At 39.0% G+C, this 71,895-nt stretch overlaps 3 protein-coding genes across 6 annotated transcripts; 2 read left to right on the plus strand and 1 right to left on the minus strand.

Moving 5' to 3' along the window:
* Positions 1–10,909: 10,909 nt before the first annotated feature.
* Positions 10,910–20,738, plus strand: ncam3 (neural cell adhesion molecule 3). Its single transcript, XM_040118658.1, has 16 exons — positions 10,910–11,277; positions 11,936–12,007; positions 12,137–12,334; positions 12,465–12,602; positions 14,025–14,168; positions 14,388–14,505; positions 15,070–15,224; positions 15,346–15,479; positions 15,824–15,959; positions 16,146–16,313; positions 16,594–16,713; positions 17,285–17,412; positions 17,500–17,668; positions 17,848–18,043; positions 18,192–18,311; positions 19,200–20,738. The coding sequence occupies exons 1-16, from the start codon at positions 11,181–11,183 to the stop codon at positions 19,240–19,242; spliced, it is 2,136 nt and encodes a 711-aa protein (XP_039974592.1). The 5' UTR covers positions 10,910–11,180; the 3' UTR covers positions 19,243–20,738.
* Positions 20,739–23,183: 2,445 nt separating this feature from the next.
* On the plus strand, positions 23,184–50,221 carry mroh1 (maestro heat-like repeat family member 1). Of its 4 annotated transcripts, none has more exons than XM_040117726.1 (45): positions 23,184–23,364; positions 24,220–24,331; positions 24,595–24,740; positions 25,817–25,948; positions 26,029–26,191; positions 27,348–27,446; positions 27,692–27,843; positions 28,447–28,587; positions 28,871–28,963; positions 30,379–30,457; positions 30,852–30,965; positions 31,197–31,270; positions 31,422–31,544; positions 31,931–32,038; positions 33,175–33,319; positions 33,524–33,564; positions 34,085–34,226; positions 34,495–34,547; positions 34,829–34,936; positions 35,390–35,509; positions 35,626–35,748; positions 35,890–36,036; positions 37,231–37,257; positions 38,892–39,014; positions 39,135–39,214; positions 39,633–39,774; positions 40,085–40,180; positions 40,599–40,703; positions 41,090–41,225; positions 41,371–41,483; positions 41,719–41,871; positions 42,036–42,092; positions 42,398–42,495; positions 42,724–42,889; positions 43,294–43,463; positions 43,578–43,715; positions 44,126–44,240; positions 44,459–44,605; positions 44,712–44,778; positions 45,051–45,172; positions 45,492–45,641; positions 45,762–45,896; positions 46,590–46,692; positions 46,946–47,011; positions 47,115–50,221. In XM_040117726.1, exons 2-45 carry the CDS (start codon positions 24,310–24,312, stop codon positions 47,189–47,191), a joined length of 4,911 nt encoding a protein of 1,636 aa, XP_039973660.1. In that variant the 5' UTR covers positions 23,184–23,364; positions 24,220–24,309; the 3' UTR covers positions 47,192–50,221. The 4 variants fall into 4 exon arrangements, with proteins under 4 accessions (XP_039973660.1, XP_039973661.1, XP_039973662.1 ...); XM_040117727.1 differs by having other exon boundaries at positions 23,184–23,356; XM_040117728.1 differs by lacking the exon at positions 37,231–37,257.
* Positions 50,222–52,892: 2,671 nt separating this feature from the next.
* LOC120784341 (cholecystokinin-like) lies at positions 52,893–57,568 on the minus strand. Its single transcript, XM_040118076.1, has 4 exons — positions 57,510–57,568; positions 55,346–55,425; positions 55,008–55,197; positions 52,893–54,355 (listed from the first exon to the last, which is right to left on the minus strand). The coding sequence occupies exons 2-4, from the start codon at positions 55,421–55,423 to the stop codon at positions 54,216–54,218; spliced, it is 408 nt and encodes a 135-aa protein (XP_039974010.1). The 5' UTR covers positions 55,424–55,425; positions 57,510–57,568; the 3' UTR covers positions 52,893–54,215.
* Between the last annotated feature and the right edge of the window lie 14,327 nt (positions 57,569–71,895).

The raw sequence follows: 71,895 nt of genomic DNA on the forward strand, positions 1-71,895 counted from the left end.
AGGTAGGTTACATTTGCAGACATGTGAATACTTCAATTTCTCAAACACACACGCAGACACACACACTCTACAGTCACACCCCACCCAGGGTGTCTGCACAGTTCCGGGCACAGGGGAAATTAGCAGTAATGGCAGGAAGCTAGTTAGTGTTATCTGCTGCTGTGGCAGCCTCCACTGGCACTGACCGACCCTGGACCAGTCACGTAGAGACACAGACAGTCAGACATAGAGCCTAGAGGGAGGGGGAGGAGGAGGTGGATGAGGTAGACGGGTCAGAGACCACTGGGCGCATGGCCTGAGAGGACATTCATATTATTCACCTGCTTGGCTCCATCTTAAATTAGAAATGAAACTTGAGGGAACCAGGAAATACTGTGTTTCGTCCTATTGTGTCTGTTGAGAGTATAGTTAAATAAATTTTCTTTTTCTTTTTCTCTTTTTTTTTGGTTTATTTCTTTCTTTCATTGATTGATAAGAGATTCTCTGCAGTCATCAGGACCATAGTTATCCATTCAAAAACATGAACATACACATTTAATAAATTACTAGTCACAAATTAATAAACCAGCCCAAATGATTTCTCTAATTTATTTTAGGTAAGAAAAACAAGAGAGATGTCTCTCTATTGTTTCAGCGGCGCGTCTCGCTTCCTGTAAGCATGACACTACACATGCCTAGGAGTCGGTTGCTAGGTGGGTGTGTTTTGGGGGGCGACAGGGATAGGGGTATGAGTAGCGCTGGCGAGTGCTAGAGGATGTGGTCGGGGAGGCCCAAAAAAGATGAAACAAAATAAACAGCAGAAATTCCTGTATGAGGCTCAGACACAACAAAAGTCGCATAGGTTTGGCAAGCTCTAGGTCACATCGTCATCTCATCAGACTGGCAGGCGCACGGAGCTGGTAGCAGTCAGGGTCCACTGTGATTGTATTTACACAGCATTCATATCACCATCCAGCAAGGCCGTTGTTATACAGCATGTCAGGCACCTTCGGAGACTGAATAAAAAAAACTCCAAATGTAGCTGATGCTAAATTACTGAATTTTCAGCTGGTTTAACCCATTTACTGCATTAAATATAGCATCAATTTTTTTTTCCTTTTTGTAATAATTAATAGTTTAAAACACCAACATCACATCTATATTTTCCCCCAGTTTGTTTTACTTCTGTCCGCTGTAGAGGATTCAAAAATATAGTAAAAATAAATGTTTTTCCAGGGCCTAAATAAGCAAGATATTTTATGAGTGTACAGTATAAAGTAACATTTAAGTTTGCTGCAAATTCTGTCTTGCTATCCTGCATATGAAGGTCTGCTGGCTCAATTTTACAGGTTAGGTTTCCTGCCTGTAAACTCAGTTCAGTTCCATGCTTACGAACATACTTCTACAGGCTGTAAGGCAAAGAAACACGTTCTTTTCTACTAAGAGACTGTACACTTCGAAGATACCATCTTTATTTGATGAAAGAAGGATTACAGTGATCAACAACTCTTTCAGTAAACATATACATATATGGGCATGTGAGCAGTGTTTTAAGACAGATTGAAAAAAATTTGAACCTTATCCTTTAATGCTCATTTGGCAAAAAATGACTCATATACAGTACACAACTCTAGTCTTGTGTTGCACCACAAGACTATAATTTGTAGTTTAGCGACCAGAGTTGTTGTAGAGACAAGTCTGTTTTAGTCAGTTCAAACCAATGCCCAGCAATAAAAACTGTGTTTGACTTACACAGTTTGAGTACAGGATACTTCTTTATTCGATTAGATTATTAGATTTCATTTCGACACCATGTGCTCTTCAAGTATGCTGCCGAAGAACTAGGCACAGTAGCCAGAGTTTTTCCTTTTGATTTTTTTGCTCAATGGCTCTTATTTTACTCTGTCTATGTGGGAGCGCGTGTGTGTGTGTGTGTTAGAGTGATGAAAAAAAGAGGGTTTGCTGTATGCGTTTAAGTGGGAAATCTTCCCTTTCCCACTCATAAACTCCTCAAGGAAACAGTCTAACAAAAGAAAAGGCCTCAGTCAACACTATGGGCTGAGATAAGACCCATTAACAAATAACTTAGAGTAATGCTGCATGGAGAGGTTATGTGCTAGTTTGCACAACACTGTGTTACTGAACCTCTACCTCTCCATGAGTGCCGCTGCCCCGCTCTGACTTTCTTCTTACACGGAAAAATACAAATGCATACTACCTGTTTTTATTCTTTATTTTGTGGGGATTTAAATGCTTTTTAAATGCGTTCCGACCAAATAGAAAAAAGAAAAAAAATCCAATGTCAGCGTCAGAGAATCCAGTACTCACAGGTTCCCTACTAGATAAATGTTCATTCATAAAATATACTTTGTGTTCAAAACTGACTGAAATTCCAAGGCTGTCAGTTTTAATGATGTCTGCTGAATGAGAAGCTGCATGTGTTTGGAAGAAAACATCCTTAACGGAAATTCTAGTAAAATATCTCTTGCCCCTGCAGCGTTTGGACATGAATTCAGTCATTCATGTGATGGCATGCAAAATAAACTATAAGTCAAATAAACAGTACTCCATTCTGGTAAAATATTGTTTGTATTGCTAAGCCAGGATGGGGTCAACGACTTCCTTTTCATTTCAAAATGTCAACAAAAAAGTGTCCCGTTGTAACAGAAGTATTTTAAGACAAGTGGAGGACAAGTTTAATTTGAAAACCTCCCACTCTTGAGTGCAGAGATGCAGCAGAAGCTTTTAGGTGCTGGAGCTCATTGGGTACACTACTCTGTTTGTCTACAAAGACAGTTGATTAGTCTAAGCACATGTAAAGATAATTAGTTTTCAGACAAGCTGACTGCAGACCAGCCTGCCATCTGTCTTCCTTCTATTGTTGTTCCTGATTGTATTTTGAATTTCAGTGACGTGCAGTAACATTGACGGAGCCCATCTATAGTGAGACTAAATCACGCAGACATGCTGATGATGGATTGAATGAGTGAGGAGTTTAGAATAATTCTTCACTAATTTTAGCACTCTCCTCGCCCACTTTTCAATCAGAAAGCACACCTGAAATGGTGTCACACATTATGCCGGTAAAATGAGATTTGAAGTTGGGATTTTAGCGGCAAACAGCTCTATTTTTCAAGCTGTTTGCTTAAGCGACCTAAAATCAGCTCAATCATCAGCTTGGTGCCACATCTCTCAGATCTTTGACATGATGTATAAATGTATCTAATTCTAACAATGTGTTTTGTAGTACTCAGGTCTCAGACTCTGATGTTGTTGCTGGCTGTATTTCAATCAGAGCAATAAAACATCAACAACAAATCTGTAGCTGGATCTGCCAGAGAGGGTTTAGATGTTTTTGATGTTCAGATGAAAGATTTGCTGGGAGACCTAATGTTGGCATTCAGATTGCCCTGTTGCTGAAAAATCTTCTCCATGAGTAGCACCATACTTGGTACCACACCTGCCTCTACATCTCCTCCTGCTCATCATTCTGTAGTCGTAGGAATACACTACCCGTCAAAGGTTTTAGCTTTCCAGTTTTTACTGAAATTTACTCTGAAATTAAAGCATAGAACAAATACAGAGCAAAGTTTATTAAATCCTAAATTCAATCTAAATTATTGACTCCTCCAGCAACCGAACACACTAGTGGGGTTTGTTCTACAATGGAAATCAAATGTTGCTCAGAAAGTTCATCCCAAAACTGTTGCAGAAGTTCGCAAAAATGTGTTGAACTTGTAGTTTGCTTTGCTTTCACCTTCAGTCCAGCTCATCCCAAACCAGCTCCATGGGGTCTAAGTCTGGAGACTGTGCTGGTCTTTCATCAAGTGAAGCAACCATCTGGTTCTTTTCTTCTAATGTTTTGGGTCATTATCCCACTGTAGGATGAGCCCCTGACCAACCAGTCTGTCTTCCTTTGTTACCTGCCTTTTTCTCACCATTCTGAAAGCAATATACAGGACTACTTCCTGCAGTATAGTATCGTCCTAATAATTCAATTCAATCGCAAAATCATAACAGAGGTTATCTCAGTGCATTTTACATATAGAGCAAGTCTAGACCGTACTCTTTATAGTTATGTTTACAGAGACCCAATATTCCCACATGAGCAAGCACCTGGTGAAAGTGGCAAGGAAAATCCCCTTTTAACAGGTAGAAACCTTGAACAGAACCCAGCTCATGGTAGGCGGCTGTCTGCCCCAACCGGCTGGGTTGAGAGAGAAAGAGCGTGAGAGAGAGAGGGACAAAGAAAGAGAGAGAGGGGGGGGGGGTAGGAAAAAGAACACAGCACAATACAGGTACCACATAAAGATGTATAATAATAATGAGACTAATAATAAAACTAATAATTATAATAATAGGGTGAATAATAATGCTAATAATAATGCATCAAAGGGAGTAGCTTGCTCCAACACTGCCTTTGTAGAGACCAAGGGTTTGTAATCAACAAAAGAAGGGGCTCCTGTAGGAATCGTTTGCATTAACTTTCAAGGCTCGATTTACTTACACTGCTGCGGGAAAGATGTGAGTTCACCAATTTCTTAATCCCTGAAAAAGGCCTGTTTTCTATGAAATTGACATGATTTTTCAGGGTTTTTTTTTTTTTTTACCTTGGGCAGTTTACCGCTTTCCTATGTACCATTTAAGGTTATTATCTGGACTTGAGCTGCTTACATTTCAATAAAAAAATGGACTAAAGGGGGTGTTTTAAAACACTTCACTGGTAGTGTATCAGTGGTGTGCCGTGCCCTGACCTTTGGTTTCATAGAATAGGTTCTTTCAATAAAGTTCATTCTGCCAGGTCATTTCCAGTGGGGCCTCTGAAATCACTGATGCCCACAGAACCCACGCAGACAGACAGATGTTAGAGGACCATGTTTATCACCTGTCTGTGTCCTCTGCTAATCCACTATGAGTTTCCTGTATGGCACAAAAGGCCAAGAGGAGCAGGAAATACTCCGGTTCACTCCCATTATTAGCTGAACAAATGTGGAGGTGGAGGGGTCTGGCTAAACGCCGGACCAGTCCAGAATAGATGCGACACAGTAAAAAGACACACAATTCATGCACACATGGTGTACAGGAGGACAACACATGTTTATTAGTTGTTTATGGGACAACAATGGTTGGCGTACACAGAGGTTTTGATGACCTCAGGGCGTCTCTCCTACTGTCTTTTCTTTGTATAAATAGTGGGATAAATATAGAAATATAGCAGGCAGCTGCATTGCTGTCACTTTCACACTGATAACAATACAGAAAGTAGAGGAGAAGGGAAGAAGTCCTTTGTTTGGAGTCTGGTCTGCTGCTATTTTAGTCACAGAGATGATTTTACTGACGTGAGCACAAACCATGGCCCTGCGTGCGAGGAATAAGCGGTCCGTGCGTTACTATTATTATTTAAATACTTAAAACTGCACTTTAATACTTACAATACTTTAAGGACCTTAATCCTTGTAATGGTGTATCAGACTTCATGATCAAGTAACACAAAGTCTTTTCCCTGAAATGCCATATTTATTATTATCTTGTGGGGAAATTGCTCTCTGCAAAACAGTCATATAAGTTGTATACATTCAGTATATTTCAGTGATAGGAATAATAAAAAGAGGGCTACAGCAAAGTGTGGCTTATAGTAAGTAAAGAGGAAAAATATTCACACTTCAGTAAAAGTTTACTCAGTGTAAGTCAGTATACAATTACATGTCCAATAATTTTTTTTTTTTTTAAATAGACAGTGAACCGTGCTATTACAGCACTCACATTAGCTACACTGAAGTGTAATAAGATTTTGGGTATGCCCTAATAGCTGTTTGAGTGATCATATAAGCATTTTTCTTGGATTTTACAGACTATAATATCTTGATCTCGAAGATTGCAGGAGCTTGAATGAAAGGCTTGAAAATAATGAAGAGGGAATGAAGAATGATGGGCTATTCTGGCAGATTCTGTTCCACTGTCATGTCACCGAAAAACCTTCCAAAAATCATCTACCCCACTTCTCAGCTTTATTTATGGATACTCTACATTTTAAATCTTTAGCAATAATGTTTGGAGGAAAACACTGTTTAGAGCCAGAAGTATGGGCTATAGGAACACTGTATATGTTGTTTAACTGTTTTGATCACTACTGTTACAAAGTGCATTTGACATATGATGGCTCGACTTACAATTGTGAGATGAGTTAATAGTGTGCATCAAAGACTTTACATCCTAGCTGTGAACAATATTATATTCTCTCTATCTTTCAAAATATTCAAATTAAAACCACCCCTGTAGTGAGTCTTTAAATGACTCTTTAAACCTTTTATTTATAAAATCCACAGCTTTCAAAAGGATTAATGATATTAAAACATTTTACAGCTAATTTCAGTTAGCTTGTGAAGGGAGCACATGCAAGAATAACATACTCTGCAATACACACACTTACAGACTAACATATTCATCCAGCGTGGTGGTATAGGTATTTGGTTATGTCAACCATACTTTGAGCTGGATGGAGGACGTGCATTGGGCATTACACACATACACAGGCGCATGTGCACAAACCATTCTGGTGTCACATGTGCAGGGTAAGCACTGATTATTATCTTTGTGTGTGAGCACTAAATACTTCCTGCATCTTTTCTGTTACAGTAACACTACAGAGTGATGACATGTAAGCACTGCACTGTGGACAATGACACACTTGCTCCTAAGTTTGACTTATTTTCTATGAGTATTTTAGCTTTTAACTTTAACATGAAATACTTCTTATCCTGTCAGCTGTAGGAATTTCATTCACAGTAAATTGGTATAAATTGGCACTGACATGGAAGCTGTTGCGGGATCGGAATAACTGAGATAGCAACATGGTTTCTCAGTTGGCCCGAGTGAAGTTTAATCCCTTTTTACAGGCTCATATTTTACTTCTGTGATAAACCCCTGGAAAAAAAAACTATGAGTCTGTTTCCATCCATTTAGTCTGTCCATCCCTCAAGAACAATATCTCAGACACCACTGATCAGAGTTCATTCTGTGTGTCTGTGTTCAGTCCAGAAATGATCTCGATTGGACTGAGGGGTCACCACACAGGTACACTTGAGGGAGTTACCTGTCTCATTGCTTTACCTCACAATTTTTGAGATGATCATGATTAGCTCAAGAGGCCTTTACAATATTTGTTACATTAGGCGTGTCTCTCGCACACACACTCATGCCAGATGCAGATTAGATTTGGTGATTTATGTCATTTCCACAATTGCCAACAATTTTTTTCAGCTTATTGTGAAAGATGGAAGCTGTCTTGACAAACAAAGCATATCTCAGTAGGAAAAAGTGTGGAAAAAAATGTAGTGTTAAATATAATCCTTTGTTGTCCTTTCACTACACCTATCTAGAGAAATAGCTTTAGACAGCACTGTTTAGTGTGGTTACAGTTACATAAACCACTGAGCCAAGCTTATCTGTATTGTAAAGATACTTGGGGACATGCACACACACACACACAAATAGGTCTGGTTTGTTCGCACAAATGGGAGAGTGAGGGTGTGTCTTCTCCAGTCACGAGAGTCTGTCTCTGTCTCTCTCTCCTTCCTGCCTGTCTCGTCCGCACGTCTTCAGCTGTCATATTATTGTTTCTGTCAGTCTGTGTGTTACATGCGGATGTGTTAGTGTATACATTGTTTTTGTGTCTGTATGTACACAGGCGCAAAAATGTATTATGTAAATGTATTATATTTTTACAATAGACAGTGTATTTTGGGTATTGTCTATGTATTAACAGATGGAATTGAAAACAGGCGCACGGGTACACAGACAATACACGTGTTCTGTCCACAAGCAAACACCCTGTTGAATTGTCTTTTAGCAAATCACTGACTCCTTGCTAGCTGCTAGATTTCTGAGACAGGGAAACTTGCCGAGGACTTCAAATGTGAGCTATTATGTTAACATTTTAACATAAGCTACTAGAGCCAGAGCTTGTAAGAAGTATTGAAAAGCTCACAAAGAGAGAGAGGCACAGAGAGAGGGGGAGTTTTTTGATTATTATTATAAGAATAATGTAATGTGGGGGTTTTGGAACCAACAGAACAACCAATTGTTCTCAATATTTTGTTTATTTATTGGCCACAAAGACAAAGAGAGGACCACTGAATGTTCAGTGTTGTTTGTATATATTTGTGTGTGTGTGTATGTGTGTGTGTGTGTGTGTGTGTGTGTGTGTGTGTGGGTGTCTGTGTGTGTGTGTGTGTGTGTGTGTGTGTGGGGGGGGGTGAATGCAGCTATTAGCTAATACTTGCATAATCATTAATTACTTGCATTTATTTGCATTGGAGTATGCTAAAAAAAACATAAAACAACTCCCAACAGTGTGACAAGTTAAAATGGATAACGGACTAAAAATTGCAGGGAATGTCCATTAAGGAGGATACCCCACCCAACATGTCAGTCGTGTTGCTCATTAGAGAAATTTAATGCTGCATTATGCAGGTTTTTTTTTGATCACTTGGATTAAACTCTTGGCTGTTTGGTTAGCATGCACTCTCTATGCCGGCGTTTGTACTATTTAGCTAATGTTTCACTCGATAAAGATGGTTTCCTTGAAAGAGAAGTGCTGTGGTGTGACTGAGTAAGTGAATTATTCTCTGTGTGGTTTTTGAACCCTTTAACATTAGGTTAAGTGTAGATTTGTCATTTAAATTATTTTTTAATGCACCGTAAACAGGGCACCTGCAGTGGAAATATTTCAACCTAATCTTTCATACAGATAAACTTCCATTTAACCAGTGCAGCCATCTAAACCAAAAATGCTTGCACTTCATTCACATTTTACAGGTGTAACTGGGACTAAAGCATCACAAGTCACTGTTTTGCAGAGTTTAATATCATTTCTACACTTTGCGTAGAAAGGATATATTTACTCTAAAGAATAACACGAAGCAGGCCAAAAAGATGCACGTAATGCCTGCAACACACCTTGAAAATGCAGTATAAAGCCTCTCTACATAAAGATGTTTTAGTATCTTTGTAGTTTGTTGTTGAGTCTTGGGCCTGCAGTGACCCAATGTGGACAGCAGCATCAATGAAAACAGGTCCTTTTTTATCAATTAGGGGAGTGAACAAGAGAAAAACACAGCTCAGACAAATGTGATATAAGCAGCTGCGAGTGTGTGCCCACCCTCGTTAATGGCCCTTGTTAACTGCCCTCATTATGAGCACACTCGGTTCTAATGGGCCATAATAGCACCTCCTGATCATCAACCTGATAGGTGGCCCCTTGGGCTGCCTACCCTTTGATTGGCTGGCTGGACGATGGTGTGGATACACTGATAGTCTATCAAGAGGGGAGGGAAGGGCAGGCTGGCTGTTGGCCAGTGGAAGTTATAGGACCCAGAAGAGGGAACCTTTGACTGGCGGTGGGCACTAACACCACATAGATGAAAGGGTAGTGACGCAGACTTTCTCTCTCTCTCTCTCTCTCTCTCTGTGTGTGTGTGATTGTGTGTGTGCATTTGGGTGTTTCAGTCAAGGAGGTTATTATGTTGACCCTTTTTATCCCAGGCAAGTTTAATCATATAGCATCAAACTTTGTGTAATGACCACAACTAATTTAAACAGTTTTTTGATGGACCTCGCTTTGACATGTCACAGTAGTAAAAAAAACAGGTGTAAATAATGAAATCTAGGAAAGCTGATTTCCAGTTAGCTGCTTCTGTTTCAGGGTGCTGATATTGCTCATGCTGACTCGCTGTCACACTGTCTTACTGGACTTACTGACTTACTGGGACACTTCAATTGAACAGAGTATATATATATGTATGTATAGAACACCTCTTTGGACCACGTATTGAGAGTTCCCATGAGCAGCTACAAAACGCAAGTTCATCACTTGGAATCAAGTCCAGATCTTTTATCTGCTTAATCTGTCATGACATAACGTGGGAACAGGTCACACCCTGCCACGAAATGGATTTTCAGTCAAAGTGAGGGACTATGTATAAAAAGGGCTGTAATTCCTAAACAGTTAATGGCATATTTTTGTTAAACCCCTTGAATTAAAGCTGAAAGTCTACACTTCAGTCTCATTCTGACGGCTTAATTTCAAATTCATTGTGGTGGTGTACAGAGGCAAAATTACGAAAACTGTGTCACTTTCCAAATGTACCTATTTGTATATATATATGTGAATTAGCAAATTTTATGTAACCTTTCATGCCAATTCGAAACCCTTGGGTATATTTCTATATATCGCTGACTTTATTTGAAGTTTTACTTGGATTAAATTTCTTTGAAGTCTATTTTGATTTAACTTTAACTTGACTACATATTGTTTGACTACTACTTGTACTTGAACTATTCTTATTTTTCAGATCACTGAGTATGAGTTGTTTTTCACAGTCAATAAAACATTTTCTTTTTAATAAAGAGGGTGTCACTGAGGTTTGTTGAATTCAACCTCATACATAATGTATGTTTTCAGCAAATGTGAATGTGGCAGTGTGGTGGACTTGGAAGTATATGGGCAGTTTGGTCCTTGTGCTGGAGAAGAATGCGACCCTTTTTAAACGGGAGAGGAAAAAACGATGGGATGATAAAAATATCTCTCTCCATCTTTTATTCCCCTGGGGGCCTGCCTCCCCTTCTTTCATCCGGTAGCCTGGAGAGAGAGACAGGGAGCCGGGTTGAAGAGAAAGGGGAGTGTGAGAGAGAGAGGGGAGGCAGCTAGAAAACAAAGAGGTTAAAAAAACAGAGGGAGACAAAGGACAGGTAGGGACAGTTGTGAGGTAATATAGAGAGAAGTCCTGGGGGAATGAGAGAGGGACGGATGTCACTCACATCATCACCTCCCATTTTGACAATTACTCTGTTGGGGTTAAATGAGGGATGAGAGACTGGTGCTTTCTTGCTCTCTCTCTCTCTTTACCCTACCCCTCTCACATTTCCTCTCATCTCAGCTGTTGTGCCCCTATATAACCTCTGACACAGACCCTCTCTTTGTCATAGTTATCGTGGGCGGTCTGGCAGCAGCAGGTGTTTGCATGTCAGCGTGATACCGAGTTGAAGATATTTGAAGTTTCTTTGCTGTGTAGTAGATTTGTAGTTAGTTTTGTAAATTTTATTAGATAAGCATTTAAACATTCTGTCCAGTTGTGTGCTGACCGGAAAAACAAAACATTCAGACTCAGCAGACCAACTGCAGAGTTTTGATCTGAAATCTTATGGGATTGGTAACCTGCAGCCAGGTGAGCATGACGAACAAATCAGCTCTCCTGAAACTGGCTTTGCTGCTAGTGCTTCTGCTGGGGTATGGCACAGGTAAGATCTTTTGATGTTGTTGAGATTTAGCAGCATAGACAGAGTTGTAATGATATGATTTGATACACACGGCATGGCTGAAGTATTCCAGAAGGCTTCTTAAAGTGTAAGCAGGAAATAACCAATATTTGACAGTTTTTGTCCCAAATAATGTATCCATGCCTGTATAAACAGCGAAAACACAAGTATGAACAGTCTTATAAACAGTTGACACCTTTGTGCATGTGGAAAGGCTGATGGATTATAGTATAGTTTTTCAACAGTATAAAACATAAGATTTAAGATGCATAAGAATTTACAAAGAAACCATGGAACCATGAGCAAGAAAAAACCAATATGCTTTGTCAACTGTTACTCAAAACTTCTCCATCAGCTGGGAACACTGTGTTTAGAGCAATTAGTAGAGTATTATTTTCTGAGGAGAAATGCGCTCTGCATGTATTTCAGAATATTAGTACAGAATAAAGACCAACATTGTATTCCCCATTTCGTAGTAGTTTTTCAGTTAGTTAATTAGAATCACTTTTAGTACATGGACAAGTATTTATTTTATTTTATTTTATTTTTTGGATCAAATCATAGGTGTGGTTCTCTAAATGCCTTTTGTAAAAAGCAAAAACACATACAAAACACAAACAAAACTCTTCTCTTCCTCTAGATGTAAAGATGGAAATCATTACCGCAAAGCAAGATATGCAGGTGGGAGAAGAGATCTTACTGTTGTGTAAATGTGAGTCACTTCTATTTCATTTGATAACTAAAGAAACATGTCTATGTGATACTTTAAAAAAAAAAAAAAAAAAAATCTCCACATTTATTTACACTCCCTCTCTTCCTCCCTTCTTCTCTCCTGTCCTAGTGGGAAAAGAGGGAGATATAACATGGCAGAAGGATGGGGAGGACATTGATGATGAAGAAATCGTGGTACGGTTGGATGAAACCTCCTCTAAATTGGTCATTAAGAAGGCTACGATGCAGGATGCAGGCAGATATACCTGTCTGTGTGTCTATGACAACACACAAGAAGAAAAATTTGAAATAGCGATGTATGTTCATGGTATGTGACAACTGGCTGCACACACACAAACATACTTAAATGGTCAGTCATGTTGCTGAACCTGTATAGGGAGATTTTCTATATAGGTAATGTTGAGCATATGAGCACTAATCTTCTTCTGTTTTGTCAGAGGACCCATCATTTGAAAGCAGAAAAACCTACTATGAGTTTCTGGAGGGCGCAAACGGGATGGTGCCATGCCTGGTGACTGGCAAGCCAGCAGTTGATGTTCACTGGCTTAGAGACAAGAAAGAAATTCCCTCTACTGGTAGGATCAGCACCCAGGGCCCTATGGGGCTTCCCTGCAGTATGAAGGTTATTCTATGGTTACAAAAAGCTTTCCTCATTTTGTAAACTTGCTCAGCTTTTGTGCTGTTTTTTGATTATTACTTACTAAAATAAGTGATGGGTAATGTCGTAATGTTCAGCAGTGTACCTCTCTGCTCCACTCAGCGCTGCTAGATGCCTGACTGAATGGCTGACTGCTGAGCTGGCTGGCTGAAAAGCTAAATGTAAATGGCAGATAATGAATGAATGCTGCTCTCGCTTTAGATCAAAAACTCTCCGCTGCCATCAGTGCAGTTTAATTTTCTGTACCAGCTCAGTTAGATCATTTAGTCTGTCAAGCATAGCTACATACACCCAGAAGAGACATTACAGGTGGAGATAAAGACACCGTTTATATAAATGTATATGTAAAGTATCAGTTCAATATGCAACTGCAGTTCTACACCAAATACTTAATTTACATACAGTAAAAGTAGATAAACCTCCCTTATACACCTGTACAGTATAATTCTAATAATTAAAAAGCAAGTTGGTTATTCTACGCTGTGTGCTTTAAAGCTGTTCTAATCAATATTTTTACAACAATGATGAGTCAAATTATTATGTTTACTTTAAAATAGGTCTTGTGAGGGTGAACCGGGTCAAACAAAGCACCAATGGTTTGCTGCTTGTTTGCCTTTGTGGTTTTTAACTCTTGATTTCAATGTACTGTCATCACAAAATATGCTTAGGTACAGAGGTGATTAGAACAGAGTCCACGTATGGTTCATGGAGAAGCTAATGTGAGAGCTAATAACAGGAGAGTTAAAAAATGGACTTCCCTTTTATGTGGTGGCCTGAAGCATGACCTTAAATGAGTAATGTTGCTCCGCATCTGCTGAATTTGAAAATAGCACTTTTGCTGAAACACCTTGACGTCATGATAATATGTCATTGTTGTGTTCAGAGAGTGACATTGCCCCCAAGTGGCCCAATAAATTGATTAATGCAGGTTTTGGTATCACAAGTGAAAATTTAAGCACTTGCAAACCTTAGATAAAAACAGACCTCAGGTCACCTTTACAGTAACATAGTTTGTATTTGAGTGAGCCCTTGCTTTTTTACCCATGATAAAATGTTACTTTGACATCCTACAGATATATGCTTTAGATTTGTATATCCTGTAACTAATTTTGCTTTTCAAGCAAACTGAATGGATTGAATGTGTACAGAGTTCAGTGTTTCTTTGACTAATTGCCGTGCTGTCCTTGTGATGCAGCTGCAGTGATATCACTGAACATTGGGCTTCATCGAGAAATTGAACTTTTTCTTTTTGTTTGATGTTCTCTTTCTTTACCTCTACCCATCACTCTGTCTTTTGCTGTCTGTCTCTGCATTTCTGTGCTGCTATCTCTCACTTCAGAGGGAGAACGTGTGCGTCAGCTGACTGACAACACACTCCATATTGAAAAAGTGAAGAGAGAGGATGCTGGGACATATGTGTGTCAGGCCCAGATCAGAGGAAGGCCCATCTATCGGCAGCTCTCCGTCTCTGTTGTTGTCAATGGTGAGTAGCTTTTTCAGGTCTATTTTTAATGATGCTGAGATTGGTGGTATTGATGGTATTCTCCCTATTTAGGAACTGGTATTGTCTTTCTGTTATTGTTGTTCATATACATTTTTTATATGTGTGTTCACTTGTGACCCAAAGATCCTTTCTGGATCTGATGTGTGACTTACGTAAACCGGACCTAATTATGCCCTAAAATACAATCCCCTCCTGCAGCTCCTCCTAAAGTGCATGTGAGAGAAGAGGTGAAAAAAGTGATTGCTGGACCAGAAACCAACGTTTCCTTGCTTTGTTTGGTGGACGGTCTACCAAAACCCAATATCACCTGGTCCATGTAAGACATGATTTTATGCATTATGTTGATAATGTACAAGTTTAACAGGGACATTGTAGCTGAGCTGAACTCTCTCTACTTCTTTTACATCATGGCAAAAATCTAAACCCTTTTAAGCCTATTTACTTTTCAGTTAGCTTTTGCATTAAAGTTAATTTATCTTTTATTTCAATTTGCTAAGATGTTTTTCATAAATACTCAATTGTATATTTATTACAAAAGTTGGCTTAAGACAATCAACCATCAGCAACAAAACTGGGTCATTTTGTGTTGGTATCTGGATTAGTGCCCCTGACTCAGTGTTTGCTATGTAGCTTTAGCAACTTCTCTGTGTGCCAGTGCATGGAACAGAACGTATGTGTGCAAAGCTGAAATTTCCTTATCAGCTTTGTTAATGTTCAGTTATATCACTCGTCTGCGCCTCCAACCTTTTCTCTGTCTCGTTCCTCTGGCCTCTTTCTGCTATCCCACTTCATGAAGTTGCGCCAGTAAGTATCTGGCATGAATAAAGAATCATTACAACATCATGCAGTGTGTATTTTCCTCTGCGTTTCCTACTCCCAGGCCGGTGACATTTGACCCCTCACGTCATCTGTTCAACGCGGACCGCAGCCATTTGACTATACGGTCTGTTGCCAGAGCTGACGGTGGGGTGTACATTTGCAAAGGCACCAACAAGATAGATGAGGACAGTGCTACCCTCACGCTTCATGTCTTTGGTTGGTTCAGTTCTGTACCACTTTGACTTGTTACTTTATCCTGTTGTACTCTGGTGACCCTTGTAAATGTGAATATTTCTATACATTTTAATGTCATGATAATTGACATGTTTCATTTCAGAGGCCCCAGAGGTGTTTGTGTCAGCAGAGCAGTTGAGTGTGTCTTCGGGTGAGCGTGTGTCTGTGTCCTGTAACGTCTCTGGCAATCCTCAGCCTGAGCTGTACTGGCTCAACAAGGACAGTGGACACACACTGGTAAGGGTGTATGGACATGACTACACAAATTCACCTTCATGCAGCAAAACTGACACTGTAAATGCAAAAGGATGCCCCCCTTTGCCAGTCATAGTTAATATGATTATGGCTATTATCCACTGCTCAATTCCTTATAAATGTGACTGCTAAATTGACTGTACGTTGATCCTGACAGCACTTAATGTGTGCGTTTACAGCAAAACTTATTCCATTAAATATTTACAGTAATGATGCTGCTTTTGGAATGTGGCCAGATCTCTAGATGTGGAACCTAATGTTGTGATAATCTGTATGTGTCATATTTCTAATATGTAATTGTCCTTTTTTTCTTCGGCCTCCATTAGGACTCTGCTCCTGGTCGCGTCCACGTGGTGGATGGTGTGTTGGTGATAGATTCGATAGCGCCCTCTGATGGTGGTGTGTATTCTTGCATGGCTGTCAGCACCTCTGGAAATGCATCGAGAGATGTCGCAATACACAGTAAGAGTTCATGTCTAGCTTTGTATTTCAGAAAAAAATAAAGTCAAACAGCTGTAACCATGTTTCACACAGATGGCCTTAGTTATAAATGGGACTCTGACATGCATTTATGCTCCTATGCCATTTCCTAACATTTGTTTTTCCTTCCTCAATCCTCAATCCTCCTCCCTGCCTCCTGACACACAGCCCAGCCCGGTCGACCTCGCTACCTGTCAGTCTCACCTGGACCGACCTCAGTCCGCTTCTCCCTTAAAACCCCACCCATCAGTGGAGGAACGCCAATCACAAGTTTTGTCCTGCAGTGGAGGCAGAGTGCAGCAGAACAGTGGAAGGAGGTCACAGTACCAGCTTCAGGTAGAACATCTGCTTTTTCATAGAGGGTTTCAAGTTGTGTGTCATGATTCTCTCTAAAGAAAAAAAGTTGTTGAATCGCTATACCTTAAACTGCTTATACCTTAAACTGTATACTCCCTTTATATAACACATATGTAAAACCATTTAATTTTGTTCATAAGCTGATGTGTCTTTGTTTGTGTGTGTGTGTGTGTGTGTGTGTGTGTGTGTGTGTGTGTGTGTGTGTGTGTGTGTGTGTGTGTGTGTGTGTGTGTATGTGTGTTTGTGTTTGCTTTTGTAGATCCTCTAGCTATCACTGCCCTCAAGTCGTACACTGTGTACACGGTGCATTTGGCTGCCTTGAACGCAGTAGGATTGGGACAGTTCTCCGACACAATCAGTGTTTGCACCCAGGGAATACGTACGTACTACACTTACTTCCAACCCATTAGCAACAAACATTGACAACACACACCAAATTCGCATTTCATTCAGTATGTGTGGTGCATTAACTAGATATACAGTATGTGTGTGCGTGTACATATTTGCACATTTATACATTTGCTTGAATGTATAGATGATGTGCATTTCTTGAGTAGAGTGTGAACGCTAGTGTGTATGTGGTATATATGTCTCCTCATCTGCTTTTCCTTTTCATCTGCTATCATGAATTTTTCTTTTTCCTCTCTCATGCAACCATCATCATAACCTCTCCATGACATCATCATCTGCTGCCTGATGTTCCCTCATGCTGCTGATGACACCATGTAATCTCCTGTCATTCATCCTCAGGAGGTAAAGCGCTCACAGTGGTCCACCAAACTATGAAATAATAAACTGACAGTACTCAGTCAAACTGTATGTAGCCTACATAAATAAGTATAACTAAATCCAATGAGTAGGTGTTAATTATTAATCATTACTGTTAAATATAAATCCGTGGTCATCAGTTGCTCATCAGTTCTTTCCCCTCTCTCGCCTCTTGCCTGTAGGTGAACCAGACAGTCCAGCGTTGTCGTCTGATGAAATGAAAGTTGAGGGCAACTCCTTTTCCATCCCTCTTAAACAGACTGATGACGGTGGATCGCCTCTGCTGCACTTTAAAATACGATACCGAGAGGTAAGAGACTCTTTCAATCTCTTTCTCCTCTTTGGTCCTTTTGTTTCCTGACTTTCTTCCTTCCTCTCCTCTGCTCTCTTTAACCAGGATACGAAAGGGGCTGACTGGAAAGAGATGCAGCTGTCATCCGATGCTGACTCTGTCTCCCTTAAAGACCTGTCTTTCGGGTCAGACTATCTACTGGAAGTCACAGCAGTCAATGTTAACGGTTCCTCTATCCCTGCCACGTTCAACTTCACCATTGCAGAGCAGCCTCGTATGTGGCCTCCTACTTCTTACACCACACACATTAGCATGTTACCCAGAAAATGTGGCTCAGCACTTCCAGTTTACCATAATCAATGAGATTGTTGATACAAATAGTTGTGAGATTAATTACACATCAGCGATGTGTTAGCCATATGTTCATCTAGACTTTGTCATCTCTCGTCGCAGAGAGCAGCCGCAGCATGACCAAGGGCAGTGTGATTGGCATCGTCATGGTGATCTTCCTGGTGGTGTTCCTGGTGGTAGATGTCACCTGCTGCTACAGAAATCGCTGTGGCCTTCTCATGTCCATTGCTGTGAAACTCTTTGGCCAGAAAGTTCCAGGCCTCAAAATGCTCGAAGAAGGAGCGGGAACCACTAATGGGTAAGTCGGTGTGAATGTGAAGAGGAGCATTTTGGAAAAGTCTTTCAGGGAATGTGTGTTTAATCCATGTCTATTTGCACAAAATACTGTGTACGTCAGCAAATTATCATCATTGTAACTCAAACCTTTGTGTGTGTCCTGGCTGCAGAGAAATGAAGCTGAATGGTATGTCCACTCCAAGAGGCAGTATGCAACCGGCAGGGGTTCAGACACTCACCAAGGAGTTTACAGAGGTCACCTGCGACAAAGCCCCCCTCACCAAACACGAGTATGTTAATTCACTCTCACACAGTACACAGTAAGCCTACATGGATATACAGTAGAATGGAAATGAATAATTTGTGGAGACTGAGAATGACCATTTTAACCCCTTCATTGGAGTACCTGCTGTAAGCTGCTTCTTTTCACTCTCTTATCCAAACCGGCTCTCTCCATTTTCAGTCACAGGAATGAGCAGAAACCAAATTGTACGTACTCATAAATAATAGGAGCCTAAAAAAATGACTAAAACCAAAACATTTCATAAAACAAAGAAAAATGCATAATAGAACAGAAAAAAGCCTCACTGAAATTACATACAAAAACTTAAATTGTTCTCACCTAATTAAAGGTAACTTTTCTCAACATGCATACGACCCAGAACTAAAATATGTATAGTATAGTACATTAGTTGCAGTTTTATTAGTTGTATATTTGATGTGTCTTTGCATCATGAGTAGTAGTAGTCATTTTTGTAGTATAGTGATTAATTTGGTAAAAGAGACTATAGGCTTGTTTTACAATCATTTAAAAAAAGCTTGACACCTGTTTATGTTGCTGAAAAACACTCAAATAAAGATCAGAATGACCATCCTCCAACCTTAACATGCAGCCACAGCCTCTCTGACTGTAATTTGTTGTGAAAGTTACTGAAGACTTTCATGGAATCTTACATTTATTTGCGAGCAAAATATCACCATGAACATCTGCTACATGTGTTTGTAAGACAGTCTTACTCTGGCAACATCGGTGCTTGACCTGTGGAACATATAAAACTCTGTCTTATTGCATTTATGTTCTTTTAGACAGTAACATGGAGATCAATTTTTTCATTTCCCTTTCCATACAGTAGTATAAATTTTTATCCCAAAATCTCTAAATTCTTTCTTTCTCACAGGAAAACACAACCAGATAGAGACCTGCCCACTGCCAATGCATGAGGCCAGAAATTGGTGAAACAAGAATCATGAGAGTAAAAAATGTGGAAATCTACTATATAGACAACAACGGAAGCCATCAAACAATCACCCAGTCATAACCACTGACTCAGAACACTCAGCCATCTCTACATCTGATACAGCTAGGGTTTCAGGAGGTAGAGCGGGTCGTCCACTAACCAGAAGGTCGGTGCTTCCATGGCCAGCTCCTCCACTCCGCATGGTGAAGTCTCCTTGAGCAAAAAACCGAAATGTATGAATGTGTGTGCGACTCTTGAATGTGGCATGTAGTGTAAAGCGCTCTGATTGGTCAATAAGACTATACTGACACACTGTAGGAAACGGACTGGTTTCTTCAAAGTGTGTTAAAACTGGTCTTTCTCAAACCTTTTGTGCTTGGGGAGTGAGACACCAGTAGGTCTGTGTTCGGCCTCTCCTGACAGCACTGTCCTCTCCTCGGGCTGAAATCCTCCCAGCTGACATGGACCACAGGCAGCAGGTGGTGCCATTTTGAAGTTTTGTCTGCTCTGATTTAGATTAAAGCTAATTAAAGTTCAAGCTAAACTTGAGAGACAAAATCTCCTTTACAGGGTAATCTTGATGTCTGTATTTTACAGGATAAAAGTTGTTGTTACTATTTAATTTTAAACTTGCTAAATATTTTAAAAGATACACTACATGTATAATTACGGGATTTTGAATGTTTTTACACAGACACAAGGTCCTATTTTACTTTTATTCTTTCTTTAACCATACAATCATTGTCCAGTGTGAAGCAGTTTTTTTTTTAGAATGCAAAATGTGTTTGTGTTAGTGATGTTATTTGAAATCTCTTTACTGGTATTAACATTTTATAAATACTGCATTAGGCTCCTCTTCTGATAGTTATGTAAGGCTAAACATTTATTTTTTTTAGACTGAATAACACTGTATCCTGATATTGACCAGTATTATGGACCACTGGAAGTGCGCTTCAGCTGAAACTAAACTTAACTAACCTTAATGTAATTATTATGCACTGATATTTGTTATTTTTAAGGCATACATGAGAGATATTCATGATGAGAGGCTTTGAATTTGAAGCCATATTTGTAGTCAGCTTTGCTGTTGAGTACTTTTTTGTGAAATAATTTTTTTCATGGTCAGCAACTAGCACTGGCCACTTAGGGGACCTGTAATTAAAAGCAACTTTTATTATGAGAACCTTCTTTTAAAGTACCTGTAATAATAAGCAAATATATACCAAACAAATTGGATTGATATTAAAGTCATTTTATATGTATATATTTTATGTGTCATATTATTATTCACAGTAATCAAATATGTTGCAGCTTTTTTGTTTAGGAGATTCTTTGACATAAAAGGTATGCATATTTGCAAATTACCCGACTATATCAATGAAGTGTTTTGACATTCTTGTAATATTGTATTGAACACTGTATATGGTTGTACATACACTTGCTCTTACATCTTTGTGTTTCATAAAACATGGACTGTAATGGAATGCTTCATGTCTTTTGTGCTAACCCAGTATTTTTTTAATTTTATTTTAGCAGCATTCCCTACACATACAGTAAAATCATGATGACAAAAAATGTCTTTGTCTTTAATGGTTGTACTAATTCTCAAAACTAGAAGTATCTGTAGTATCTATTCAGAGAGCCAAGAGGAGATTATTAAAAAAGACTGAATTTATTCTGAAGCTGACTAAACCAGGACTGCGTAGGGCTCAAACAGGTGGTTTGTTTTTTGTTTGGGCAGGCTGGAAAGACTGGATTTATCCTTTACTTGACTGAGAGAAACAGAAACTAAATTTTTTCTCTTCCAATCAAAAATTTTGCTGAGGCTTTCCTCAAACTGTTCTGTAGGTCTGTTCCCAAACTTTTTACCCCTTCAAACTAATTTTACATTTGAACTTCTTTCCAAAGATGCAGGATTTATGATCACAACTACTGTGATCGTCTGTGCTTTCTTAGGAGTGTAGATACATGTCACAATCTGTCCCTCTGTTCCACTCAGCCCATGTCTCCCACCTCTTTTCATCTCCCCAGACCTGCCCCCCTCTACTCACTCACCTGATTTCCTCAAACTTCTCTCCCGGTTCCGATTCACCCATCTCCCCCACCCATCCACACACCTGTTTCCACTTCTCTGCCACACACTCACCTTGTCTCTCAGGTCTCTTCCCCGATCAGACTTTCACTATTTATACCAAGCCTTTGTCCCCAGTCTTGTCAGCTTGGCTGCTTTTGTTCTTGTTTTTTGTTTCAGTGTATTTTGTACTGAACACTGAAAAGCAACACCATATAAGGCAACACTTAAGTACAAGCAGGAGTTGTACTTTACTTGAGTATTTCCATTTTATGCTACCTTATACTTCTACTTCACTACAATTCAGAGGGAAATATTGTACTTTTTACTACACTGCAATAGTTTCTATTACTTTGCTGATTAAAATCTTTATATAATCATGTTATAAAATATGAACAGTTGTTACAGATTAAACAACCCAACAGTAAATAAATTAAAAAATTAAAATGAATTAAAATTAGCTGCACCTCAACCATCTACAGTATTAAAATGCTGCTTCCATATAATGCATTAGTATTAATATCCAGTACCACTTTCTTCTGGAAAAGAGCTTCAGGAACAAAATCCATTTCTAAACACCTTATTAGCATTTACAACTGCAGGCTTATTATTGCATAATGATTTATTGATTTATACACAGAGTTTGACTAGCTGTTAATCTGCATGCAGAACTTAAAATTGTGCAAATGCAGAGAAAACAACAGACTAAGTGTTGATTTTTAAGTTAAGACGTTCCCCATTCTCTTATTTGACAGTCTCTCCTATATCACTGTGACCTGTTCAAATAAAATGTTTTGGTAATAGTGTGTGTTTCTATTTAGTAATAATTCAGTTATAAATGTTGGTAAACCATTAATAAGTACTTACAGTTTCAAGATTTTTCAAAATTCATGAGGTTTGCAGTTATAAATGTTAGTATGACATTAATAAAGTGTTTCTGAATTTCTAATGAGCAATTAGCAAAAGTTATAAATGTTAGTAATTCATTAATAAAGGGTTCTGCAATCCATCCAAATATAAGCTGTTTATAAATGGATTTAGTTCCAGATGTCCTGCAGTCCTTTTCCTGAGGATAACTGGTGAAACACTCCATCTGAGAGGTGTCCGTAATGAGTTCGAGCTCGCTTGAAACACAAGCAAAGTGTCGTGCTGGGGGAGGATTTCCTACAATCTTGAAGCCCAAAAGTTGTTCTTATTAAATGCTTATAACTGATCTATAAAGCATTAGTAAATTATGAATTCACTATTAATAAATTCATTAATTAAAGCTTAAAAGCCTTTAAGAAATGGTGCCTTACCAGTAAGTGGTTTCAACGGTCCTATAATATGATAACAATATTCTCTCACAGGGGCCTTGCATAAAAGGGAGGGTTAATTATTGCTAATTTAGCAGTAGGCCCACATATTACTTCTGTACGTTTAGTTATGCAAGATTTTGAAGGCAGCACTTTTGCCTTTTTAAATTGTGTTTCTTCTTCTTTTACCAAAGTAAAGGATCTGAAAACTTCCTTCACCACAGAGTAAATTACACTGGATTACACTGTAACGGTACATCCACGAGGACATGCAAACATGAGAAACACGCTCACACACACACACACACACACACACACACACACACACACACACACACACACACACACACACACACACACACACACACACACACACACACACACACACACACACAACAGAAGAAATATTCATTTGATTATAGAGCTAAGTCATGCATAGCAGTCTCCACAAAGCAGCCCTTTGCGAAACTACAGCAGACACGATATCTTACAACGACAGTGGCAGGGCTGGTAGCAGCTCTATGTGCCTCGGTGCTGTGATACTTTCTGCGTACGCCCCCTGCCTGATACGTTCCTGCTGACCACAAGCACATGACCAGGCGTGTTTACACCTGCAGTCGGGCACACTGAGCCAAGCCCTGACTGTGCCACAGACAGGGAAGCCCGTCGTCTGTGAGTGAGATAAGAAGCAGCGTCGTCGTGAGAGGTTATTGTTAAGCGGACAGCTCAGTGTGAGTTGGTAAGTTAGCTTTATTATCAAGTCTGTGGTTTTCCTTCAATCTGTGATGTGAGAACGCCAGCGTCTCTTCCGTAGCAGTAGCTGCTAGGTTAGCATGCTAATGTAACTGTTATCTCAGATTAGCTCGCTGCAGCAGCATCACCACCCGAGCGTATTAAACGTAGATATTAAATGATAACACCAGCTACAAAAGACATGACGCTAAGCGTTTTACTTAGCTAACTTTGCAAGGTGTGTTTGACTTTAATGTCATCTTGTTATAGCGTCGTTTACGTTGAAAAATTACTGTAGAGTTAGCTGCTTCGTATCAGTTTTAGTTGGTGGTTGTGTTAATGACTAAAGGAGTGGCATGGAAAGGTACCTGAAGCGTAGAAAGCTGGAGTGACAGTTTGAAAGAAAAATTCAGTTTATCTATATAGACTACGATAGCTTTTGGTTGAAGACAGTAATGTCTTCTCAGTGTTTGCTTTAGTGAGGCTGTCAGAGGTCAGTCTCAGCTGTAATGTAACCCGCCATCACCTGGCTGTGTGCTGTCATTCTTGGTGTCTCATGTTTGTCAACCTTATGCTCAGAAAGCGCCTGTGCTTTGACGATTCAAGCACATCAGTTATTTTAGATAGATATAAACATCTCCTGTGTGGCATCATTTGCTCCTGTCATGGGAAGATTCGCAGTTTAAGAGAGAAAAATACTGTTGGCTGCTTTATTTTAAGTGCATACAAATATCTGTTGACTGCTACCCCCGAATACAGACACAATTCAGAAAATATTTTCAGTGAAAATAAGAACAGGGCAGTCTGTGGACCGCTACACTAAAATTCACTGTATATCTGCATATCATACTTTGCTCTTTAGCTCCAGGCAGTCCCTGCCCACCTGTACCCAAGGAGGGAAGCTCGATCCTCAACCTCAGGCTCCAAGAAGCCAGCCCTTTTGCTGTCCACCATGGATGAGACAGATGTGGAACGTGAGCTCTTATCTTATCTTATCTTCCAATTTGTTTTATGTCTGCGTCTATTGAGGTACAGTATTTCATTTGCTTTGTTTGGCACAGTACTGAATGCTAAGCAATGCTTAATTTTCTCATATTTGTTTAAGTAGTCAGTAGTTTTACTGCGCAGGTCTCACCAACTTTGTCTAGCCATTTGTATTAACTGCATTTCTCTCTACTTTCTACTCTTTAGTCTTCCTCATCAGATATGTCTCTGTTTTGTTGTGTTTTCCCTCTAGAGGTGACCCTGGCTCTACTAGATGCAGCCAATGATAAAGACTCAGAAGTCCAGGAGCAGGTCAGAAAGTCTATGTTAACCCTGGGAAAACAGCACCCAGACCGAGTGTTAGCCATGTGTCAGGACTACCTCCTGAAACACCCAAAGGTAAAACCCCAGAACACACCTCCGTTATGGTAAACACAAGTCAGAGCTATCTATTAAAACACACCAGGGTAACCAGATACTGCTGCTCTTATCAGTATTCCCACTGCACTTTACCAAGTAGATAGCAAATTGCTCTTGAAACACTTGTCTGAAGAAAAAATAAAAGAAAAAAAAAGCCAGATAAGCTTGGCCATATGTGCATTTTTGTTCAGCCATTTATCCTGTTTCAAAAGTAACACAAAAAACACCTTGCAGTTACATTTAGTGATTAATTGCTGTGCTAATACTTTACACATTCAGAGTGGAAGCTGCAGGGGAACTCCGCCATGCTTTTGATTTCTGATAAAGGGCAAACATTGTCTCTTTAGACCATTCTACATTAAGCAGGATTTCAGCGAATTAAGAAGTGGCACATACATGTTGGAAACTTCTGTGGCTTTATGAAAGATTGGTCTTAACTCCATTAACCCTAGCAAACAGTCTGCTGCTAATCTGTTAAACCCGGTCACACTTAAAAGGCCTAAGTCAAGACGTTCCCTCTAGAGGTTTCACACCTGTACAAGATGTAACCATCGCAATAAGTAGTTGTATGTGTTAATTTTTCAGCTCTGTTGATGAAGTTCATTTGACCTTTTTACGTGTTGCACAATTTCTCCTCAGAAGTTTCACCATAGAGCTCTGAATCAGCTTGTGACTATATATGATGATGCAACAGCTAATCGTACTGTTATAGCCCTCGGACATGTGATTATCAGATGGTGGCATCATTCTATTTAGGAAATGTTTCAGCAAACATCAGTGACATAGTACATAGGATTTCCTTTTTTATTGAGATGGTGTTTAATGTACTGACTCATATTTTACCTTGTATATGCCTGTGTGAAAGCTAAATGCAAAAATTTTACATGGTATGTACAGTAGATTTTATGCTTTTTAATGGTGAGAATATGCCATCTAATTAATTAGTATTCCATTTTGTTTTTATTTTGTATTTTAAATGGGCTCTTTATATATTTGTTACTCCTGTTTTTCTTGTCATCTCTTTTCTCTGTTTTCTCCTTCTTCTGCTCCTCTAGCTGGTAGTGAGCCACAGAGTTGTGATTCTTCAGACTATTGAGCTGATTGCAGGCTGCAGGATAGAAGAGATCACTTCCCCCAGAATAAAAAGCATCATCTCTCTGGCCTCAGATGAGATGACACGATCAAAGGTAAATATGTCATTTCATTATTTATTTTTTGTTTCTTTCAGAGGACAGATCATACATGATATTCCTTACTATTTTCTCAGGAGGTCATCCCTGATTGGCAGCAAGCAGCCAGTAATATCCTGGTTGCTGTGGGTAACAAGCATATAAATGATATCATGGAGGAGATACTAAGCAAGTTTCAGCCAGGGGTCTTACCTCACTTCTTCGTGGTCCAAACACTAGCCAACCTCTCTGATTCCAATGGTAAGAAAATTCTTGCACGCACAACCACAAAGGAAGGAATTATCCTGGTTAAGGCCATTAGAAAGACCACACAAACACAGACACACACACACACACACAAAAAAAGAAATCAAAACTTTGGCTCACAAGGCAGGTATTCAGAGGTTGATGGAAAAGACATGAACCTGTTAAACCTGTCCAAAAACTGCATTTGCTTTTTGTTCAGGAGCGTTCTCGTGTGGTTTGTAAAAGACGTTAATTTAGTGTCAGAGTAGCCCCTTTGCACTAATGTAAACACTCAAACCTATTCCTAAACCACTGCAACTGAATAAATGCCTTTTAAGAGGGCGTGAACAGTTTGTTAGTCATATCCACACAGATAGTGTTGGTTAGCAAGCAAACAAGCCGCCACTGTGATTTAAAAATGTTTTGCACTGTTTCAGCCACATTATGCTGGTGTACAATCCCTTTAACGTGTGGCTGATGACACCTAAATTTAAACTTGAGTCTTTGTTTCATGCTGTAGATGAAGGGGTGTTGTCTAAAGCTTCCTGCTGCAACAGTTCAGACTGAAACTGACGAAAAGCTAAGAGCTAATAAGCTGTCAAACGCATCTACAGTGGGCTTGCTTTAGAAATTTTAACACAGGTCTACTTTATACTAAATGTGCTTTTTTCATCTCTATTGTGTATCAAAATATAGATATTGAATTGCAATTCAATATGAGCAGATTCTACATTAATAAATAACATTAATTGGCTCGGCTCTGGATCAGAGGCTAAAAAAATCTCCAATGGCAGACTTGTCATTCTGTGTTGTCAGTCTCTGAGTAGCTGTCCTTTGTGGCCACAGTATCTGCTTTTGATTGTGGATTGCTGGTGCATAGTGTAAATTTTGGAGGAAGTACAAACTAAAGCCAGTTTTTGTAGCTGTAAATTATTGGCCACCACAGAGATACATTGAAATTATTTTTGTTATGATACATAATGTGATTAAACATGTTGTTTGATAAAATATTGATTTTATGTTTCTGATGTGCCAATATAGTTTTCACTGGGGACTACTAAAATCTTCAACCATGCTTTCCTTTTAACTTTTGTACATTCTCCCTTACTTACAGAGGAAGTGGTAAGTAATAACGTGCCATTAATGCTGTACTTTTCTTCATGTTCTCTAGTTTATGGCATGGTACCTTTCCTGAATGCTATTCTGGGCACCATGTTGCCCATGCTGAGCATTGCCAAACAGGACAACATGAAGTGGGTCTTCTCTTCCGGTAAGAACCTCCTGACATGCTTTTTTTTTTTTTTTTAATTTGTCACAATTGTTTAAGTATCTCAACCACTCCTCTCTTGAAATCAGAGAAATTGTGAAACACTACCTCTGGGTATTCAGCTCCAAAAAGATGAAACTTTCAAAGTGTGCTATTCACCCCTGAGATTTTCTCACAGTTTTGTCATCAAAGTGTTTTCCGTTCTCTCTAATTTCCGGTCTCCCACTGTTTTGTTTCCCTTCATCCAGCCCTGTGTCATTTCAGCGACAGTATCTTGGAGTACCTGGCCAACCTGGACAAGGCTCCAGATCCCACAGTTAGGAAAGACACATTCTCCAGTGAAATCTATGCTGCTTTTGACATCCTCTTCAATAATTGGTTACAAAGCAGGGAGTCTAAGGTAAGGTCACAGAGGTCAGTTTTGGGGGTTGAGCAACATGTTTGTCTGTTAGAGCCTGTTAGATCCTGTATATTTTCTATGGGATCTTAATAGCGCAGCAACCACACAATTTACTGTTGAGTCTATACTTAGCCGTGTTAACGATTTAACCACTATGCCTTCGTACTGCATTACAGTATGAAGGGAACCTATTAGAGTTAACAGTGGTTCACTGGAATGACATTCACAACGTGGTGCGAAAGGGCACTGAATATGCAAACTAAGAGTTCAGTGAAAACAAACAAGCTATGGAAAACAAATGATGGATATTCATTCTTTTTGTTGTTGTTGTTGTTCTATAGTCTGTTCTGCCTGGTGAAAAGTAAATTATAGATCTGTGATGACAAGGCAACCAAATGAATTGGTATTTTAAGTAATGAGTGATGTCACATGATTCTTATTTTTTTATTTATTTTTTTTAAATGAGTGGTGTTGCACTTTTTATTTCCTCCCTATGTACATACTGTACATCTAGTTGATGTTATTAGTTTGTGAATCTGTGTCACTTAATCTTTCTCATGTCTGTTGCCTGAGATCCTATCTTTCTGTATGTTTGGGTTCTAGTTGAGGCTAACAGTGTCCGAGGCAGTAGGCTCTATGTGCCATCTGATGGCCAGTGATAAACTGGAGGAGCAAATTCCCAAACTCATTCCTGCCATCCTGTCCCTGTACAAGAAAAACAATGAGCACTACGTCATTAGCAAGGTATGTATGGAATCCATCATGAGTGAGATAGACGGTTGATTTTGGATTCTGTAACATGAATCGTAGAGCATCACTATCCAACTTCAAACTGCCTCCTGGCTTTTAGTTGGTGTACATATGTTGTTTTGACTTCATACTATAAACTGTCTAATGCTGTTACATCTGTCCTCTGGTGCAAGATTGCAAACCACGTTTGGTTAAATTAACCACCCCAGATCTACCCATGTTGGCATGATTTCTGTTATAATATGTTCTTTTTTTTTTCTCTTCTGCCTTCACACAGAGTCTGTGCCAAGTCCTTGATGCTTCGATCAACATGGGCAGCAGGGTGCTGGAGACACAACTTGATAGTCTACTCTTTGCACTGCATCAACAGGTATACATGAGTAAAATTAATACTGCAGCTTTCACCTCGAGTGAACCAGGTGACACAGATGCTCATGAAAGGTGGAACTAGGCAGAAAACATGCTTGTAGCGATTGCACTCCCCCCTATATGCATATACTAGATATACATCCAAACCAAATCTTGTTGACCTGACTTTTTAGCATTATTTTACAGAGCTATGGAATTTTTAAGACGCAGTGTGCATCATTTTAAAAAATTGTTAATAAACTGGTAAATAAAAGGAAAATGAACTAACTTTCAGATGGGTACCTACAGTATAATTTTTTCTGTTTGAAGGTGAAATGTTCAGTCACCAGTTCAGTCATACACATGTTGATCGGGAACACTCCACACCATTTTGGACTTTTGAAGTTTGTTATCAAATAAGAAATGCCGTACTGTGACGAAAAATAGAACAGGGCATGCCGAGTAACAGAGCTTTAGCAAACCGCAAGCATAAAGGACTTGTTAACGCCACTACATGATATTAGCTGTGCCTGGATCTGTCTGGTCTGACTACTGTTAGTTGCCTGTTCCCACCAGTCTGCGCAGCACTTTCTGTCACAAGACTAGTTTGCTCCCATACAAACTGTATTCCATTCCTTGTGTCTCAGTATTCCTATTTAGTGACAGAACAGTTCACCATATTGAAACCACAATTCTGTAGCTAAATAGGGGGGAGGCTCGATTATTCCTTTTGGTTTTACCTTCACCTTATGCTACTTTCTTTTAGATGTGTGAATCGACTGTCAGAGAGTCGTTGTAGTCAGATGTTTTCATGACCTTGTGAGTCAGCTGATACTGGGCCTGATGCCTTGACGGTTGCAACATTTTACCACAGTGACTCTGCCAGTTATATGTGTGTATCATCTGGATGGCCTGGTGGAGACAGAGAGTATTTCACCAGAAAGTTACAGCACCAGTGCCTTTTACAACAGTTACAGTTATCATTCCTATTGTAGTCTTACACAACACTTTATAACTTCATTTGTGAAAACTAAACTGTACATGTGCGTAACTGAAGTTGACGGAAGTTTATTAAGTCCAAGTAAAGTGCTGAAAAACACTAGTTGTAAATAGGAGACTGTGGTAGTACTTTAAACTTCTCATGTGTGACCTGGTTCTATAAAAAGAGCATGTTGGAAATGCCCCTCTTGGACAAACAAATAAAAGTCACTACAAACTATCATTACAGTTTATGCTATTATTTTCCTCATTATTATATACTACATGGATAATTATCTAGTTGAATTTGAATAAAGTTATTCTATGTCATTATTTTTCCATGTAACTAAAATGTCAGTGCTCACCAGAATTCATATCATGGCATATATCCGTGTTTGACAGTGCACAAGTTGACACGACTGTCAGAGAGCAGTGTAACATTTCCTTTGTCTCCCCCAGGTGTCTGCCCCCGTTGATTACCATAACCCTCCGACTGTCAAGAACCACAATGAGGTCCTGCGCTGCTTCAGTTTGCTAGGTACTAAAGCTCCTTAGTTGGTGGTTGTGTTTGTATCTTACGACTGATCATTGACTGTTGTTGACACTATGTTACACTGTGCTAATTTCTTAGACAGTAATATTAGAAGATATATATGGTGACCAAGTTAAATGTATGGTAACAGCTGAATGTTGTCCAACAGCACCAGGCTTTTCTATCCGTTTTAGTTCTGTGGAGTCACAAGAACAGTAATGAGATCATCTATTAGTATGCCAGACTTGGTGTCCACCACAAGATAATCATATTAACTGTGACAGTCAGTCTACTTCTCTCTCCTTCTCTCTTGTCTTGTTTATCTTTCCTGTGTTTTGTCCTTGTTTTTGTATTAGGTACAATTTCTTTTTTTTTAATACTTGCACTCCTCTTCCTCTAGCGAACTCCTTCCCAGACCGGCTGGTATTGTTTGTACTTCAGAAGTTGGAGAACAGTAATGAGCGGAGCAGGATGGGCTCCCTGGCTGTCCTTCGCCACCTCATCAACTCTACCAGTGAGGAAAGCAAGACATACACACTCCCCACATGAACTTATCTCTTACTCCACACACATTAGAAGAACAGTTAAAGTAATTACTCATTCACTGAGCCCTGAATTATAGTATTATTAGTTTATATTTGAACACAGTCATGCAGACTACTTATATCTCCTTTACTAGTCTGTTCAGCTTATGTTATCTGGTTATTTGTGGTTGTGTCTTGAAGTGTTCATGTGTGTGTTGCAGCTTCTACAATGGAGAGTAAGAAGCTGCTGATTCTGGCCAGCATCAGACAACCAATGGCTGACCATAGCAACAAGGTAACACACATGTACATACACAGAGAGCATCAGGTTTTTCTTTTAGTCTCTATGTAACTATTCTGCTAAATTAAGATTGTTCGGTTTTACTGAAGAGGTTTGTTGCTCAGATAACCATAACATTGTTATGGCTTACTTCTCTGTTTCCCAGGTGAAGAAGCGTGTGGTCCAGGTGATCAGTGCAATGGCTCATCATGGTTATCTGGAGTTAGAGGGAGGGGAGTTACTGGTGCGATTCATAGTTCAACACTGTGCCTTACCTGACACAAACCAGGTGACTTCTGTGTGTTTAGTTCTCAAGTTTTCCTAAGATGGAAATTTGATTTGTGTGGAAGTTGTTAATGATTACTATTTCATTAATTTGCTCTATGTAAATTCTTGCATGGGTGGCTTATGTGGTTGTATGTCTTATAGGTTGCATTTTAAGGTAACAGCAAAAGCAAAAGTAATTTTTCATAACCTATTTAAATAAACCCAATAAAGCATAAAAATGGTAGAAAACAAATATGCAAACAAACACATATAACTACATACAAGCATACAGTACAAATAAACTGTCCAAATTTCATCATTCAAAATCCAAAATTTTGCATTACGGAAGGACTGCTGAAGATATGGAAATATGTATTCTGATCTGTGCACCTGTCTGTGTGTCTCAAGCGTGGCGAGAAGTCCACAGATCCAGAGGAGGTGACAAATGAGTCACTTAGGACGATGTGTGACAGCACCCTTCATCTCCTGACCACCACTGTTGGACGACTAGCTGATGTACGTACACTATCTTCATGTCATCCTATCTGTCTAATTTGTTAGTGACTAATTCATCTAGGTTCTGAAAATCATTTAACTGTTGATATTGTTGCAGATGTTTGTTTTGCCAGTTGCATGTTTATGAAGCTTGAGCTTGATGATGCTTTATTGTGAAAATTGTGATTTTTCATTATACAGTGATGACTAGGTGGCGTGGCAAATGTCAATGTTTTGCCATGAAACAGGAAGTTGTTGTATAGGTGCTTGTATTGGGTGTTGCTGTACGTTTCACCTACATATACGAAATTAGGTAGCCACATGTAACATCCCAAGATTTACAAAAAAGCCTCATAAAGCCATAACCTGAACTGAACAGGAAGTCATCCATTTTTAATTTACTGTGCAATTTTGGCACAGCTTTTGCCATTTACAGCCATTATACTTTGACAAACTCTTCCTACAAATTTAAATAGATCAATATCATATGTGGACAGTCTAATCTACCGTAATCACCTTTGTGATGCTAAATTGTGTCGCTTTTGAGTTTTCGTTGAACGGCGTGTCTGTGTATCATAGTGAATTTTGATGTTTTGCCTTGAAAGAGGAAATAGTTGTAACTCATATATACATTGTCCAGTCTGCCCCAAACTTCACGTTTGATAAGAGAACTGGCCTGAAGACATTTACATGCCTATATTCAGTTATAGTAATAGCGCAATCTCCTGGCAACAGTAAGTAAGCCTTTCGTGACAGTCATAATTTTATTTGCATAAAAGTTTCATAATCTTGTCTACACTTGAAATACAACAACATAATGCGTGTTTGGTGCATGTTGTCCAGCGTCACATTGTGGACATGGGAATTAATACAAAATGTGCAATGAGTCATATCTGCTGCCACGCACTCCATGCAAGAAATAACATCTTACTCATTCGTGCAGTCTCCAGTGGTCACGAAAGGCGCACAGCTGCATCAACCGGCATCCTGCTGGCACCGCCAATGTGTATGATGGTGCGAGGGCTCGATCAATACTGCTTGAAGCTTTAATTGGGGTTCAATTTATGTCACTTAACAGCAACTGTTATCCATGGATTGATGGATAAAATGGATGAACATTGCTGACATACTTAACACGTGTATTTTGTTGTTTGAAGGTGCTATGGCCCAAGTTGCTGTACTATCTGACCCCTTCACAGTACAGCAATGCCACCACTCCTCTGTGTAAGAGTCTTATAGTGCTGGGCAACAAGAAGAAAAATAACCAGGATCCCAGCTTTAACATAGACTTTACTCAGGAAGGTAAGAGGAATATTTAGTGATAAGGTGCATCTATGTCAGAGTTAAATGTTATGTGTATTACATATTAAGTCTGCATTACCCACGAACAGGAGGTGTGCATTATAGAAAATGCAGTATTACAAATACATTTTAACCTGATTAAAAAAATTAGTCTGTTCTGTATGACCGATTCAAAGATAAATGTGTCTTATCTCTCTCTTCCAGTCAATCTGCCCTCTCCCCAAACACTAATGATCAGGCTGCTGGTAAGAAAAGCCAACTGTATAACACTCTACAGTAGTGTCTGATGACTTCTTTTAGAGCCAAAGGCAAACACAGAGGCTAGAGTTTAGAAAAATGGCTTACTAAACATCCAATCCGGTCAGAGGCTTGAGTAACCGATTGTTATTTATTGTACTTAATTAATTGCAGCCCGTGGTTTAGATTAATCACTTGTCTAGCCCAATAATACTTATCAGTTGTCAAGTCTCATTTTTCTCTTGATATTTTAGTCACAATTTCTGATTACTTCTTGTTAATATAATATTAATATTGTAAAGTTGTTGGGGGGGTTGGAATAAGAAGATAATCCCCTTAAGTGTCTCAGTTGTTACTGCTGTTTTGCTGAAATAACCAGACTAAAATAATGGTTGCAAATAAAATCAACTCATTTAAAGTGAGAGACTGTATGAAAACAGAAAGTAGGTAGTTCTATGTATACCATGCCTAATGGATGTCTGTTTATCTACATGGATGTTGTGTCCTTGTTTGTGTTGGTGGTCCTAGGTAAATGCAGCATTCCCGTTCAGTAGCAGAGGTCATGGAGCTCCGTCCCTCTCTCTCCTTCAAATCCTCAGTATCAACATTCACCCCAATACAGAGGGTCTGTGGGAGAAAGAGATCCCTCCTCTGCTGTCTATACTAGAGGGTATGGAGATGTGTGAGTGTGTGTGTGTGAGTGTGTGTACACACAGTGTATCTAAACACAGTAATACCATTGGAGAAAGTGATGCTCCGCTACTGTCACTACTTGACAGCCTGCCTTTTCTGCAAGGACAGCAGTTGATACTTCTTTTGTTTACAGCATTTTGTAGGGAGCATGGTGTTTTGGGTCCTTCTACCTTTTCATTCCTCATGTACAGTATCTGCTCTCTCCTCTACAGTAGAGTAGTCTGACTGTGTACTGTCGTTTCCAGAGTCAACAGCACAGAGCCTGGATAAGAAGCACTGGGATGAGAAGCTGCTGAAGGTGTGCTTTTCTATATATGAATATAATCTCAATTACATCATAATGTGTCAGTGTTTTGCATCTCAATAAACCCCCGGATAATTCTCATTTATTTTTGCATTAATCGTCCATAATCAGTGGCAGTAGACTAATTGACACTCATAACAATAATTAGGCTGTTTATGTAGATGCAGACGATTAGAGAGGCCTGTTTTCATACAGAGAGATTATGCTGTCTCATTTTTTTTGTCTGTTTTGATATGGAAATATTTAAATCTGTCTTTATGTGAAATTATCTACAGCTCTTGTCTAAAACCTTGGCTACTATTGATAATGACAAGTGGGTGTGTCAGTTGGCAGCTGAGGCAACAAGATATCTCTCCACGTATAACAATGCCTTAGAGGATAAGGTAAGTTTTTTTTTTTTTTTTTTTTCCTCAACAGCTTTACTTCACCCACAAATCGAGACCAAGCTGATGGCAACCTATTGCTTTGTTGTAGTCACAAATGTTTGTCCAGTGACACTAAATGAATGGACATAGATTAGTGTTTTGTCGAGTTTCTAAGCCCCCACAGCAAGTCATAATTAAGCTCAAAAAGCTGACAGTGTTGAACAGTGGTTCTCATCCTTTGGGGCTCACGACCTCCTTAAACAGAGCAAAGCTTCCTCCTGAACCAACTACCACAAGTTTGCTCTCCAAGCCCCAAAAGGTGAAACACAGAGAGCTGTTAATTTTACAATGGCATATAGAAACCTTAAAAAATGTTAAAAAATGATAGTAAATGTAGTTGTACAAATAGTAAATTTCCTGTGTCAAAATTTTGATATTTTTTAAAATTGTATTCTTTACTCTCCATTGTAGAGTTTCCTGTATCGGTGTATAGGAGTGACGCTGCAACAGTGTTTCAATAAGGAAGTGGTTAAAAAACAACTGCAGGAAATCCTCCTCACAGCACGGCACAATGACGCTGTCGAAAGAGAGGTACTGTTGTGGTGTTGAAATAACCAGAAGACATAAAGCACATATTGTTATTGGGTTGTTAATATCTAGACAGGTTTAAAGTCTAACCTTTTGTTTTTGTCTTCTATGTATATCAGGGAGTTGCAATGGGCATCGGTCTGTGTGCGAACAGCCACCTAGAGGGAACTCTGGCTAAGCTGGATGAGTTTGGCAAATCAGATGCCTTCAAGAAGTCACCAAGCATTTTCAACCTGCTCAAAGTACAAATAACTTTTACAGTATATCTCAAATGACAGTTTTATTATAGATAGCACTTGGTTTTTTTAAGATTTGTCTGACTTTTAATGTTAAAAGAGCTTCAGTTGTCTGTTTTCATCTCCCCATCCCTTCCTTTTTCGCAGGAGCGTAATGATGTTGAGGTGGAGAAGGTGAAAAGCACGTTAATCCTGTGTTATGGTCAAGTGGCTCTGAATGCGCCTCCAGAAAAGATACTCAACCGCATTGATCAAGACATCCTTCGTTGCATCAGTAAACACTTCAATACCAAGGTAATGTAAATGCTAAGGTAACATGGCAACATGGATTACAAAGAAGACTTTGTTCTTATAGGATGGAGTTTTGGGTAGAGAACTTGCATTCAATAATGATAATGTTAATGAGAAACAAGGGTTGTAGTCTCTAGTTTAAGCTACAGGACCCCGTAATTTGAGATATTGTAGCTGACAGTCACTGTTTCCCTGAAGTGATGAGACAGTTCAAGAAGAACAAGCTTACAAACTGGCAAATATCTGTTGGTGTATTTTAGCTGGACAAGACCAACTCTGATATCATGTACAGTGAGCAGGCAAATGTTATCCATGGTATGTTTTCAAATAAAATCCATTTTAAATATGAGGAATTGGACTACTTCCAAAACTAATTCCAGTGCTATTGTATTCCACCTAAATCAGTCTAAAACGATTGCATTGTACAGTGCAGAATCAAAGTGCTAAAGCAGCTGACATGAAGCATCCGTTCTGTGTCATGAAATGCTACAGATGGACCCTCATTTTAGCCTGCTTAGGAGTCATCTGATTGCTAGTGGCTTTCTAATTGCAAATCCATTGAACTACAAGACGTTTTCAGATTGTTTCCCAACTCTGAATTGAAATGGACCCAATCTCTTTGAACTCTGTTGGCTTGTTAATTTAAAAACGGGATAAACTCAGTTTGCAGTCATCCAGTTTTGACTTGTTTGGCTGTGACAGTGTTCATTACCAAATCAACAATGTATCATCAGCCTGTTACTGGCTTTGTTACAGAAGAGGTTCAGGTGCCTTTCACAAAAACTTAAAATTGAAAACTCAAGTTAACAGATAATTTTAAGTCAACCAAACGAGATACTGGGTATGGAATTATTTACTAATTTCCAATTTTCCTTTAAGAGTAGTAAAGTTTTAGTTTTCATATTTTAGGTTCCTTTCTCTTTTGTGTGATTATTGGCAGTAAATGGATGAACATGTTGCATTACAAACAAGATTTGTCTGACCATTTCAATCTACCATCATTGATTTTTGTCTAACGCAGCAGGAATCTAATTTTAAAAATTTACAGATTCTTGGAAGAAGTGAGGATAGAGTGTAGCAATCAGATGAAACATTTCTGGTTGAGTCAGCAGCAAATTAGATGTAAGAACTTAAACTTGCAGGTAACAGATGTATTTGTATGTGAGCTCATGACTTTATCAACTCTATTTCATACAGGTTCTGGGGATAAAAGTAGAGACAAAGGTATCGTCACAGGAATACATGGGCTATTTATCTCCGTTCTTCTTTGTTTTCTCTGACCTTTGCTATTTAAGTTTTCCTCTTTTCTCCCTTTCATCTTGCTCTTCTTCCTTACTCTTCTTTAAATTTGTCCCTATCTTCCACACACTTGTGGTGATTGCCTCACTAAAATCTTTACTGAGAGTCTTCAAGTCAAGGAAAAAACCGCTTGATGCAATAATGCAACTACTTTTTCTTTAAACTTACACTTGGCTGTATCAGTTATATTTGACCACGGTAGAGCACAAGATTTTTCTATAGGGGTGGTGGAGCACATTGTTGTCTTTAAAAATGCAGTTTGAGGGCTGTATTTTACTACTTAAACATGTACAGTTAATACTGTACCATTAGACTGACTCGGGTCATAATTAAATTTGCTTAAGGACTCTTGTGCAGATATTGATCAGTTGGAAACAATGTTGAGAGTAAAACACAGAAAACTACTAATGCTGCAACTTGACTTAAGTTGTGTTCATTGGAATACATGAAAATGCTCTGCCTCAGTGAAATGTAGCTTAAAGTGATTCACCACCAAAAGTCTTTTGCGTATCAAACACTCGCCCCGTGTATGATTGAAAGGTTTGTAATTTCCTTAATGATGATGATGAACAGTGGTGGTGATGAGCTTGAATTGAGTCTGTTACAATGGATTCCAGTCGGGACCAGTTTCCACCAATAAAAAAAGTCAAACTTTCTTGTATCAAATTGATACTCCGAGCTAGATTTGAGGTGGTTTATCACTCTAACCCACTAATGTAAAACCAGTAACATGGTCACTAGATTGTGTTAGAAACCGTGCATTTAAAGTACTGTGAGTTTTGAAAGCAGCTCAGATACCACAAAAGCCTCGACGTTCTCCTCTGGTCTTTACTGAACCACATATAATACAGAGAATTTTCTAAATGTCTTTTGAATGATCCATGTCTCTTGCAACTTTATTACCTGATAATCTATCTCCGTAAGATTTACACACTGGATTCTAGTCATTCTTTCTTTCTGGTGGATTGTTCTTTAAATGCTCACCAATGACTCACCCTCAGTGTGAAAGGGCTTTTGTAATTTCTTGCTAAACCCTAACAGCTCTTCGTGTCTCTAGGCCTCAAGCTCTTCTGTCACTTCTTAGACCAGAGCCTGATGGTGATTTGCTGTTGATCCAATCTCATCTAATTACACAACTCTGATTTCAAACTTCTCTCCATCCGTAGGCATGGAGGATCAATCTACAATATCACTATTGGATTGATTTATTTGATTGATTGATTGATTGATTGATTGATTGATTGATTGATTTTTATATATTGCTGGAATGATTCTGGATTGTTTCTGCTTTTGCTTAGCTATTGGTAGAGTGGCATCTGGTAAAGGCAATGCACCTTGTTTGCATTTCTGATCATTTTTAAAATGCAATTATCCAAATATCTTCATATTTAGCCTTCCTTTCCTCTTGACCGAAATCTTTTTATCTGTGTATGTCCTATCATTTTTTCTGTTGTATGTCTTGTCTGTTGTATGTTTTTGTGTGTGTGTGTGTGTGTCTGTGTTTGTGTGTGTGTTTGTGTGTGTGTTTGTTTGTTTGTTTGTTTGTTGCTCTAATCTAGGACCTGACTATGAAACTGAGTTTGATCAAGAGTGTTGGTCTCATAGCCAAAGCTATCAATGCGTGTGTGAAGAAACAAAGCTACGTCTTCTCTCGCAAACAGGAGCTCATTACTGTTATGCTGGTCAGTATGAAGCCATATTAAGGGACAACTTTCAGTCATGTCCAAACGATGATAAAAGTGTAACTGCAACAGTAATTATCTTTTGATGTCTCTTTCTGCTGTTATGTCTGCCCTGGTCAGGATTTTATCAAAGCAGAGCCAGCTGATTCATTGAGGACTCAAGTACGCCATCTTGTGATGACCACTTGTGCCAACCTAATGTATCCTTCACTTCAATAGAAAAACTGAACCCTCTGTGTACTTCAAAGGCTAAGATTTACAGAGTCACTGAATAACTGCAACAGCCAATCTTTTCTCTCAATTTGTACAAAAAAGTTACTTTTTATGAGCCCAGGCTGGGTTTGATGATACTGTTAGTTTGATATTGACATTAGTATCCCCTTCATATCATGTGTAGTTTATAATACATGGAGTTTACAGTACAGTTTTTCCTTTGATAAAACTTATATCCCAACTACAGCAACTTGAAGGCGCATAGCATACCACACAAATAAGCCAAATGACTTAATGTCAAAAACACTGATGACACATCACACATAATCACTAAAAAGTCTGTCATATCCCTAAATTCATGCACTTGAGATTCTCGTGTTTGGTCTTTAACATTTAGTTTTTCAGGCCTCTGGATCCTACACTAAGTGAGAATGAGAGCTTTGACTTACTAAAGGTGTGTGTGAACAGTGTGTTTTCACTGCCACCTGAGACGCACACTCCAGAGAAAACTAAAGAAGACGAGATACTGGACCCTAGCCAAAGACAGGTGAGAGGAAGCAAACAGATGTGTGTGCACACACGTACCTGACTGGTGCTACGACACAAATATGTTGTACATTGCCTTGTGCAACCACCAACTTTTAAACTTTTAAACCACCCTCATCAGCAGATCAGCAGAATCTTTGCCACAAGTAATACTTTTGTATTTTGTAGAGGTTAGCAGGTCACTACTAATGTTCCTCCTTTAGTAGAAATACACACAAACCTTTGTCTCATGTACATGTCAAAACATTTCTGTGACAATTTCCAGAAAATATTATGCTATCAGACTAACTTGTCCTGGTAAATCTGTGCAGGCGTTGTACAAAGACACATTGGCTGCACTGCAGGAGCTGCTGAAGAGTGTACTGGCCAAGGATCCCACACCTGATGGCCTGCAGAGTATCTTCAAGGTAAGGCCTTGTGCTTCAGACTAAGTGGTTCCTCTCCTTTTCAGCTTAATGCCACAATTATTTGTATGGTTTTTGTTATCCTGTTGTTGGATCATATTTATTTAGCACATCATTTTTATTTAGCAAAAAAGAAAAACTTCTTTGAATAGTATTAATACTTGATAAACCACTCTGTTCTTCTAAAATATATTAATTGATGTGTTGTCTCAGAGAGTAAATAAATAAATAAATAAAGTAGCCCTGCCAGCATCAACTTAATCTAACCACTTTCTCCTCTCTTCAGTCTCCTTGACTTGCTTCTCAACAAAGAATAATTGGCTTCAGTGAACTGCCATATATCAAGAAGTAACTTTCCCATCTTTATTTTACAGTATCTCTGCGTTGTCTGAGATATGGTGTTTATTATTGTCCTCTGCAGCACATTGAATCATGGTTGAACTCCGGACAGGACCACGAGAGAGAGAGAGCTGTTACAGCTACTGCTCACATACTGGCTTACTACCTGGATAACCTGACTGTTAAGGTACTTATACACAGACACACACACACAGACACTACTCACTTGGACAATACAGATTCAAAGTTACACATGCATGCACATTCAAACTAAACCCTAATCTATCGTCTGTATTCACTCATTCATCGATCATGACTTATCTTAAACCATCTACCATCTCTTTGCACTTAGTCAATTCAAGATCTCTCTTGCTTGCAAGGCCCACACTGTAGATTTGGAGAAATCATAGATTTGCCTTTGGATAATGATACAAAGTAGTATAATTGTTCATATTCATTTTTATGAGCCAGAAAATGCCACTAAATATCTTCTTCAATGCTGATATTCTTTGGCTTCACTTGATTTTAAACCTGGTACTTTGTGCCTTTCCTTTCTTTTGTTTCTTTGTCCAGAACATGGTGTCTTTCCACAACCTTGGAGCTCTGCTGGGTCGACTGTCTCCACGCTGTTCTGACCCTCACCCTGCAGTACGCGCTGCTGCTATTGACTGTATATACACACTGCTTAATATACAGCTGCGATATGAAGGTACTTCATGGTATTAGTGACTTGATAATTTAGGCCAAATCAAACATGAATTGGAGAAAAAATAATTTCATTGATGAAAGTTTTGAAATCAAAATGATAATTACTTAAATAATTCTAATAATTTTCCCTGATTGTCTTTGTGTAGGTTTCTCGCTAGATTATAAGGAGGAAGCTGTGGACAGTCTGTTGTCCCTAAAAGATCGATTAGAAAACCCTGACCACTCAGTTCTCTACAAGAGCTGCTCTGACCTCACCAAGGTACACTGCGTACCCCTCAGTCTGAACTTTAATTTTACTTGTGTTAAATCTTTTTTTCTTTACTGAAGTAAATTATTGTGCCATTATCCCAGGCACTCAACAACGACCAACCTTTTCCACAGTTTTTTGTTATTATGCCTTTACTCTGCATAACTCTAATAATAATGTTTGTTTCAGTATATTAGGCAAAGTAACAACCTGTGCATTACAAGTGTGTTTAACTGCCTCATTACAGGTGATGAGTAAACGTCTGCCTCAGCAGCAGCTGACGACGTTGGTGTTCATGTTGTTTGAAGGACTGGTCGACAGTCAGACAAACTGTTGCAGAGCTTCAGCGGTCATCCTAAATACCCTGCTGAAGAACAGAGGAGGCGGACTGCAAGAGCTGGTAGCACACACACATACACACTCTTATACTTCTGACACAACCCTTTGTTACAGCTGCGTAGGTCTATAAGTACATGGTGGTGCACTCAGCTGTACTGGATTACAACACACACAGCTTGTTTGTTTGATTCTGTCTTTGTCTGTGTTGTATGGTGTGTATGTTAGGTACCAGAGATGCTGGAGGTGCTCCATGTGCGTCTGCAGAGCATCACAGAGGAACAGGTTGGAGCAAACATGAGTATTACTTTATTTAGCATCAATATTTATTATTATAAGGATTTGTTATAGTAAATTCTGATGGCCTATGAACATGATATGGAGCTTTTTGTTATTATTATTATTATTATTATTATTATTGTTATTATTATTATATATTTCTTTGAATAACCAAGTCACAGGCTCATTTGGAGCTTATTTGACAATAACGATCAGCTTTTATGTGCATTATATCTAACTTAAATCTTTTTTTTTCACAGATAACTTATGTCTCACTCAATGAATTAATTAATTGTTGTCCTTGTGTTTAGGTGAGAGTGGCAGTAGGACAGACGGTACTAATCCTGGCATCTCAGCATCTACAGATTGTTATTAATACATTAGTTAACCAACCACTTCCATATGACAGGTATATCTATATGTGTATATATATATATACACATATATAAAGACAAAATCATCTAAATAGATAAAATATACATTCATTGGCTTCGTTGGTTTCATCAAGTAAATTCAGTCAACTAATCTTCTGGTTGTTCGATTTTTTTAGTCTCTCAAATCTCTTAGAGTTTATAATATAAGATATTTTGTACCCATTAAAAATTGTATTTTTATTTTTTTCTGTCTCTCTGTCCAGCTGGACCAGTGAGATGTGGATGGCCTTGGGAGCAGATCCCATTGTAGCCAGTCAGATCATAGAGATGGTGATGGAGAAGCTTGTCATCATGGCACCCTACATAGACAAGAAGGAGTCCATGATAAGAGGAGGGACAACAAAAGTGGCAACAAATCAGCCACTGGCTGTAGGTCACAAAAACTCACAGACATATCACTGACTACATTGATATTCAGAAATTATGGCTTCTATGCAGACACACTCATCTCCTCTGATAGAAATAAGTATGTAATACTATAAAAAAGCAAATTGTAAAGTAACAGGTTCCCATAAAGGTTGAAGTTTACTGTGTTAAGTTTCCTGTCCTCTGGTTAGATCCTGCTGTGGAACTTGGTAGTTTTACCATCAATCATTAGCTGTTTTTTTTAAAGTTTCACAAAAACAGAAATTGGCTGCAACCACCTTTGAGATTATGCAGAGAACTCTTCAGCTGGTTCCACGCTGGGCAGTAGCAGCTCCATACCAAACAGAAATGGCAGAAGATGCCTGTGTTAACATCTGCATGTGTGTCTGTGTGTGCTTTCTTTCTAGATGACATGTGGTCTCAAAGAGCTGTTATTAAATGGCCAGAGTCAGGAGCCAGCAGTCAGTCTATTTCCTCAGCTCTTCTCCTGTCTCACTGTCAGACTGGGAGCAAGTGTCGGAGTCTCAGCACCGAAGGACAACAGCACTAAACACACTGCTTCCTTCCATGTAGCAGGGTGGGCATCTGATTGCTTTTTTTATATCTAGTAAAATGCAGATAAGATTCCTGCATACATTAGCTTTGTAAAGATGTAACCTTTTTTTTTTTTTTTTTTTTTTTGTGGTTACAGGGTAGCAGCTGATGCGCTGAGAATCTTGTTAGCACGAGCCCAGTTAGATGAGGTAATGAAAAGACTGGATGAGGATAACGCCTGGGACGCAATGAGGGAACCGAATACACATATCACTGGAGTTACACTACTAGCAAGGTAGAGACACATTCACACTCACACTCACATTAAGCTAGCTGGATGCAAACTCTGTACTCTGCAATGAAATTGGTTAAAAAAAATAGCTCGAAATGTCAAATAATTTCTGCTACACTGCTCATCAATGTTTAAGTGAAATAAGTGACGTACACACTTAAAGGATTATGATGCTGAGTACATTTAAACAATGTTTAAATCCCTTTGGTAAAAGACTGTCAGGCACTCAACATTTAAAAGCAAATGAAACCCAAACACCCTCCATATGTTTCGAGGAATCAGATATAATTCCTGTCTCTCATATCTAAAAGTAAATGTGTTCCAAATAATTATATAATAATAATAATAAAAATAATAAGTCAGTATATACCTTTGAGTGTGTATAAATTTGAGTATGTTTGTCTTGTCTATAGGGCGATGGCTAAACATGCTGGTCCCAGGTTGCCCGCCATTGTGGAGTGTCTGTGTCCCACCCTAAACAACATCTATGAATGCCAGAGAATCACCGTCACTGCTTTCTTCTCTGAGGTGGCAAACCATGCTTATTTTACAGTTGATTACAGTTGGGAGGGGGCCAAAAATCAACGATAAATGCCTCCGCCTGTTACAATGATATCTTAATTACTAATAACTTCTTTGTATCAGTTTATATTGAGTATAAAAATGGCCACAACAGCCCCAAATGCCATGCCAATGCCATTGTGACATGATGTGTTTTCTCTTTCTCTGTATTTTCCTGAGTCCAGCTGTTAAGCCATCATGTGGTGACGGAGTTGATGTTGATAGACGTGTTAATGAACAACATGATGGAGAGGATATCAGATCCCTGTTGCACCGTCCGTATGCTGGCTGTTCGAGGGCTGGGCAATATAGCTGTGGGATCACCTGAAAAAGTACGACGCTCGCATACGCACAGAACAAGAGCGCACATATGCTACGCGTTACTGTAGCTGTGAAGTCACTCACAGCTTTCTCTTTCTTGCTTCCCTCCACTTCCAGGTGAATAAATATGCCAAGGAGCTGCTGGCAGCAATGAGTTCAGGAATGGAAGAGAAAGACGATCCAGGTGAGTTGACAGCAAAGTCATTTCATTTGCTGGAAAAAGTGACCACAGTGACTACAGTAATCTGTAGTCTGGTTGACCTGAGTCATTGCAGTGATTATTAAAATTTCCTTAATTGATTCTTAAGGTTTACAGTCTGCTGGTACGGTGTTTGAGTTTAATTCACCACATTCATCATGTTTATTATACCACATGTTCAGCCACTCACCCTGGATTGGTTGTAGCTGGTAGAAATACTCCTCTTTTTCAGTGTCTGGTCTCTGGTCTTCCTGCAGGTAAGCTGATCACTCTTGAGGCCATGTCAGGTCTGTCTAAAGTTCTCCTCTACCTGGAAAAGAAGAATGTCCACTTACTGGTGGTTTATATCTTCATGAAGATTAAACCATTCTTGGAAAGTGTAAGTTTCCTTTTTTTTTCTCTAAAAATATTATATGTTGATATCCAGTACACCCTATAATACATCAACTCTCAGAATAATCATGAATAGAATCAGGTTATTTTAAATTTGTTATTAACAGTGCTGGAGTTGTTTAATGGTTATTTCAGTGTTGACCAATGATACAACCATACGGTATTTAGTGTCTTTTAAGCTGAGCTGATTTGAAGTCAGTCAGTGCCCTGTAGGGGTTTTCAACCTTGTGAGGAAGGGAAGCTGTATCTCTGAATCCCACACGTAGACACACATAACACTGACGGTATCTTTTGTACTCATCTAGGAGAATGATGAGATCCGCTGTGCTTCCATCCACCTGATGGGGAACCTGTCCAAGTTTGGCTCAGGAGAGCCAGTGTTCAAAGACCAAATCCACAATGTTCTGGTCAGCCTGCTGTTACACCTGGTTGACCCGAACACACAGGTGGTCAAGGTAGGAAATTTGCATTACACGCATAAACATACAACATGTCAAGACACATTTTTCTTAGCGTGAACATTTACTACTACATTGTTTCTTACAAATATGGATTTTGTTTTTGCGTGTGTCCAGGCGTGTAAGTATGCGATGCGTGTGTGTGCTCCTGTGTTGGGATCAGAGCAGATCACGACCATGTTTCAGAACCACCTCCATGATGACAAGGGCTTGCACTATGGAGAGTTCATCAATGACCTCACCAAATACCTGGTGAGACACACACACAGTCATAACCACAAGTATCCCTGAATGGCTGAGTATGGGGAAGTGTGCATGTTCTCATAAAATTAGCTCCGTAAAAAGAGTTTGGTTTTAATTCCTGCAGGGTTTTTTGTTGCCATCTTGCCACTTGTAAAGTTCTGTATTTAACAACATGTCTATACAAATGGCATAGCATGAGCAGCACAATAGCAGAGCAGCAGCAGCTCTGTTGCTCGTGTGTGTGTGTGTGTGTGTGTGTGTGTGTGTATCTGTGTGTGTGTGTGTGTGTGTCTATACAGGAAGTGTTGAAGCAAGGTATTGAGTTATAGGTCACCCGTGTTTTGGAAGTGCTCAGAGCCCAATAAATAATCCCTGTAGTTACACATGTAAAAATATGCTTTGTGACATGTTTTCAGGTGTATAGTGCAGGTAAAAAGTTATTATGTCATTAAATGCCCTGTGTAGACAGCTGGAATGATTAGAATAGGAGCATACTGTTAATGTTCTGTTGGACACACGTGAGACAGATGACTGAAAATTGCGGTTGAAGAGCCTTTTGTGTAGACGTGGCTTAATAAAGTGCATTTTAGCTTTAACTGCACCAATTCTCAGAAAAATTTGATCAAATGTTGATATTGCCAACTACATAAGGGGAGACTCTTGTACTTGTTTGATGTTCAGTGCATCTTTTGTGGTTTGTAGATCCAGGACTTTCCAGGCATGCTGAACTTCTACCACATATCAGTCATCCAGTTCTTCAAGAGCAACTGGCCTGAGGTCAGAGCAGGAGCTGCCATGTTTATAGGTATGACTGCAGCACCAACATATTGTAAACACTAGATTCTAAAACTTACTAGTAAAAAGTCAGAACATTTTTAAATGTGAAAAATTATTTTACAACTGCTGCATCATTTTGGCTACAATCATGCCTTATTACAACACACTGTTCACTCTCACATATAGTATGCACATGAAACTCTTTAGAAACAATATATTTGATGTGACCTGATTATAAAGCGTGTGTGTGTGTGTGCGTGTGCGTGTGTGTGTGTCATCAGGGTTTCTGCTGGGCAATCTTCCAGAGGAGCATCTCTCCCACCTCAATATGGGCACCATCACTAAAGGTGATGCAATGGACAGCATTCATTTTCTTCAAAACTCAAAACAGATTGTTTTTGTCCACTGGTTTTAACAGTGTTGTGATGTCTTTGATGTGTTCATGCACAGGTTTAGTGATGCTGCTCCAAGATCCAGATCCAGTGGTGAGAGTAAAGGCTGCTGAGGCCATGGGACACTTCCACTGACACACATATGCACACACAAACGCAGATCTACATACAAATATCAGTGTTTCCTTGAGTCACAAATGTTAGGTAACCACTGCGTAAAATACATGACTACTTGACAAGACAGAGTATATTTTTATGATTTGGACCTGTGTTTACAAAAACACTCAGATCTCACCATTTCAATGTGCGGTCATTATAAAATTATCCAAATAACACAGCTGTAACATTCATTAAAACCAAAACAGGGACCAAAACAGGAACAAGTATGGAGCCAGAAGCCAAATTGTCACATTTACAAAGGTAACGAAATAATAAAAAATGAACACTGTTAATACACGTTCATACACACACATGCAAACATACAGTATTTAACAGCTTTGATTGCTTTTGACACTCGATTATGGTACTTGAAAGGAAGAGTTAATTCTTAACTATATTTTAGTGACCAAAGACTGTGTTGCTCTTTACAGATTGACGTTGTCTGTAGCATTAAGTGTTCAGTCCGTGTGAGAATACCAGAGATATACTGAGTTCCATGAATGGAATATTCTATACTTACAGAAGTTTCTAATGCAAAGGTTAAGAACACATTTGAACTTGAGTAATACATTTTTTAGAATAAATATAGTTTATTTAAATATTAAGTGCAAATGATAATAGTAATGCACATTTAAACTACGTGACAGAAGTATTTCACATGACACTGCCTAGTGGCTCAAGTGCTTGTGTATAGTCATACCAGAAATTTGTGATAGTGTTAGTGGATGTTAGTTTTAGGTTCAGGCGATCTCTGTTAGAGAGAGAGAGTTTTAGTGACCCAGAGACCCTCCCTCTGATCATCCTGGTATCCTTCAGTTTGCTCTGAGCTTTATCCCTGCCCTCCATGAATATCCAATTCAACATTTTAGATCAGTTAAGACGTGCAGTGCCATGCGTAAGTCTTTAAAAAAATATGTGAAGTCTATGATATAAAATGATAGCTATAATGCTAAATAATGCAAAAAATCTACAGCAGGACTTAAATATGTTCTGTGGTTTATAGTTGTGGGTGGAGGCTGTAATTAAAAGAAAACGGGATGGTTATGTTCTTGTTGCTTTGTTCAGTAGTCCAGATCATCTAGCCGACTTTGTCAAATCAGCCAAATTAGCCAGCAATAACCAGTTAGTGATTACCTTTACAACCAATCTCTAACAGCAGGACTGATACTTCCCACTACTCTTGCTTGGGAGCTTTAGCTAACGTGATAACTGGCTGGTTCAGACATGATTGAGGAAAGTCACCCATGACTTAAACATAGCACACCTCATTTTTATAGCCATAATGAAGCAGTTTGTAAATCACTGCCCCCACTACAACTGAATGGCTACAGCATGTAGCATCTCTTTAGTACACTTCCCAAAGATCCTTTGATCGCAGTCTGTTTAATCTGCACACACTTTAGGATTGAGTTTCACATTACAGACCACGAGTGTCCAACCATGCTTCATTCGAACATTGATTATGACAAGAACTTTGCCAAACCTTCTGTGGTTTTCAGCGGTCATTTCTGAATTACTCATTTTAAGACAGCAACTTTTTTTTGTTTTTATTCACCCATTACATTGACATCAACTAATGAACCAGCCAGTTGCAGCCAATCAGACCATTATCTACCGGTGTTGCCAGGTAGAACAGACCTGCGTAGCCATGCTGAAAAAAGTTTGTGCCAAATGTCCGTTAATATCATTTATTGTAATAGCACTATAGAGATGTTGTTCATGATTTTCTCTCTCTCATTTTGAAAGCACTTAATGTTGTTTCAGTGTCTGTAGTTATTCCATTGAATGGGTTAGTTTGTACAAATTTATGGTACAGTTTTGGGTTTGTCATGTAAATATATATATATATGAGTGCTGTATTACGTAAGGATGTCTGTACATTTAACTTCAATGTCTCCAAATTAATTCACTCACTTGCCAACAGGGAGGGGTGAACACTGATCGATTTCGTGTCCTAATTTGAATTCATTTGGTGACAAAAAATGTCCAATAGAGAATCGGGTGAATGTAATACATTTTTGTATTTGTAACACGTTTGTCTTAAAGTACGATTGTGTGTATGTCTACCTTGAATATTTTTGTTGCACTTTTAAGCTCTGCCATGTTAGTCCCTGATTTAAGAACTGAAACTTCAGATAATTTCCTTCATAAATTACTATTCACAACTCATGTGGAGAACATTTTTGTTATTTTGCCCTTGGATAACTGAGAAAAAGCTGCTTTCCGCAGTTGATTTTTGGTTTGGTTCAAATGTAACAGGAAGGCAGTAAAACTCACATTTACCCTGTAATTGTAATCTATCAAATACAAAAGGCTGCTCCTGCAAATGATGTTCTACAAACAGGGACTCATGGCTTCTAGCACTTTCTAACACTATGGCTTGGTTTTAGGGTGGACGGTGAATAGGAATTCGCAGTGTTTTTAACACTGTTATAAACTTAATACCACTGTTTCGATTTTTCATGTCATCTTCCTGTTTTTTAACATGTTGAATGTTGTTAATGTCTGTCCTCAGTATGCGTGACACGTGGAGGTACAGCTGTTTTTTATGGTTCATGTGTGAATGTGTTTAAGTCTGAATGTGTGCATATCACTTTTCATATGTTACTGGACCAGAAGAGAGTGGATGATGGCAATGAAGGAATAAATAGATCCATTAAAACGTAACTGTTGTTTTTTGATTATTCTGTGGCTTTTTGTTGTTGTAAATGCAGGTTGGTGATTTTTACTAAATTACTTATACTCTGTGTACCTTCATTCCTAATGTAGCAGCTCTAAATACTAATTTCCTGTTTTAAATTGTGCTGTGTTGACTTTTATGGTTGTAGAATGCGACATGGTTTAATTTTTTGGTCTCCAAACCCCCTAAATGTTAACCCAAAGCTCACTGGTTTTCTACCTGATTCTAATTGAAGACATCAGTAGGACTCATCTAAATCCCACTTCTCCCCCTCTGTACATCTCTGGAAATTTTAAATTTTTCTTACCTCTGCTTCTTTGCACACAGCACACTTATTTCATCCTCAGATTAGTATAAAAGAAAAATTTGGTTTGCACATTTTTTTGCAGAACTTTTTTCTTTGTCCATATGGGCGCAGTAAAGAGCCAAGTATAGCGATCGTGCAATAAAGATGCTTGAAAATAAAATGTTGGGATCTGTTAACTTCTTGATTTCAGAGGCCAAAAACCTTTGATGACACCAACAGAAAACAATGCAGCATTTTCTTTATTAGTCTAATCAACCAGCAAGGACGTATGTCATTTCATTTCATGTCACAGGAGCCCCTCTGTGTAATATTTCCCTCTCCCCTCTGTATTGTATTTCTTGATTTGTCTGTCTCCTCTTGCCTCATGTTATTTACCCAATGAAAAATGTTCCAGCGGCACCAGCGTATTGCCATCATATTTTGGGAATTAATTCTTGTGATCAGTCGTGATCCTCGTGTGAAGTCATTGTGGAGCTAATGGTCCCTCTGTCCTGACTTCCTGTCTGTGTCTGGACTGACTTATCTGAAACTAGAACACTGAGTTGAACAAAGTGACACTGTGGGAATTTGCAGCTATTCTCTGTATGTCAGTGCGCTATAACAGCAGCAGTGTGAATATGAACCATTGGAGCTGTTCTGTAAGAGCTTCGGTTGCAGACAGAGTGTTAACAAGACCCAGACAGGAGGATGACAGCATATCGACGGACATAATTCTTTGAGCTGTATATTAGCTTTTGTCTTTTGGTGTGTGTGTAAGAGCGAATTAGACAAAGACATGACCTTGTTTTGTGTGCCCTGGCCTTCTAAACATCTATATAAGTACATACATCTCCAGATGTGCTTACATGTTATCTACCATCCTGTGACTACATTTTTCTGATTCAGAAATCTTGCTGGCATTTAACACAAATACTAAAAGTGAGCAATTCTGTGCTCATTTCTGTCTTGTGTACATATATTTGTGTAGTAATTGGTGTGTCCGTCTTTGTGAAATGGACCTTGAGGGAACAGGTAATCTCCTGTCGGCAAACCTGTCTCTAAATACTGAACATCTTTTAACGAGCTTGATGGGCACAGCGGTCATCGGGGGGTGTATGTGTGTGAGGTGAAAAGAAGCTTTAATATGTGTGTTTTGTTTTTTTTTTTACAGTATGAAGGCCTTTGTGGACTGTGTGCAGAGGGAAGTGTGTGTGAAGGAAGTTGAGTTTTATTCATAAATGAATGTATTACTTTACCAAATTCCCAGCTCGCGACTGATAAATCGAGGCCTGTCTTTGCTTCACTTCGAATAAATAAAACCCAACAGAAGAGACTTTATCCTCTCGTTTTCATCAAAAATCGCATACACACACATTTATATTGCTTCATATCCATTTTACAAATAAATTTACATCTAATACATGATCATGTATTTTCTGGAGACAACACTTTGGATTTCCAAAGTAAAAGCTTGATTTTATTACATTTTTCTCTACAACTGGATGCATTCAGGTTTATGTTCAGCTGTGTGGCAGAGAACCCTTCGATTTCATTTGCTGTTCACCATTCAAGTGTTTTCGCCTTATTAGCATTTGATTCAATTCACCTGTAGGCATATAATCATACATTTAACATGTTATCATATGTCTGTTATCATAGTTGAAATCCACTGTTAAGATCAAGTACTCCCTCACTTTCTGTGTATCAAAGTTGGATTCATTACCAAGGAAGACAGATACCACGTTGTTCTTTACAGCAGCTTCTGTTCCATCAACATCAGGACACCATTAGAATGAGCTGTGTGCACATACTCTCACTAATGAGGACTAACACAGATGGCTGCCAGGAATCTTTTTTAAGTTAGAGAACTGAGTGAAATTTAAGGGGCGTTTCAGAGACACTTCCAAGACAGGATTTGGCGGAGTTAATTTTATATCCTGTTCAGGAAACAGTGCTAATCCTGGAGAGAGCCTGATCTATGTTAAGAATAGATGGTAATGATAATGTCCTGGCTTTGGTGGAATCTAGGATCCCCCAGTGAATTATGCCAAATGCTCATGTGGAAGGACACTCCATCCTAAACACAGGCAGTAGCTTTATGAAATGCTTGGGATCAGCCCACCAACAGTGCCGTGCAGACATGATAGATTCATTAACCCAAACAAATGGGTTTGCATTTCTTGCTGATGTCAGAGAATGGAGCTTTATTTTAAATTGTACTGAATCTGAAAGTTGGTAGAAACATGGTATTTCTTACAGAGACTTAACCTTTAAGAGTGCATACATACATAATGACCTTTCAAAAAAGAAAAAAAAAACTCCTCGATTCATATAGATATAAATGGAGGAGAGGTTTTTTTCTAGTACTCTAGATGTACAGTACTTGTAATCCTGACTTCTAATGTGTGTGCCACTGAAGTCCATCATGCGATGACAGGGAGACTCCCAAGCATCTCATATAGACAACACTACGTGCTTTCCAAAACATATCCTGTGCTTTTCACACTGCACCTTTTTAGCCCAGGGTTACCTGTCAGGGTTGGAGGTGAAAAGTCTAGCCCCTTTTCCTCCAGTCCAGAGATGCTGTTACTGACTCCATACTGAGACTGTATCGTTATAACCTCTGCTAGATTTTTAATGTTGTATCACTCTGTTTTCTCCAGTTTCAGATTGTATAATTGAGAAAATTCTTTTTTTTTTTAACTGTGCACTTTTGCAAAGTTAAAGTGAATTGAAGTTCTGGGCTGGAGTTAGCTGAGTGCATTAAGGTTCCAGTCAAAGATACAGACTTAAATCCCACTTTTTGGTTTAATTTGCCAGAGACACCATGGTGGCTCGTTAAGGTCCAGTATAAGGCTGCGGCTGCGGGTACATTCTGAAATTTTAACACTACTTTGAGTGGCATAAATTTGAGTCCAAAGACACTAGTTTCTCTCACTGGAATGAGGCTGAATTTTATATGTAAAGGAAGAGGGTTTTTCCAAATGTATTGCTTGATTATCAGTTCTTTTACCTTCCAAATGTTGAAAGTCTGTTGAAATTCAATCCATTTAAAATACATGATGTTACAAAGTTTGCACCAGACTTAAGAACAAATGTGTGTTGAGCTGTTAACACCAGTAAAAGCCCTGTTGGTTGTTAAGGATAAATCTGGGGATATTCTGGTCTGGTAATATTTTTCTTATTGTCAACAAATACCACGAAAAGACCAAAACCAACAATGAACTGATATTACTAACAAGAATTTTCTGTGTAGCCACATCCCGATAGAGTGTATTCCTCTGTGCATAGAGCTCCATTCTGGTCCAAAAATGAGCCACGCCGTTGCACTCAGTGAAATGTTCGTTCATTGCTCTTGTAATTTATTTTGAGTTTAACCCACAGACGCTGTCCTGCTGCTGTAAATACTTACTAGAGCACCAGATATGTAATAATCCCAGCTGAAAATAGTCCCCAACAAATGCACTATTTATCCCTGTTTAAGTAACGCTGCTTAAAACTACAGGGTGCAGTTGTTTTAGGAATCTCTGAGCCTTTTTAAAAGAAAAAAAAAATAAAAGTACATATTTGTCTGTTTGGATGTTTTTAAAGATTTAGATCCTCAGTATGATCAAATGAGTTTGGGGCTGAGTGCCACAGACGGGCTGGGGAAGTCAGAACCTACTAAGGGATGGGTTTGGTCTTTTCATAGGATTTCTGTACCATTAACAACACATAGAATATTACCAACGTTATTCTGTAAATTTGGTGCTTAAGTATAACGCTGTTGTACTGTGGGGAGCGGTGTGGAAAGTGTTCTTGAGTTCAGCATGGAGGTTCAGGATTCACATTGCAGGATTGCAGGATTGCAGGATATGCCCTTTGGTAAATTATTCCAACTCTCTGTTTATAGTATGATGCTAAACTCATACTGGGATCCAGTCAAGTCAGCCCTGGGTTACAGTAAGTGCAGTGTGAAAAGGGCTCATTATTTTTGTGAGTTTTTATTGTCGGTGTTGGGGGTTGTAACTTTTCGACGATAGCAAGCCATGCCTTTAGGAGGAGTATTCATACTCCTCTGCACTGCGCCTTCCAAAGTCCATCCAGCCAAGATAATCTCTGTCCTTTATCCGATGGACTGGGGCTAGACCACTGGCTCTGCTGGTGAGGTGGGATCTTGTCTGATAGGGAGAGCCTGGAGGAGACAGAGACAGTAAGAGAGCGACACACAGACGTGATGAGGACAGGAAGATGTCATTCTGCTTGGCCAAATACCTATACTATAATAATGTATAACCTCTGAATTCGGTGAAGTAGGTCATGCTGACTTGTTCTGTTTCTATTCCCGTCTTTGTGTGTTCTGTAAGACCAGCGAGCTCAGCAAGTCTCCCAGTCACACAGTGTTGACTTGAAACCAAAACAGAGATACACAGTGACAGAGGGAGCCGAGAGTGAGGTCAGGAAATAGGGAGATGAGTAAAGGAGGGATGGATAGAGGAAGCAGTGAGGAGGGAGAGAAAAGGAGGAAGAAAGAAATAGAAAAGACAGCGCAAGGGAACAAGGAGGAAGTATGGAAAGCTGGAGGGGGGAGAGAGGAATCTAGAAGGAAGCGGGAAATGCCAGATGGTGGGACTCAAGCACAGCGTGACTGACGGCAGATTACAGAAGGATGGACGACACAAAGAGAAAATAACACGACCAGGAGAAAACTAAGACGAGAGGAATGATCTGTGTGTAATGAGATGAGATGACTGAAGGGAAAGACTTTCGCTCCAGTTACCCTTTCTATCCATCTCTCCTCTCCTCTCTATCCTGACATTAGTCAGGCTGTACATCCAACTGCCCACCTTTCCTGGAGATGAGTCTGGCCAGTAGCTGGCTCAGGCCGTTTCCAGCGTCTGCGTCCTCCTGGTGCTGATTATAGTTGGCGAACTGCCCTGAGGGGGGCGCTGGAGCTGAGCGGGCCTGGCGTGTGCGGTTGGTTGAGGGGGGAGGTAGGCTGTCTGACATGACAGCCTCACCATCAGCTCTCTGTGACTGGAGAACATGAAAAAAAACAAGAAACACTGTGTTTCCCAGAAATGCAGTGATTTGAAAAAAAGTCAATCAGGTATTTTTAATTCACTGAATATACAGCTGTGCGTGTGTGTGTGTGTGTGTGTGTGTGTGTGTGTGTGTATCTTACCATGGACTGTGCGGGCAGACCCAGGGAACCACTGGACAGAGCAGCAAGGAGAACACACACATAGATACCTACATTCATGACTGGAGGGAGAGAGAGAGAAGAGGAGACAATACAACAAAGTTCAAATGAATCCACTACACCTGATGGGGCCATTTTTCCTGTTAGATCTCTCAGAACAATTGAGTGTTTAACACACATGCACACACACAGAGGTGGTGTGCGGTGTAGTTGGGATGAGTGTACACTGTCAAAATCAGCAGAATCCCACAGGAGACACCAATTATCTCTAAATGTTCAGTATTGCTCCATGTGCTTTTTTTTTGGACAAGTTTTGACATAAGAGCTGATATTAACATGACAACACTGAGAGAATAAACAACATTAATTCCTCCTTTTTTCTTTATTCACTTACTCACATAAAAGCTCCTCTATCCGCTTAGATAATCAACAACAATTGTACATTTTCTATGAAAGAGAAGTGCTGCATCAATGGGATGAAAATATTCGATGTGCAAATGGCAAGAACGCAAAAGAGGTGGCGGAATATTACATTTGCCAGACTGATTTGTTCACACTGTATTTATATTAGAGTCTGGCAAAGCAGCCTATTAGTTGCGATTAATTATGCTCTTTGCCAGAACATTCATCCAGAGGATAACATCCAATTGGATAAAATCAACAACACTCGTCTCTCTGAGGCTTTCAACCTCCAATAATTCAGAACCCCACTTCATCTGTCTGCCTCAATGTCTCTATTACAGTAGACCTCTCTTATTCTCTCTCTTTTAGCGGATGCATTTGTTTACTGTTACTCAGGGTCTTTATTCAGTTGCACCCTCTTTTTTCCCCACTCTCTGCTTATTTGGCTCTCTGTTTCTTTACAGAGTGAAGGAACGGTCCTTTTGCTGCTCTTATGCACAGGAGAGCACACTCTCGGGATGTGTAATGGTCATCTCAACATGGAGAAGTGCCGTGACGTCTAGTATTACATGGAATGGCTTCCTTGTGAAGACTTTCACTTATTTGTTGAAGTGAATAACCTGAGAGAAATGCGAAACATGAGGGCTCCAGTGCAAGATGTGTTCATCCCTCAGTAGCCTGGAGAATATTCTTCCTATGAGTCAGAGTCCAGAGTTTCCTCTAGTTATTGTTCACGGGACATGATGCTCACATACATTATAACGTGACATATAGTACAGCATCTTGAAATGCAACTCCTCCATTCGGTGGTTTTAAACCAAATGATATCTAAAATTTATACGTGTGTAGAATTATCACTGTAACTCAATACAACAGTCCGTTTGAATCATTTTTGTTTAAATTGTCACAGTGGTTGTTTTAAGTAGCCATTCTGTTGATGCTAATATATTTTCTGTTGGCAGCTGGCCATCGTCTCTCATTCATTATTCAGTGGGCTGGTGAGGATGTGTTATTGTTATGTGTGTGAAAACCCTCTCCCCCTCTTCTCTCCTCAGAAAAAAAAAATTAAAAGGAAAAAAAAAAAAGTATTCAAAACACCTACATGTTCAGTTATTGCACAAAGATGAATATGTAGCTCCTGGTGGACACTCGTCTGTAGTTTCTTTCCTGCTTTTATTTATGAGTACAATCCTAATCATTATACTTGCAGCAACAAATGCCACAAAATTTGGTATGCATAGAAAACATTATTTTTTGAGTAAAATATCTTATATGTACACAGGATGTGCCTCCAGGTGGAAGTTAAGACCAAATACAAAATTCAAGTGTCATAATCTGATTATTTGCACACTCAGACATTAAATTATATTTGCCCTTAAACAAGCTTGATCATCCCTTTTCAGGTGTAAATGGGTCCATTTTTATTATTTTCATTAATACACGTTTTATACATTTTATATCTTGTCTTAAACTACAACTTACTGAGCTACAACTACTGATGGAAAGACAAAAAAAATGTAAGAATATTTGTATTAAATTAACTATGAAAAACAAATTTCCAAATTGATATCCCTTCGTCTAAATTTTACAGATTAACGTATAAGTTTGGGATCTGCAATGTTAAAAAAAGAAAACTTAAAACGAAAAAAGTAACTCCCCTTAAAGAACCAGTAAAAATAACAAAAATTGTTCTACAGTAAATTTGTAATATAACCTGCTGCAACTGAAAACTTGAAACTCTTACCTGCAGTTGTTGATGTGGACCAGGAGAGGAGGAGTCTGAAGATGCCGAGCTTTGCTCCTCCAGTGTTGAGGCTGTGAGTGAGCGAGAGAGGGGACCAGCCTTTATACTTGTGCACAGGAAGAGGGAGGGGCCTGGACAGAGGGGGAGGGGCCTGCTGCTGGCGCAGAAACCGATGCCACTGACGCAACTGAGGACGCAAATGTGCACACACACTGCGAACGCACAAACGGAACAGACACACACATGCAAACATGCGCACACGCCAAACTATATGAGAAAGTGAGAAAGGGCTGGGACAAAGGTGACAGCTTTAATTGTGTAGCCCTCTCTCGCCTACCTATATGAAAAACAGCGAGAGGAACACAAACACACAAACACCATTTTGGTTGTTTTGAACCTGTAGTTTTCTAGTGAAGAGAAGCTGAAAAGCTCTTTGACGCTGAGTGATCGAAGTGTACAATGGAAAAATCCAAAGAGAAAGAAAGACTATGAATAAGTGAAATTCATCACCGACGAATGAACGATGATAAATTTGTATTGTGTATTCATAGATGTATATGTGAAAACAGAGTGTAGACTAGAAATACAGAGTAAAATATGTCCCACATTGCAGCTCAGGGCTGAAAAATATTTCCACTCCATCACTGTGTTCGCATCTTTCTTTCTAAGAGACCAGAGGCGGCGTGCAGTGCTCAATTCAGTGCCCTTCCAGTTTCAGCGAGGGCAAAATGACTTCGGCTGATCAAAACCAGGGACATTGTTCAGGTATGAGAGGCCACTGCAGCTTCATAAATGAAATAGATTTCTCTCTGGTGCTTTCTTGTCTTCATATCACAAATTATCACTGATGCAGTTCTGTGGGTCAGAATGTAATTCTGAGAGTTTTAGTAAAGCTTTATTGTGTGTGATGCATGTACAGCCAGTGGCATCGCAGAAGAAAAGTGCTGCTGATGTTCTTGTCTTCACTCTGAAAGACCTGTCCAATGATTTGTCAGTTTAATCACCGAAACAATCAATCAAATAGAAGCTTCTGCGATTGTAAATGTTCTAAGTATTTAGCATCACGTCTAGGATCCTGTCTTTTTTTTGAATATCTTTCATCAGTGTCTGTGCATCCATCAGTGATGAATGTTTGAGAGCTCTGTCCTGTGAAAACGATGTATCTCCAAAACTTCCCTTTTTCATGACTAAACAGAGTCACAAACAGTAGCTGGCGAAATAGGAGAAATGATCTACCCATAAAGGAATACTTCATTGTACAAAAAAAAAAATCAAAATCACTAAATTTGAAGATACATGGTTTTCTTTGGACGGCAACAATGTGTGAAACTGATATCTGATGAGTATAATGGGTATTAGTGTGTAAGGCTTTTGTTCACAGTATACTTCATATGTAAGTCTGATTTAACATGAAAAACACATTATTTAACAGTTTAAAGGTCTCCTTGAAGGGCTTGAATTAAAAATGTTGGAATGTACCATAAGCTGAAAGGTCAAAGTTAACTAAAGTTAACTTGAAGGAAACCTTAAACTGGCCCACTTTTTTTGTTGTTTGTTTGTTGGTTTGCTTTGTTCTTTTTTTTTGCCTGATAAGAATCTCTGGAACTCGGAAAGCACAGGTGGCGTCAGAGAGAGGAATCAACGGCATGAGTGTGCTTTGCGGAGAAAGGCTGAATGGCATTCAGACATGAAAATGTACGAGCCTCACACTGGCTAATAACAAGAAGTGGCGATGCAGTACGTTCATGAACAGTTCATGAAAGCTGTAAGGACTGGCTTGAGCTTTTAACTCTCTGCGGAAGCTAAAGCATCAATTATTCAGTGATTGACCTCTTTTTTCAAGTCATTAAAGATTACATCTACATTGTCTTTATAGCAGCATTCAAACCATAATGCTATTTGAGAAAAAAAGATGTTACCTGGGTCTATTTTGTCATTGTTTATAGATGCCCTTGAAGGGCAATACTTTTCAGTTTTCAGAGTATGAAAGCTGATCGCAGAACTGCGTCAGAGATATAACTATGAGATATAAAACACTGCGGTATATTTCATATATTTTGCATATATGTATCATACCCAAATTAGCATTACTATATTTGCATCATGTATACCACATGTAATACAGTATACTGTAGATAGTCAAACTTCAGTATGACTCTTAATGAGTCACAGCTGAACCTCAATATAGCTTGCAGAGTTGCACTGCTGGATTCATTACCTCTGTACAAATATAATTTGAACAGCTGTTTGCACAATACACAAATCGTATGCAGCAATGTATAGCTGTATTCACTATTTTAAACACTTCTTTATGCTTCCTTCCTCTTCAGTCTATTTCTTTTACGATTCATCTGGAAACTGATAAAGTCTCATCTTATATAAATTATGAACTGGCAATTTCAAAATTGCATTAATTGATCCAGAGGATATGTAAACGTATATATATTTTTTCATATGTTGCAAAAAATCCCCTCTGCAATGATGCATTTTCATAGCTTGGTCGTACTCTGATGACAGTTTCGAGCAGTTTTATACATGTTTATGCATGTTTTTGAGAATCTGCGGGGACTATCTGGGTCTGTCCCTGCCTGGTGTGTTTTTATCTCTACTCCAGCATCTTAATGAGGCTAACATTAGCCTGTTTCCTAACACTGTCATTAGCAGCTGTTTAACTTTTGATGAGGCATTCACCTAAACACTGTCATTGGCACCTGTCTAACTTCTAACATACACATGCACAAGCACAACATTTTGAAATTGTTTGCCATTTTCAAATCACCTGACTGGCCATTGGGTTGCATTGGAAACATTTAACTGTCTTTACTTCATGAATAATATCAGCTGAATGACATCTGCTCCTTCCTGCTATGCACAATTAAGAAAGTAAAGTAAATCTTTTTTTTTCCCACTTCTTTCACACTAAATGTCTGCATATTTTGTGGAGAACATTTACTGTTTACCTATTTCACCATATGTCAAGATCTAATCCATGGTGTGAGATATGAAGTGTGCTTTTGGGCAAATAGACATCTGAACAAATGACTGGAAGCCGACTAATCCACTCTCCTCTCCAAGGATTTCATTACAGAAGTCCAACTGTAAGCCTCATCAGACAGGTTCTGTCTGCTGTTTGGGGAAAGAGATGAATGTAAAGTCAAAAATAAATAAATAAATAAAAAAGTGCTTTCTGTGTACAGTCCAGGTTGAAATTATTGGCACCCCTGAATTTTAAAAAAGTACAGAATTTAGAATATCTTCAGAAATAAATGCAAATTAACCAATTTTGTATAATCAGAATATTTTAATAAAATGTCCAAAGTTACTGAACAAAAGAAAATAAAAAAACTTGCATAATAGTGAAATAAAACAAAGACAAAATATACAGAAACAATTATTGGCACCATTCACTAATTTTTGTTTGCAGAACCTTTGGCAACAATTACAGCCTCTAAATGTTTCTTGTAGCCATCTAGAAGCTTCTTGCACCTGTCTGCTGCTAGTTTCTGCCACTCTTCCATTGCTATGTGTTCAAGCTCTTTTAAGCTTTCAGGAATTTTGCAATGGCAGATTTCAGCTATCTCTAAAGGTTTTCAATGGGTTTTAGGTCCATCAGTCCATCTTCTCCTTTTTAACCATTCTTTTCTGCTGCTGGATGTGTGCTGTGGATCCTTGGAGCCTTTTGTGAAAAAGAAACTGGAAACTATCAGCCCCTTTCTATGCAGTAAAACTATCATTCATTGGTTAATTCAGGTCGTGTGAACACAGAAAATTAAGCAGAGCTGAGTCTTATTTTTTTTTTAAATTTTGTTTGAGGAACTGATTTTAAATTCAGCAAAAGGGAGCCGATAATTCTGACAAGCGTACATTTTATGTCTGTATTTTTTAAATTTCACTATATGAAAGCATTTTTTTTGTTCAGTAACATTGGACAATTATATAAAAATATTTTGATTATACAAAATTGGTTAATTTGCACTTATTTCTGAAGATACTCTAAATTCTGTGCCTAAAATTCAGGGGTGCCAATAATTTCAACCTGGACTGTAAAATCATTATGCTGCAGGTCTCATGAAGCTACATTCTCACTGTTACGTTAGCTCTCCCTCCCTCTCCCCCCTAAACCGGCAATCTGAATTAATCAGTATAGTTATTTATGTCTAGACACAGTTTGTAAATCAAAATGAAATTCCATTACATTTACTTTGCAGACGCCTCTGTGCACAGTGACTTACACTTTTCCCTTACACATACATCGAGAGCTAGTCTACTTTTGAGACAACGCAAACTTGTATGTCAATACTGCATATTCACGCACCGCTCAAATTTGTAATTAATAAAATTTTCACAAACCACTCAGTGTGAGCCTGCAGCCCTCAGGGTCTCTTGGGGTCTGGGGCCTTTTTCACAGCAGACATTTTGACATTTCACATCAGCGTAAACACAGGAGTAAATAATAAAAGGAATGATCTACTTTAGCTTAGTTTAGTGCATGCTGGCTCACTGCCACACTGCCATGACTTACGGGGATTCTAGAATGGACCAGAACCATCCTTAATGTTATTAGTAACACTTGTGCTTTTCCTGGACAGGACAAAATGTCTGCTGTGAAAAAGGCCTGTTGGGAAAATCCTTTTCTTTACTATTTAATTTCTCCAGACATTTTAGTCACAGCTCATCTTCTGTTCAGCTTTTCTAGAACAGCTGCTAAATGGGTCAAAGACTGTGAGCAGGTTCAGCAGGAAACGAGTGCACTGCTACACATGATATACTAGGGTGGGAGCAGTTTAAAAGACCCTCTGAAATGGGGCGTTTAATTAGCTCCGTTCCTTATTTTCACCTTAAAACGTAGACGGGAATGATGCCAGCTACTTCTGGACTGGCGGTTTAGAAGCAGTTTCTTGTCAACAGAGGGGTTGCGTTTTTGCAGGATGGCTTTCTTGAGGAAAGTTACCAATTACCGTGGTCCAGCTAATGCTGCCGCAGGTGTTCAGGGACTGTTTGTCAGATCACCTGCTGCGCTACAAACGCACCTTGAGTCAGAGGTCGGAGTCTCTCTGTCCCTGCTGGACCAACCCTGAGGGATTCACTACCTGCTGGGATGCGGGAGAGAAACACTGCTTCCCTTCAACCAGCTTCCAACCAGTTGGAAATGATGTTCTTGCTGCGTCTGGGCTGTTGTTTGAGATGTTCATTAGGCTTTCTTGCTGATTTATGCCGAGACGAAGTATGAAAAGGCTGCGTGTGTTTGAGTATTAAGCTGGCATGGTCCCCTGAGGTTTTTGCTTGTTTTGTGGTGGATTTCCTGTTGGCTCAATGCAAACTTTGAGTAGAAGATAATACTGTATGTTGGCTTTAGTGATGTAAACACGACCTCCTTCCTGCATTTGTGTAATTACTGGCTTCTTGGGTAGCTCTAGATGGCTTTTGCCACATGAGATACAGTAGGTAGTCACATTCACCGTCATTAAAGAAAACATGCACACACACACACATGGTTTATCAAGGAATGTGTTCATGTTTACTCTCCCTGTCTCTCCCCCTCCCAGTAGTGAGTCATGGTACTTGAGTTAATTGCAATGTTGTGCTGTGTGGGTCAGATACCTCTTCAGTAGATGGACCCTCTTTTCTGCTTTAATCGGCCCGTTCCTTTAATATCGTCAGACATGAAGCAGAGATGAAGATTGTTTGGGGGGGGTGACATTGGTGATAAAAACATTAATCAAATCATCTTTAAAAAACATTTTTTTAAAAGACCTGGGAACTTTAAAACACGTCATCAACTTATTTAGCTAGTAATTTGCTTGTTTTCTTTCTTCATCCAGATTGTTTCGATTCCAAATATTACCTCTCTCTCAGCTTTTGTTTAGTGCGAATTTGAGCATCTAGATGGACAAAAGCCCCCTGGTAGACCTGTTATCTGGGTTCAGAAGTCTCACATAAAAGTTTGTTAGTTTTTTTTCTAAATAGCCTGTCAAAGACTTCATTCGTTAAAGGTCTGCCACAATCTGAGGAGGACAGCATGCTTTTGCAGCATTCATGAGGACCTCTGAATAATCCAAAATTTCCTCAGCACGCCCCTTTTTCTTCTAAGATCAAAACAAAAGCCCTCTGCATATTCTTCATTAGAATTCCTTTTGCCCCCTTTTTTCAATTTCACAGATATAACAAGAATAAAAGTCTTCAGCCAGGCTGTACTGAGGCACACTGGTGCTTTGAGCTTGGAGGAACTGAGACTTTACGATCCAAGAAAAAATATAGTACTTAATAATATCACGATGATTAATCTGTTCAATACAAGAATTAGTGTGTTAACATTTAACGTTTTTAGATTAAACCAGATTGTTCTTTTTCACCCTGTTTCGCTCAGATGTCTTTCTGTGCGGCAGGTGAAGGAAAAGTGGTATGACAATATGAAATTTTAGTCTGGGGGTCAATGGCAGGGAGAAGCTTTAGAGAACCAACAGTCTTTAACTTACTGTCCACAGGTTTTGCTGTGTGATTGCTTGTTGAACTTATGTTTCTCAGAGGAAATAACGTTACTGAACTTTGCTGCTCTCTCTGACTTTCTACTCTTTGCAGTGAAGCGTTCTAACGAAACATATTATATATTTGACATATGCAGGATTATCAAAATCTGGCAAAAAGATATGTTTACATATTTTATTATTTTGAGAATTTTAAAGGGGAAAGCCGTGAGCTTTTTGAATTAAAATAAACAATCTGTGAGTTCAAGCCTGGTGTGCAGAGCTGCAAGGTCTGATTGATGCATCTTAAGAATGAGTTTCTCAGGGGAAATAACCTGAGACTACATTCAACTGCTTTTTCTAATAGATCCTTTCATCAATACTAATGCTTGTCTCTGGGCCATAAAATGGTGTGTGTGTGTGTCTGTGTGTGTAATATCTATTGCATGTGTGTCTTTATCTGTGTCAGTGTATTTATGTGTGTTACAATATGTTAAACAGTGGAGAACTGTTTCGTTATTCCGAGAAATATTCATTGTAGAATGTTATTAAATGTTCCTGGGTGTTTGCAGAAATGTCCTTAATAATGAGCAGGCTGCAAACTGCGAAATGCTATCCTGGGGTGGACTCATTTCGTCTTGCATAACATGTAGTAAAACAAAAACAAAACAAAACAAAACAAAAACAACAAAAAAAACCCCCGAAAAGAACAGGACAACTAAGTGCTCAAAAACATCACAAAGGATACATGAATATATTTCAAACTTTCTGCATCCAAAATTAAGAAGTCATTGGCATAAAATGAAAGAAAGGGTACAGGTGAGTCTCGTCTGCTCAACAAATTACATGTCATATTATGCTTGGTTAGCAATTACATATATATCTGATAGTGTAATCTCTGGTTTACGCTGAGTTGCCAGTTTATTAGGGACACCTGTACAATCTAATGCAATCAAATACATAAACTCTTCCAAAAAAAAACCCAACCCAAATCTACACCAGATACTAGTCATTGATTTGTTCTTTCCATGGCAGAACTTTCCACCAAATTTCATTGAAATCTTCAAAAAATCTGTAAACAAACACTCTAAAAAATGTGATAATAATTTTAAGAGTTAGAGGATACGGAAGGAAAATGCAGAAACAAAATCAGATTTCATGATTTTAATAATTAATCAGCTAATATCTGTGTCACTGGTCTTTGAATGTACATCATGAATTGTTTCCTAAAGTTTCCTGAAGGCTGTAAAGGCTGGTGCACAGTGTGTCGTGGTCATTTCTTGGTTTCACTTCATTGATCTCCTTATGCGAAGATTCTCTCTCTGGCAGAGGAGCTTTTGTTCAGATAGCATCATGATTTTTTTTTTTTTTTGTCTTGTTCTTTAACACACTCTAACCTAATGATGGGTGGTAGACTGTTGCTATCCTGGTGGTTTAGGCATAATGTCTTCTCTGGTGGTGGCTGAGGTGGAACCTAAATTGGCTGTTGCTTAGATGATCTTGGCTGAAATATAACAAAACCCATATACAGCTTTTAGTAATATAAAATATTGTTTTTCTAATAATTCTTAGAAATAATTCATGGCATTGTTTACTGAACGAGACAAGACATGATATTGTATTAAGATAAAAATCATTCATTGGAATACCAGTGACTGTAATGACACAGTCCACCTTGGTTACTTTTTCCCACTGAAAAATTGTAAAACAGGATGAAGGAACTTATGAATTTTGAGATCTGGCCGGAATATTCCCTAACTTCAATCATTGATCGACAAACGACCGGAAGGGAGGAGTGTAACGTGGCTATCTTGTTTTTGTGTTGTCCTACAGTAGTTTAGGGTCAAAGGCCGGAATGACCCTTGCTGGTCTGGTGTCAGAGTGTAGTGTGTGACACTTTGATCGGGGCTGATCACACTTCTCCTAGATTTAATGGGAGAGAGTAGTTCCCTAACCTTCACATGGTACAGTTGAGGTTCTGAAGCTGCCTAATCCAGAGACAGCTTCGGCAAAAGAGTCCAAATTTAGAGCTTTGAGTCCACGTACCATCTCTGGGTGCCTCATCTGGGTGCAGTCAGTCTAGCCAAACCTTTACGTTGTGGCACTTTTGGGAAGTCCTTCTCAGACCTGTAACGGTAATCAATGCCGTTGTCAGATCAATGTCAGTGTCACCTTTCCTGCACTGCTTTTATCTAGAGTAGATGTCAAATTTACTCCGAAGCCCCAGTCTATTTACAGAGTTTATTCTGAAACAGCACCACTGTGTTTGTAGTGGAGCTTCGCGTTCCTGTATCTCACGAGGATACACAGAGCCTCTCCTCTCCTCTCCTCTCCTCTCCTCTCCTCTTGTTTTGACAGTTAGTTGAGACAGTTATATTGCCAGCCTGAGGCAGTCTGTCACTGGCAGGAAATAGCGGAGTTTTGCTAATAGAATGAGGAAAAGGTGTTGGAAACAGTGAGAGACTGCACACAAACACGCATAAACACACACAACTGTAACTACTTACACATAAAAACAAGGAGACAAGACAGAGACCGAGAGAAACTGGGAGGTAACAGGATAGATAAGCCACTTAGTAATGTATAAAATTAGAGCATAAAGTAATGTGAGTGAATTTATTGACTGGTTCAGGGGAAAGACACTGTACCTGCTGTTTGTCAGCTGGAAAAGTTGAGGAAAAATCACAGTGAATGGAACTGGCATTTTCTTACTCCAGTCTCTGTAACCTCCATCACGTCGATCCATTTTCTGTACCAACCTCCCAGCATGTAGTGGGAAAAAGGCAGGCAGAGAATGCTGATCGGTCAGCAAGTATTTCAAGCGTTAAGTTTTCGAGGGAAAAACTGTCCAAATTCATTTTCATTGGTTGTCTAGATATATTTTGTTCCCCAGATTTTACCACAAAGTTATCGGTGATTGGAGAGGAGAAATGTATCCCTCTGTTACTGCTTCTCTCTGGTCCTAAACAGGCTAATGAGGCAGTTGTTTATGTTGTCAAACAGCATCATGTCTATTTTAAACAGCTCATGGTATAGTCAAACAAATGTCTTGTGTACAGATGAAAAGGTCACAGTATAGAGTCTGAAATAGATTGTTTTCACATCTGTGTACTAAGGTACTTTTTAATGAACTATCCCTCTAAATGTTTTATCTTGTTATGTGGAATTGATCAACTTGTAGATGTGCTTGCCTTTATGAAAAAAAGTAGCTGAATTTTCGTAACTTTTTTTGCATTGGAACATCTGTCCAAACTTTTTGTTTGAATGTGGGAAAAGGATTAAAACTAAAAAACTTTTAAGACCTGTTTGGATTCAACATTTACAGTCTAGATGTTCATCAGACTGTTTGAAGCAGTTTGCCTTGTAGTCCAGCAGAGGGTGTTCTTAAAATTCACTATGAGTTTGACCTATTGCATTTCCTACTGACCTATAAGTAAACAAAGCTCATAACTGAAAATGGAGGAGGACATTAGCGAGCAAATTGGATATTCATTATTGGATATTTCAGGATTGCTGGCCAATTTGAATTTGTTTGAACTTGATTTCTTTAAAACGTGATAGCCCTACGATGATGATGATTCTTTAATGTTGTTGCTTCTCTACACTGGTCATTTGTACAGTGTATGTACAAATGTAATTAAATCTTCACTGTGTTGTGCTCATAGATAGATTAAACTCTGTGCATCCACAATGGATATAACAACCAAGAGTGAGAGTGTCAACAAGTCCTCCACCCTAAACGACCATATAGGTCATTTTGTCCTTGAGCTCAGAAACGCCCCGTAGGAGTGTACCAGTGACAGGCATACTGGACATCTGGCTTCATGGTAAAAATAATAAACAAACAGTTAAGGTTGTGGAACAGTCATGGATCAAAGCAACAACGCTGACTATCGGTTTCACATGGGAAACAAACAGCGGTCTCCTGTGTTATATTGACCCATCCAGCCACCCTGACCTCCTCGTGATGCAGACGTTGTCACTTTTTTAACTGCGTCGCCTGGCTTCCTCCTTTTCTTTCCTTCATAATTAATACAACCGCCAGAGGTCACCTAAAAATAAACCGTGGCTATTGATGACATTCAGCTGCCTGCACAGACGGCCTATGGGCTTGTTTTAAACACGAGGACAGTCTCGAGAGTGGACATTTGCCCAAGTGACACTATGCTGTAGATGTATAGTTGCGGCAACATTATATAAAAACAAGAGATACTTGTCAGAGTGCCAAATGTTACCTGTGGGCCATTACATAAGTGAATCATCTTAAAGCATGGTGTTTTAGGTCATGGTGTCTGCTTCTGCTGTTATCAAACAGTAAAATGTTGCTTATTGAATTATTCTACTGAAATGGTTATTAAATTTAACCATTTAATAAGAACTGCCAAGGAAACGACATGGGAAGTCATTACCCAGACCTTAAATAAGGAATATACAGCTCTAATGATCTCTTCACAATTTACTGATGAATGTAAAACATACACAGATCCATTTGAAATTTCAAAACTCTTTCACAGCACATCTGTCTGGCTGATGGCTCTCCATCTGATTATTTGGAAAAAAGTGCATCCTTTCCTTCAGTAACTCAGCAGCAGGTCACGGTGAGGTTAGTCTTCCATTTGTTAGCAAAAATAAATTTTTCAATGGTTGAACCTCCTACTCATGTATTTTCATGATCATTTTCAACTGGATTTGTTCCCATTGATCTCAAAATTGCAAGAGTAGTCATTCTTTTCAAAGCAGGGGATGAGAGATTATTTAGCAATTATCACTTTCTATGTTTTTCAAAAATACTTGAAAGGTTGGTTTACAATTGAATGCTTAAGCACCTTCTACAGCAAAGTAGTATGTCCTATATGAACACCAGCATGGACTCAGAGATAAATTATTATTCAGCTGGTGGATAAAACTCACACTGCTTTAAACAATAATGAATATGCTTTAAATATATTTTTGGATTTATCAAAAGCTCCCGACACTGTGTTTTATAATATTTTGTTCATTAAGCTGTCGTATTATGGCTTTAGTGGACTGAACTTCAAATGGCTCTTCAAATATTATACTAATTGGAAACAATTTGTAAATGTTAATTGATAGATTTCGAATAGATCACAAATTACTTGGTGCTTTGGTAACTGCACCTTGATATATGTTCCTGTTACTTTTTCCTGGTGATCTTATTTGTTTCAATAACATAAACTTTTTTTTTACACTTATTTCTTAGGCAGATTCTGAATTGGATAAAATTTCTAAAGAGTTCAAAATGAACAAAGGTTTTTTTTTATAAAGTTTTTGAATCGAATCTCATGATATTTACTGCTAAAACGATTTACTGTAAATCTATTGGTTGTCTCTTCATTGGAAATACTTCTCTCAGGTCTTAGAATCACTATGAAATAAATACCATCATATTGCAACATTCTCTCACAAACATGACTTACAGCTTATTTGGACAGACTACTTGAATTTTGTATCTTGTGGCCTCATGTAACCTGGTATTTTTGAAGCAATTGTAGAACATGCGTGTTATGTAATGTATGACATTTGTATTTTCTTTTGTTAGCTGTGCTAATATGTTTTATAATTGATAAACTGTGATGTTATGTGTTACTACTTTCATTGCAATTTCTCTTTTTTGCTGAGCTGTCCTTAAAAGCCCCTTTGGGTTTTCTGATCTCACCAGCGCAATCTCTTTTTTCTATTCCTGTTAAGTATTAGGTCTTTTTAATTACTTGTGCGAGTAAATGAACTAAACTAAACTAAACTAAACTAAACCTAACATGATAAAATTATTACTTCAGGGAGCCTCGTAGCAACGCTACAGGATAGATTGTTCTCTGTAGGCTGGTAAGTATGTGATCCATCATCACATGGACAATGAAACAACAGCCAGGACAGATCCCTGACTGACACACACGTTCTCTGTTACTCACAGCTTTCTATCTGTCCTTGGTGCAGGAGAGAGCGACTCAGGAGAAAACACCCCATCCTGTGATTAACCAGCAGGGACTGCCTATATTTTTCAGCTCCCACAGGGTGTGTGAGGTGTCGCTGTGTGTGGGTGCTTCTTGGGTCTGTACCCAGATCTGTGTGTGCGTGTGTGTGTTCCTCCAGGCAGCATGGCACCAATAAAGAGGTGACACAGACACACCATTCAAAAGACAGGCTGAAAAGAGGAAATGAAAGCATGACACCTCAGAGACCAGCCGAGGGGGGGGGCAGAGATACGTGTAATATTACCATGTGCTTGCAGAGACACTGGTACGATGTTATTGCTGCACTTTGCTAGACATGTAGAGTGATGCCCTGTTTCTGAAAGGCGCCTCCAGTCACGGTCATGAGTTCAAGTTTTGCCGAAGACCATCGTTTTAATAGGATTCTGTCTGTCTCATTGTTTGCTTCTATTTACTGCTACTCAGAGCTCATATAGGAAATTTTCATCAATGTCTCTTTTATTTCAACAACAATATACGAATGTGTGAGTTTGGCTTTTGTGAGGCTTTTCTCATGTGGCGGAGTTCACAACCCCACTGAATGCACATCATTTGAACATGCTGAAAGAAAACACTCAAAAATCATATATATTCAGCTAAGGAGGTGGACCTAATAAACTGGCAGCTGTAAATCTAAATGCTAATACAAGAGTTGGTAGAGGGAGTAGGCAGTGAGATTGCTCAGCATTGGTGTCATGCAGATAGAAGGAGCAGAAAATGTATATGGACCATGTAGGGGTGAGATCAGTCAAGGTAATATATGATTGGATGGTACATGAAACACGCAACTACAAAAAGAACTAATGCAATGGTACATTTTTGTTTCTTAAGTGTGTGGGTTTTTTTTTTTTTTAAATCATGTTGAAATTATTCTGCTCTACACATATATCTTCTTTCTGGCAGAAGATAGTCTGGCAGTGAAGTTAGTCGAATATATATAAACACATTAAAGAAATCAGTTGAAGTCTTTCATCAGTTGAAAGATAATATTTTATTTCCCTAAGTAACCAGCTCTCCTCATAAAGGGAAATGTGAAAAACTAAAATAAAAACCAAAACAAGACACAAGTGGAATTAAACAGATAATTATTATAGATAAGGCCCGGTAGTAAAAAAACTGATTACAGGGATATTGTCCCCTCTTCACTCTGTCTTGTACAGTATACTGTATGTCCTGCTTTTGTCTCCAGCCAGTGATCGAAAAGCAGTGGGTTCATATGTGCCTCAATGATCAGTATATAATGTAAAGTCTGCCCCTGAAACAGAGTTACACAGGAGAAACATAAAAGTGACGAATAACATACTGGATACTTTCACAGTAGCTCTGTGGTTTAGACATGCGCGCACACACACACACACACACACACACACACACACACACACACGCACACACACAGAAACACACACACACACACACACACACACACACACACACACACACACACACACACACACACACACACACACACACACACACACACACACACACACACACACAAACACACACACACAAACACGCTTACACAGGGGTATTTGCATTGCCATTAGAATGAGGAACACCGAACAACCCCTCATATGTTCATTATATACATTCACAGGGCCATCCACTGCATTTTACTTGTCCCTTCTTTGCACACATGTATACAGAACAATCTGCTGTATTTACTGTCCTCTCCTATCACTCCTATATAACACTACCACAGCGTTGACGGATAGTTTTAGCTGTTCTTGAGAGGCCTTACATTTAGAATCGTGCACAGACACACACACACACACACACACTCTCCATGACCTTTGTATAACCACGAAGATGAGATATGCTCACGCACATAAGTACTGTAGTCCCGGTGCGCTTAGTCATACATTTATTTTACACAGAGACACACACACACAAATCAAACAGTGTTGTCATTAGTGTGGGTTTGGTGATCGG

Source organism: Xiphias gladius, chromosome 22 (genome assembly GCF_016859285.1).
Source record: "Xiphias gladius isolate SHS-SW01 ecotype Sanya breed wild chromosome 22, ASM1685928v1, whole genome shotgun sequence".
In the NCBI taxonomy this organism is placed as follows: domain Eukaryota; kingdom Metazoa; phylum Chordata; class Actinopteri; order Istiophoriformes; family Xiphiidae; genus Xiphias; species Xiphias gladius.

What these genes read in the sequence shown, in the direction of transcription:
- ncam3 (XM_040118658.1), top strand. Translation starts at nt 11,181, where the DNA reads ATGGGATTGGTAACCTGCAGCCAGGTGAGCATGACGAACAAATCAGCT. An exon ending in TCTGCTGGGGTATGGCACAG is followed by an intron (nt 11,278 to 11,935) that starts GTAAGATCTTTT and finishes CTCTTCCTCTAG; the next exon opens with ATGTAAAGATGGAAATCATT. An exon ending in CCTCACGCTTCATGTCTTTG is followed by an intron (nt 15,225 to 15,345) that starts GTTGGTTCAGTT and finishes GTTTCATTTCAG; the next exon opens with AGGCCCCAGAGGTGTTTGTG.
- mroh1 (XM_040117726.1), top strand. Translation starts at nt 24,310, where the DNA reads ATGGATGAGACAGATGTGGAAC. An exon ending in TACAAAGCAGGGAGTCTAAG is followed by an intron (nt 27,844 to 28,446) that starts GTAAGGTCACAG and finishes TTTGGGTTCTAG; the next exon opens with TTGAGGCTAACAGTGTCCGA. An exon ending in TTAAACCATTCTTGGAAAGT is followed by an intron (nt 45,173 to 45,491) that starts GTAAGTTTCCTT and finishes GTACTCATCTAG; the next exon opens with GAGAATGATGAGATCCGCTG.
- LOC120784341 (XM_040118076.1), bottom strand. Translation starts at nt 55,423, where the DNA reads ATGAATGTAGGTATCTATGTGTGTGTTCTCCTTGCTGCTCTGTCCAGT. An exon ending in GTCTGCCCGCACAGTCCATG is followed by an intron (nt 55,198 to 55,345) that starts GTAAGATACACA and finishes CATGTTCTCCAG; the next exon opens with TCACAGAGAGCTGATGGTGA. An exon ending in CAGACTCATCTCCAGGAAAG is followed by an intron (nt 54,356 to 55,007) that starts GTGGGCAGTTGG and finishes TGTCTCCTCCAG; the next exon opens with GCTCTCCCTATCAGACAAGA.